Consider the following 60,948-nt stretch of genomic DNA (forward strand, 5'->3'; position numbering starts at 1 on the left):
TTGTTTTTATTTTTCAATTTATACATGTCTCATGGAGTTAAGTTATTGGTAATATTTTTTCTTCTTTGTTTGTCTTTTTAAGTAAAAGTAGAAATAGAGACGAGCCATGCATCTGGAAATGGCTTTTTCTGCATGGATTCATTAAGAGCTGACTTTGATTTGAACCGCCGTTGCCAACTTTTACAGATTAGTTTTCAGTTTTCAATTTTCAAGTTTTCTAGTTAACCACAAAATCAAAAACTCAAGAAGGAATCGTCACTATAAACTAATTCTAATCTATTTTTAATTCTTAAAACTTATTTTAAAGGTTTTAAATCAACAACTTTTCATAGTTTTTTCAACTGCTTTTGGCTTCATGCATTCGGAGCTTCTTCTGCAACAACCGATGCTTTCTTTCTTCTCCCTCTTCTCTTCTCTATTCCCAAAGTTTACACACGAACATATCACGTAACCCTAGAAAAAACCCTAATTCCCAGGAGAGAACCCAGAGGAACACCCGACCAGATACGACATTTCTCCACAGCCTTCCACCTCATAGATTCCTCTTTCTCTCTAACACATTTGTTTATACTTCTTGGGTCTTGTTTGGTCAAGCTAGGGCAAAAGAATAAGATTAAATTTCAACATAGAATACAGAAAAAGAATAAAAAGATTATTTCTAACGCATTCAAAGGAGAGTTGATATTTCCAAGGAACTCTTATCTTGAAGGTTATAACTTATACGGTTCTCGTTTGTTTATGTGTTCTTGGTTGGACTTGGACTTTGGTTTCCTTTGGTAGCCATGAAATACATTCTTGATAAGATATGATCAGGGCCCACCTTTGAATCAAAACTAAAAGGATCATTTTATCGTCTATGTGCTTGCATGGGTGGTGGCCCTTCTACCCTAGGTAGCTTTCATGGGTGGAAGCATTAGGGCTGCTGCCTAATGCTTCCATGGATTTGTAGGTTCCATACCTCGATGTGAATAGTCTAGAAGTCAAAATAGGTGGGTGATTATAACCCTTGGTGGTGTTAGTTAGATCTCATATGTCACTGTTTGGATTTTTTGTGACTTCTAACTAGGTTTGAGATTTATTAGTATTCATGTTTATCTTGGTTTTTAGCTATGAATTGAGATATTTTATCGGTGAAGGTACTAAAGGATTGTGCTCTTCTCACATTCCTCTGCCATATATTTAGAATTGTGCTCAAAAGAGATCTTCCTCTCTAAATGTCTGATAGAAAAATGATAGAAAAATATGAAAGAAGAATAATTTTCAACTGCTGTATATAGAGAATCCAGACCCTAAAACTGTTATTGTGTTAAATACTATATGTATATATATGTCAAAAGAAACTGAAAGATACTTACAAATACAAACAATGTCTTTGTCTTCTTGAAAAGACATTACAAAAACAAGGATATAATGAAACTGTGTAAGTTCAGTTGTTCTCCCTTGAGGTTTGTGGTTATAATCTTGCCCCTAAGTTAAATAGTCAAAATCAAGACTGGGAAAATAAAGCAAATAGCTACAGTACTCTACTATAAGGTTTTCTTCAACTTCCACCTTCCATGTATATATCAAACCTTGTGGTTCCATAAGAGAAACATTATTTTGAGTCTTGACAATAGTAGATCTTTTTCTTCTCCTCTATTTTGATGAAGCAGCCAGTACTTAGATCTATCAAACAAAATGTCTTTATTTTACTGTGATCATTTCCCATATCTTTAAATCCATCATCGATTGTCATTATATTATCAGCCACAATTTTTGCAACATTTGGACCCCTTTCATTTTCATGCTTCATCAGTGCAAACTTAGGTTTTCAAAACCCTAATATGGGGAAGAAATTCAATCCCTATATATTGCATGAATCACTCTTGGTCAAGACAAATGATTTCACACAGTTCACTTCTATGATATTTTGGACGTCTTTTTGTACAAGTATATGATCTAGAACAAGTAATTAAGTCAATTTAGGTGTGTTGTCAATTCATCAGTTTATTATGAAGATCAAAAAAGATGAAAAGAAGCCAATAATCTCCAAAGGTCCGGGTCCCAGATCAATGCAATCTTTTTCACCAGAAGCCATAGAGGAAAGGAAAGTTCGATGAGCTTTCTAGTCACCAAACAAGAAACTAACCAAGTGTGAAAATTTGGAATAAGTTAACAGTAGAAGCACTGAAACATCAAAGAGAAACAGGGATGATCTAGAGAGAAGCATCTACTCCACCTCTCAAGGACTAAGCAACCAAATCCTTACTGTCCCATTAGCTTTATTCTGTCTCTGGAATAGAAACATCTGGAAATGAATTAAGCTAAGTCACCATGGACTTTGGTTCGGAAAAGACTTAGGAGTCAAAAAAGTCAGTGAGGGAATTCGACCCATGCTCACTAGGCCTTTCTTAGGTACAATTACATGAAATGAGACATAAAAGGCATCTCTTTTCTCCAAATTATTTGATCTTGCAGATCTACACTGGACGACTTAAGGCATATTTTGGTTGATTTTTGAAAGCTCAAGTCGATTCCATGACAAGATTGTATTAAAATGAATATGAAAAAACTAAGGGAAACAAATTAAAGTAATATACGTACGGATTGAACATAATTCATACGTTTAGTGCAATGTGCTGCGTTCATAACAAAGAAGAAGAATTTTCACCATATACGGAAGAAGATCATAATAGAGATTTCTCACTAATTGTCAAAACATCTTTACATAATTCTCACCCACAACTCTAAGGCAAAGCTCCCAAAATCTCGAATGACACTACAAGAGACTGCAAGGTGCGTATCTATAGAGTTTCTATCTAATGAACTGATCAACCCGTTGGATGGGATTGTACCAAACTCTCTTGCTTTTATCGGTGATCTCATAAAATGGGTTATTCAAGTCACCCACCAAAATGTATAATATCCTTACGAGTCAATCTTTTGTACATAAAATCGATTGCAAAATTCAATCAAATTGGGTTGGATTGGATGATAAGATCACTTGAAACCAGTTAGACCTATTAATCAATATACCAACCAATTTAAAGCACGTTTTCAAGCTAAAATTACCAACCAAAGTTTGTGTTGCTACACAATCATGTTCGTTCACTCAACCGGATGAACCTGCAAGAATGAGCTCGACCATGGAGGTCGAGTTTTCACCTCCGACGATCTAATTAGGAATCCGACCAAGGAAGACAAGAAAACAATGAATTACAATAAGAATTTGAATAGTGATGGTTCTATTCAGCAATACTTTTCTCTTATACTCCCTTACCTTTTTATAGGTTTTCTATCTATGAGTTCGTCTCGAATTAACAACATTATTTGGACTGTAACACGAATTTTACTGATTGAGCTATACTCAAATACGGATATTTGAATCTCAATCGAATACTTCTTCTTTGTCTACGAGTCTTATTGGATTTGTCTTGATATTCCGCCTTTATGCTTGTTTGACCGACCTTGACTTGGTCGGTCTGGCTAGGTCTGACCCATCTGGGCTAGGTTTAACCAAGCTGATTCGGGACCACTTTATTTCTCTTTATCAGTTTGAATATATAGTAAAAATTTCTCAAGACTCCTAAATGAGTTACTTATGTCTACTTCATGACTTATCTCGTGAGAGGTCTTGGGAAAGAATCTTCACTGCAATGTCAAGAGGAACTTTTACCTTGAATTCATCATCAAAAAGTCATTTTTTTGTGAATCTGAAATCGTACCGTGGGGGGACCAACTGAGACTCTTCATTGAAAATGTCATTAAATAGCTCAAATAATTGTTCATCTTCTTCTCAGGTGCATCGACTGAGCTAGTGAAACCATCCTAAAATTTTAGCAGCATCATTACATGCAAAAATAAAATTTTTCTTTTTAGGTAAACAAATTTAGCAAATTAAGATGCTATGATCAATCATCAAGTGAGCAAACCTGTTGGATAACTTCTTGTGATTATAGCCGCACAAGTCTGAACAACCGCTAGACATCTTGATAGACAATGCCAATTGTTTAGGGCATGTTTAGTTACACGAGTCTGGAGATTTCAAATATCTAGAGATTTCAAATCTATGGAGTCATAATTTATAAAATTAAACGTTTGGTTGTGGAATGAAATTTGTGGATTCATCCTAAAAAACTATTTGATCAACGTGATTTTTGTGAATGTGCAAATGTATAGCTTTTTTGAAATCTCTGGATTTCACCCCTTACCCATAAATCTACAGATTCATGTTTTTAGTGTAAAAATGTGAATCTCTAGATTTCATGAATCTGGAGATTTTTACAACCAAACGGATATAATTCTCTAGATTCATGTAACCAAACAAGCCCTTACCAAATACCAAAATGCAAGAAATTTCATTAATCAGTTGGGAGTATATATTTTATTTATTATAATTATTTTTTGGAAGGTAAAGATTTTCATCCTGTCCATTTTTACGGAGAAATGGACCATCCATTTCTGATAGAGAAATGGACCATAAATGAGTGACACATGTTTATTGGTAATGCATCAAAAGGTTGAGGTTAGATTTAGAAGATAGAATTTGTCCTATAAATACATGTCACTCATCCATAAAGAAATGGATGGTCCATTTCCTTCTCAAAAATGAACAAAATAAAATTATGTCAATTATAAGGCTTTCTGCAGCCCAGCAAAGGGCGAGAAAATCCAACGGCACTCAATATGTGAATGTCACCTGTACTTTCATATTTCTAACCATTAGATTGTTGGAATAGATTTTAAATTGATTTGGTCATCGGTTCATTGTAATCCAGATCAAACCAAAGCTTAAACCAAACCATCTCTAGACAGAAGAAGAAGACTAGTGAAAGAGAGATGGTTTGGAGAGAGACCACGGCCACACAATGTCTCTCCATTCCCATCATCCAACTTCCACAATTATCCCAATTTGGATTTTGGAAGATGGTGATGTCAACCGTAAGGGTTTTATTTTTTATTTTTAATATTGTATCAATTCACATTTTCTATTTTGTCCATTTAAAAGAAATGAATATAAGAATTCAAAAATGATAAATGATTTGATAACTCTTGTAATAATTATAGAATGAAAAAATAGATTTTGATGAAAATTTGATTATATATATATATATATATATATATATATATATATATATATATATATATATATATATATATATATATATATATATATATATATATATATATATATATATGTTAGCGTTTCAGAGTGAGAAAAAAAAATGATAAATAAAAGAAGTTTCGCAAAAATAATATATGTTTATTATTATACCCCCAATTCGCCAATTCACATTGGAATTTTAATGACTTGCATAAATTTGAATAGAATGAGTTTTTACCTAGAATATAATAGACAAAATCTATTATGGATTTCAAAAGTTGTTCTATTCTTTTAAACAAAAATAAGATTTAAAATGGATACCAAATCAAAAAAAAAATATATCAGAAAATGAGAATGAAAAATTAATACCAAAAACATCCTAAATGATATTTACCTATAATTCATTAATAACTTGTGATGAGGAAGCTTACTCCAGTAATCCATATTTCCTCCCTGCTTTAGAATTCTACCTTCTTTATGGGGATTTAAGGGTCCTACATTTTGTTAGGGGGAAGGGAAAGAAGATGAGAACCAAGAGACCTGAAACCAAGAGTATCAATCTTATCATAGAACTTTACCCACATGATACCACCGTGACTCATGTGAGTTTCTGGTCCTTACGAGAAATTTTCAGACCTTGCTTTAGTCCTCCGCATTAACGTCTAGCAAAATTTGAACTTCCGATATCTATATCTACACCAATCATTCCTTGTTCTTTCTTTTCTACTTAGCGCTTTTAACCCCGGGGAGAGGAATAGTCTAAGATAACCATTCTTCCTAGTATTGTATCGATCCCACACATCACTGCACGCAATACTGATATCAGTATGAAACAGCTTGAGCTGTTATGGCTAAAACTTGACCAAAAAGGCTGAATTCAGTACTTAGAATGAACTCGAAAATGGCTTTATATAGAGCTCTAAAGGCTGTGGGTGAAAGGGTAAGGTCACCTCTCTTTGTTGAGGGTACCTTTAAGCTCAACTCCCTTCACTTCCTTACTGGAGAGTGCCTCTCTAATGGCATCTCCACGTAATCACCCAGCGGGCTTTCCAGAATAGGGCCCATGACAAAATGGGCCTTCCAGATCAAAGCCCACGACCCACGGCAAGGTCACAATAGGATTCAGGCAAATTAATAATACATGGACCCTTACTATGTATAAACCATATTATCAGATCCTCTCAACCCGATGTGGGACTAAATAAAACCATGGATAAAAGACATAATTAAAACAAATATTTATATAAATTAAGTTTTAAACATATTTACAACACCCTTTTATCTCAGAACACGGAGAAGTGAATGACTTCAACCGAAAAGTATCGGTATCAAGCTGAACACAACAAGTGTACCTCCTGAAACCAAGAACTGGAACCTTGATGATAAACATGATACAAATATTATACATATATTCACCGGAATTGTGAGAGAGGTCACCCTTCGCCAACCATAATCTAAGAACAAAATTACATAATCCATGATGCACAGACTATTACACCCACAAATAATAAACTGCAGCAGCTGAATTTGCTCAACATGAAATATTTTTAAAACAGCCGAAACCCAAATACCCCGAAGTGAGTCCAAACCTAATTGCTAAAATCTGTCCTTAGTAGCATGACAAATCTAGCTCTCTTTATATCACCATTCCTCAGTTTTCTTTCTTTGATGTTTCCCCTCAAAATAAGCGAAAATGAATGGTCTGTCACAACCACCGTTCCAAGTATGCCATCATATCCATGGTTAGGAACTTTGTCACTCTCAGTGTCTCAGATCAGGTCAAGAGAACTGAAATTTTAATTTCCAGAGCGTTGTATTTTTTATGAATTCTACTTGCCCATTTTCAGGTGCAGAATGCCAAAAGTTTGCTGGAACAGTGCATTGTTTTAAACAGAAAAGATTCCAAAACAAGATGTCCAAAATTTCTGAAGCATTGTAAGTTGGGATCTGGATATTCCTTATGATGTTTCATTATGGGGTTCAAAATCTGGCCTAGCTTTTCAATCAGATGTGGATTGTTGTTCCAAAATCTTCTGATTCCGGCTCAGCCAAGAAGCGTATCGAATTGGGGATCTATGAACAAATAAACACGTGAGAGTAGGCCACCTCCAATGATAAAGCTAGATTCCAAAGAACATAGTTCCTTTCCAAGAGAAGTAAAGCTCTTGGGTATGTGCAGGAATTAATTTTGTTTTACTAAACAAGCCTAGGTGACCCGTTTTTATAGTTGGAGAAAGTCTTGGAGGTGAGTGATGTTAGCCGTAGGATGGCCGGAAACGATTCCCAACAAACCTCATTGAAGAGACCAGCAGAGATGCTTCCTTGGGGACACGTTCAACAAGGTTCGTACAGGTCTCTGCAAAAGCTGAAGCAGAAGTGACATGTCTTGTTCAGATCTCTCGACAAGCTAGCAAGAAGTAATATCTAAAGGGATTTCAGGATGGTGGCATATCTTTTGATGAGCACAGATCATTTAATACATAGGTATGGTGCATTAAATGCTAAATTTAATACTCTAGCACGCGTACAGCTGTATAAGAAGTTCCTCATATCCAATAACAATCTTTGCTAGCAGCTGATGGCCGAGAAGTCCACTGAGCAACTATCCCCTACAAGTGCCTACCGATGAGTGGATGGTTGATAGCCAGATTCCGAGAACTGCCATAGTCTTTGTAAGACCGACAAGTCTCCAAAATAATTGAACAAATTAACCAAACCCATTTGAGGTTGTATAGGTTCAAGGGTTTCAAGAAACATTTGGCATAACATGGATGAATTCAAGTGATACATACCAATATGGGTGCGAGGTGAGATTGACATGGGTCCATGATTCAGATATTATGCATATAATCGCTACAATTGTAAGAAATAGCATGACTCAATACACTACACAGAGACATCCCAGTCACTAGATTTTGAATTTGAAAGAATTGGTTCTGGGTGTCCAGATTGCAAGATAAAACGGGCAGGAAATTCAATGCCTACATAATTGATTTGCTAATTAATACATCTAGGGGTTCCAAGGACCACTAATTGGATGTCCAATGGCCCTTCATAGCTAAATTGTGTTCTAGGTCTAATTGGTTTGCCGGCTATCTGGGTCCTTTTTATCCATAATGGATATCTCTCAATCTATAGGGTTAGGGATACTGTATAAGGACCATTTTATCCTGTGTCTTAACTTATGTAATCTACTGATGTCATGGATAAATACTTGTTGTGTAAGTTATGACATAAGGTTACTTTCATAAATCACCTCTCTAATATGGTATCAGAGCCGATGGTGCTTTCTTCTCTCTCTCTTCTTCGCTACTTCTTGCTAATTGTTCTTGATCTTGCCTAAATCTTGAAACTTCATCGGCGATCTTGGTTGTTCTTCTACTCTCTTGGATTTTCTCTCTTCTTTTTCTCTATTTTCGCTAGATTTGTATTATGTTTGATATCTGTTTTGGAGTTTTTCATGGCTTCTAAAAGTGAATCTACCACTACTATGTTGCCCTCTGTTGATGTTTTGTGCAATTGAATTTCTCCAATACTCATCATTTACTTTCGATCAATCGTTCTTCTATCAATTACTTGGTATGGTGGTCACAATTTTCCCCTATTCATAAGCAATTTGATCTCTTGCAATTTCTTGACGGATCTTTCCCATGTCCATCGCCTTTCTTGGAATCTTTTGGCTCTGCAATTACATCTGTGAAATTTTCCAAATTTCTAACCCTTTAACCCATGATTTTAGGACCGCGAATCCTGGCATCGAGTCGGCGACAACTATAGGCCATTCGAGTCGAGCCCAAAGGTTCGAAAGTGGACCCCATGCTTGTGGATGAACCCTGTGATGACTTGATATATCTCCTAGAGTTTAAGAGGAGATAGAAGATTAACCACGATGGTGTTAAAAGACGATTTTGGCATGTCTGTAGACTAACGATGGAAAGTCTAATCAATGAGGTAAATATTATTCAAACGTAAATAATCAAAAAACCTTTCATTTAAACCAAGAGTCACCGAAATCGAACCCCGTATGGAGGGAAAAACATGGACCGGTCGATTGGCCGGTTGAATGGTGGTCAACCGCTCCTTGCCCAGTTCGGGGTGGTTTCAGGAATTCGGGTTTAAAACCCCTATTTTATGTTTCAACTCACCTCTAAACGCATTTTATAATGCTAGGAGTGGGGCTGAGGCTTGGATAAGAGGAGAAACCCTATAACAATATAATGACCATTTATCCTTATGTCTTGACTTGTGTAATCTTCTGTTATGTATAAATACATCTCAATTGAGAATTTCCAATATTCATAGAGTTAGCCTCTCTCTTTTTTTCACTAAAATATCATTTTATTAAATTAAAAATAGAATAAAAAAACAAAGTATAAGAAAAACAAAAACAGAAAAAGTTACATTTGCAAGACATATTCCCTGCCTTCTATCTTACATCTTTCCAAAGGATTATCATCCTAAAAATTTAAGTTAAGAAAACTACTTCCCTATCAGGGCTAGAGCCATGAATGAATATTAGGAGGGCTGAATAATGAGTCTGGATCACTTTTTCATTGGACAAGCACTAATATCTTTTTACTGTACATATTATATGGACCAATGCGGAACCCACCCACTTCTAAATTATTTTATTATATTCGGACATAGGATCTATATTAAAAGTTTAGGTAAATTAATAACACAATTATAAGTAAATTATATATATATATATATATATATATATATATATTGAAATAAAGCATAGGGGCTAAAACTGAGGGAAGAAAACTTTAAAAAATCATGAAAGAAATTGTGGGAGAAATTGTAGGATAAAAGATAGAATTGAAGTCAATTAACTAAATATGGAAAAAAATTCTAATTTTCATAAATTAAGTAAAAAAATTCAATAATTATGATTAGATCTAATAATATTAATGGTTGCCAACGCAGAATGCTCTAGTGCTTAGTGAAGAGATCGTGAGTTCGTCTCTTGCTGAGACATATTAATATCCCAATCCCCCGAACTAATAAAGCCCCTTTGTACCAATAATAATAATAATAATAATTGCTAAAATTAAATATTGAACCAATTTAATGTATGGTTGAAATTTTAAATATCGAACCAATGAAATTTAAAATTTAAATTCCTATTAGGATTCGAAAGTTTAGGGATTCAAAAATTAAATTAAATGATTTCGATTAGATCCGATAAAATTGATGGCTGAAATTCTAAATGAGATTTAAATTTCTACTGAATTCTAACAAGATTTAAATTGCTTAGTTTATGATCCACTAAGGGGACCAACATGTAAAAAAACTCCTAAAAATATGGTCAGCAATGTTTGTTCTCATATTTCTTAAATACAAAAAAGGGTTAGTTCCTATATTTTCTTCCTCTCTTTTTTCTTCTCATTTCACATGTTTCCCATATTTCCTTAAAAAGAATTTATACATGAGCCCCCTCCGTTTCAATCCCCCCCCCCCAAATTGAAACATTACAAAGCGTCCCCCCACATTTAACTCGGTTAGGTTTCTATTAGTTTTAACTTTAATTTACAATTTACCCTTCATTTAAGAAATTTATTTGAAATCCTAAAATGTTTTTACAAGAGTCTCCAACATTTCTATTGGAAAACTCCACATCTCCAAAATACAAATCGTACAAAGCCCCTCTCCACATTTCACCCCGTCAGTTTTCTTTTAATCGTAAATATGATTTTACATTTTTACCTACACTTAATAAATTCTTATAAAATTGTAAGTAATTTTTTTAATATTCATTTTAAAATCCTCAGAATTATTATCAATGTCACCATACCACCATAGATTAAATGACCAAAATTTCCACCGATTCAAAAAACTATTGCATGAAGATTTTGTCTCTCTATGGTCAATCTAGTCATATTAACAAATTAATTTGAGTTGAATCAGTTAACTACACACCTTCACTAAAGGCGTGAAGGGTGTTTTATAATGTTTTGATACTGGAGGGGGTGCATCAAGTTTGCAATGAATAAAAGAATTTTAACAAATATTATTTATGATTTCAAATTAATTTATCTAGCGATATAAAACCAAGACCGACACAAAAAATACAATATATCGACAATATATTGCCGATAAATTGAAGAAAAAATTTTGATGATGTTATAAAATAAAGAAGATATTGAATATAAAGAAGAAAGACAAGATGAGTTCAATCAGAACTAGTCCATTCAGTTGAGTGCATTATATATTTATAGTAGAAGGAATATCTACTCTGATATGGAAATACAATATATGATTCTTACACACAATAAGATATTCTTGATATGGAAAGATAGACTGCCACCCAAGATAGAATGTGCATAGAATAAAAATATTGACTGCCAACATTGTGTGTTGAGATCACTGTAATCTTCAATTAAGATGGGAATGTGAATCACCAAGATTGTATGCTGAGGTAGTTGAGATCTTCAATTGGAAGTACAATCTCTTTGGGGTAATGGACATCCATAATAAAATATTATTTATAACACTCCCCCTTAGATGTCCATCAATAGATAATGTACCTCGTTAAAACCTTACTAAGAAAAATCCTGTGGGAAAAAATCTTAGTGAAGGAAAAAGAGTATACATATCTAAATAATATGTATTAGTAGTTGCCTCATTAAAAACCTTATCAGGAAAACCCAGTGGGACAAAACCATGGTGAAGGGAAAAAGAGTGCAACACGTATTTTACTCCCCCTGATGAAAACATCATTGAATATTTTTAAATACGCACACTTCAATATCATATACCAACTTCTTAAAATTTGAAGTAGGCAACACCTCAATAAATAAACCTATCAAGTTATCACTTGAACGAATTCAATGAACATAAATTTCACCATTTCATTGAAGATCATGAGTGAAGAAGAATTTCGGTGAAATATACATCGTTCTATCTTCTTTGATGTTGTGTCATCACTTCAATTGAGCTTTGCATGCAACATAATATTCATATAATATTGTTGAAATTCCTTCTTCTAATAGAAGACTGCATGCTTCATGAATGTGTTGCATCATTGATCTTAACCAAATATAAAATAGCTAACATTCACTTGTGAATAAATAGCATGTTTGAGATCTAGTTTTATATAGATCAGATAAATATCCTACATCTGCATAATAAGTAAGTTGATGTCCACATTCATAATATAATATAATGTCAATAATTTCTCAAATGTACTAAAATATATGTTTTATAACATTTCAGTGTCTTCGTATTGGAGAAAAGATAAATCTTGCTAATACACTTATAGGAAATGCTACATCCGATTGTGTATTATCAGCAAGATATATTAATGTCCCAATTACACTGAGATATAGTACCTCAAGACCAAGAAATTCTCCACTGTTTTATTGGGATTGAAATAAATGTTTCTTTATATTAAGCGATCTCACAACCATTGAGTTACTCAATGGATGTACTTTATCTATGTAAAATCGTTCAAAATATTCTCTGTATAAGTTGATTGATGAACGAATATTTCATTCGTCAAATGCTCAATTTACAAGTCAAGACAAAACATTGTCTTTTCAAGATTTTCATTTCAACTTTCTTCAAATAATCTACTGCTTTTAGAAACTCTTCAGGAGTTCCAATAATATCAACATATACGCTTATTATAACAAAGTTAAGTCCATATCATTTAATAAAAGCACAATAATAAATTGGATCATATATTCTTCATTTAGTAAATATTGACTAAGGAAATTATACTATATATGTCATGATCATCTCTGAAGTCTTATTAAACAAACTTCCTAGGAATTTTTATATGCTTCAGTCATTTTGAATCCTTTAGGGCCTGTTTGGTTACTTGAGTCCGTAGATTTCAAAATTTTAGAGATTTCAAATCTACAAATTTCAAATCTCTAGAGTCATGGTTCGTAAAATTAACTGTTTGGTTAGTTTGAATTTTTGGAATGAAATTTCTAGATTTATCCTAAAAAATATTTATTGAATTATGGTTCAAATCTTTAGCGCTTTGATAGTATGGGTGAAATCTCTGGATTTCACCTCATACCCATAAATCTACAGATTCACGTTTTTAGTGTAAAATTGTGAATATCTAGATTTCATGAATCTGGATTCACACAACCAAACGTAAATCTCCCATTTGTGATCCAGATTTGAAATCTCGGTTCGCCCAACCAGCCCTTGGGATTTTCATATAAATTTCATACTCGAGTGAGCCATATAAATAAGCTGTAATAATATCCATTGAACGCATGTCAAAATTTTCATATACTGCCAGATTAATAAGATATCTGAAGGTGATTGCATTCACCACAAGAGAACATGTTTCCATGTAATCAATGCCAGGCATCTGCGAAAATTTTTGTGCCATAAATCATGCTTTATATATCACGATTTCATTCATTTTCTCATTTCATTTTTCACAGAAAACTCAATTGTACTCCACTGGCTTTATACCTTCAAATGTTGGACTACAGGTCCAAAAACTTCATTTTTCAAGAGAATTCAATTTTGCTTGAATTGTTTCTCTACATTTTGGCCAATCATTTCTTGATTTATATTCATCAAAAAAATTTATTTTCAAGATCCTAGTCTTGTTGTATTATTTCAACAATAACATAATATGCAAAAATGTTGTCGACAACTTTATCTTTTCGGTTCCATCTTTTTCCTGCAATGAGATAACTAATCGAGATCTCTTCATTATTTTCAGGTACATGAACCTCTTCTGGGGTTTTATAGAAAGTTATGTCTTCAGGATCTTCATAATCAATTGTCTCCATATTATGACCATCTTGATCATTTGCTCCTTTCTTTTTCTAGGATTTTATCCTTGGAACCGATTGATCTTCCACGTTTTAAACGTGGTTTAATTTCATTTGCACTGATAGATTGTCCTACTGGGACATCAATTCTAATTGGAGCATTTACAGCTGGAATATGAGACTTTAGTAACTCTTAGCAGGTCAACAAATCTGGCAGTTGATTTATAATATTTATTGCATTACCCTTTGAACTTCAAGTTCACAGTGCTCAGTGTGAGGATCTAATGAGATAATGATAATGCATACAATCAATCTCTTTTTCCAACTGTTTATTCTCTCCCCCTCATGTTGGAAAAACTAATTCATCAAAATAATACTCAACAAGTATTGCATTAAATAAATCTCATATTCTTAGCAATATATTGAATTATATAAAGAGATTCATATCCAACATATATTCCCAACTTTACTTTGGGACTCATCTTTGTGCGCTGTGATGAAGCAATTGGAACGTAAGCCACACATCCAAAAATTTTAAGATGAGAAATATTTGGCTTCTGACCATAAACCAATTGTAATAGAGAGAAATTTATGACAACCTTTTGGCCTGATGCGTACAAATGATGCTTTGTTCTCATAAACAATGGTTTAGCTATTAATTTGAGACATTTAATAAATAATTTTACCAAACCATTTTGGATATAAACATGAGCAACAGGCTATTCAACTGTGATCTCAATTGTTATACAATAATCATAAAGTCTGAGATATAAATTCACCAGCATTATCAAGACAAACTGTCTTTATCTTATAATCCATAAATTATGTTCTTAATCTCATTAGTTGAGCAAACAATTTCGCAAACACCAAATTGTGAGTTCATAATGAACATACATGTGACCACTTTATATATGCATCTACTAAAATCATATATTATCTGAATGGTCCACATGATGGGTGAATGGGCCCATATATTTCACCCTCTATACATTTCAAAAACGTAGAATGTTCAATCTCAACTTTAGCTGGTGAATATTTAATAATAAATTTTTCTTGAGAATAAGCAATAAAAGAAAATTCACTTAATTGAAGAATTTTCTGGTTCTTCAATGGATGACAATTGAATTTTCAATAATTTTTCGCATCATACTTGATCCGAGATGGTCCAACCTGTCATGCCAAATAATAAAATTATTGGAATCAATGTTCATTTGATTTACCCAAGCATGTGTTTCAACCATGCGATATTCGTGTAGTACAAATTGGGAGAAATATCTAATACCTTTGTATAGATATTTACTTATACCATTATTTGTAGTCTCAATCTGATAATCATTTTGGCAAATAGCTTCAAAACATAACAAGTTTCTTTGAGATTATCTCCCGGATAATAATAGATTAGCTCTTCCGGAGCTTCCAATCAATGTTGTACTACCGATTATTATATGAACATTGGCTTCCGCATCATCAAATAAGATAAATAATAAAAATCAATTTATCTCCACATTATTTTTATTTCTTTAACTAAGGCTTGACAAAGCTTAATTAAATATTGTGGAGTATAACAGATATATGTCTAATAGCTTTCATACCACATCGGTGACAAATAGTATCTTCACTTCTTGAATTGTTATATTGAGAATCCTTATTATTCTCTTATTTATTTACATAATAATGACGGTAATTATTCCGTCTTTTGCCTCATCCTCTTCCACAGTCATGACCATAATTTTAATTTTGCCTTCTTTCAGGCATATCATGAATTGTTGCAGTCACTTCAGGGAAATGGAACAGAACCAATAAGACGAGCTTCATGACTTTTCATTAATAGTCCATTATTTTACTCAGCCACAAATAGGCATGATATCATTCAGAGTATTTCTTGAAACTTCTTTTACAATATTACTATTGTAACAACATATTTGAAGCTTGAAAATTTGCTGGCAAGTCTTCATCAATAATATTTTCTCCACATAATTTCAATAGAGAATTAATTTAAAAAAACTGCAGAACTGTATTTATTTACAATTTCAAATCTTGCAATTTCATGTACATCTGCAGAACTATATTCATTTACAATTTCAAATTTTGCAACTTCAAGTGCATTTGCAGAACTGTACTCATTTACAGTTTCAAATCTTGTAACTCCAAGTGCATCCGCAAAATTGTACTCATTTATAGTTTTAGATCTTGCAACTTCAAGTGCATCTGCAAAACTGTATTCATTTACAGTTTCAAATCTTGCAACTTCATGTGCATTTAACAATATTTGTGGTGCAAAGCTAGCAACCACTATATACAATAAATAAAACCAATTGTTAATGACAAAACACAATTGTTAAGGAAATCTAATATCTTATTATTTCTTTGATTTTTAGATTCAATAAAATACATACATTTTTATCATGATGCACTTACATTTCAAGATGGACAAGATAAACTTCATTGTTTACAAAAACGTGCGAGGAGGTCGATCATTCTTTTCACTTTGAAATAGAAAACATAATGATACATAGTCTACTGTCTTTCTTCTCAAAACACAATACTTCGAGCGGAGTCGTTCACAATTACTTCGAGAGGAATCGTGCTGATAACGTGTTATAAAATAAAGAAGATATTGAATACAAAGAAGAAAGACAAGATGAGTTCAATCAGAACTGATCCATTCAGTTGAGTGCAATTATATATTTATAATAGAAGGAACATCTACTCTGATATGGAAATATCAGAGTCTACAAAGAAATACAATATATGATTCTTACACACAATAAGATATTCTTGATATGGAAAGATAGACTGCCACCCAAGATAGAAGGTGCATTGAATGAAAATATTGACTGCCAACATTGTGTGTTGAGATCACTGTAATCTTCAATTAAGATGGGAATGTGAATCACCAAGATTGTATGCTGAGGTAGTTGAGATCTTCAATTGGAAGTACAATTTCTTTGGGGTAATGGACATCCATAATAAAATATTATTTATAACAGATGATTATTATTTCTTTTATCATGATAAATTAAGCAATGATCTTGAAAATTCTCTACATAATTGGAAATACAAAGGGATTCTACATCAGAATCTTTAAGGTCAACCCCCAATCTTACCAATTGTGCTGCAATGATTCAGGCCTCAAAAGGCAAGTTAGGCTACCTGCCAATGTGGTTAGGGAGGATAATAATTGAAAGGATTTCTTGAAATAATTCAAGCTAAGATGGGATTTTGTAGCGGAATCTTCGTGGCAATCTTACCAACTTTAGCCCAATAATTTATGCCTCAAAAGGCAACGTGCCAAATATCTTATCAATTGTGTCCAAATGATTCAGGTCTCAAATGGCAATTTGCTAAATGTGACTAAGGAGGAAAATCTACATGTAAGAGTTTCTAGGAAACAATTAAAATTTGCCAAGTGCCAACACCCAGATCGGCTAAAACATGCACCCGATTCGACGAAATGACGGACCATGATCTTCATCAATGGACTTCATCTTCCCAAGTTGATATCTACGAAGTTTTGTTTTTTAGGTAAAAGATCTCTGAATGAACAGAGAATCAAATAGATTTGGTTTAGGTTTAATGAAATTTATTTTTCTACCCAAAAAATAGAGAATCAAATCAAGAAAGATCCATTTTTAGTAGAACTCTAGACAAAAAAAAGTATTATATAGAGGTTACAGAAGAAGAAAAAAAGTACACTATAGTTGGGAACAAATCATTCGCAAATTTTCTGTTTATTATATTACCTTAATTTCCTTGAGAGCTATTTAAATGGTATGGGGTTCATTGGACCCAAAAAAACCAGTTGATCTGAAGAAACTCGAAACCATGAATGCATTGATTTTGATCATTGTCCTAGTGTTTTCATCGTCCTTACTCAAGCCATATTTTGTGCAGGAAAAAATTGGTGTTCATGTGTTATAAATGACTTGGGTACAAATGAGATACTAAATATCCATTGCAAATCCAAATATGACGGCCTTGGTCCTCAAATAGTTGCCAAGTTGGCTTTCCAATCCATTGGCAACTATTTGAGGACCAAGGTCGTCATATTTGGATTTGCAATGGATATTTAGTCAAGGTTTAAAGTATCGAGTATCGTATCGGTCAGGTGATTTTAAGAGACGTATCATTCTGTATCGAGTATTGTATCGCTTTGACAAATGTATTTTAGTGTAATTCAATGGAGAGACGTATCAAGATGTATCGTATTGGTTTTGGCTAGTTGTTTTGACATCTTTAAAGCCGGAAGGGATATTGATAAAAGTTGCAAACTCTAGGAGAAGCTAGGAATGCTATAGGAAGGTAAGACCGGATGGCATATATTTCAGCCCATTTCTAAACACCCAATTCTGGAAGGTGTTCTCATGGTAGTTGTGATTTCCAGAATACTACTATGTACTCTTTGTATTTACGTTCTTATATTTATTATGAATAAATGGTGAATAAAAAAGGCTTCCAATGTTTTTTTTTTTTTTTGGTAGAGAGAATACGGGGTCAAAATAAGACCCAAAAAGAAACAAAAAAGATACTACACTGGCTTAGGCAGTAGATCTGCCCTAAGAAACTCCTTCAGATCTAAAGAAGGGTCTTGAATAATCAACGAATTACTATCCAACGGAAGGACCATTCTCGAGCACCAATCAGCTTTATTTCCTTCCCTACCCACATGGGTAAATCGAACGTGTCCATGCGAGTGGTAGCTTTTCCGGATAGCGGAAATTATGTCACCATATTCTCCTTGAAAACTCCCATTTGGCTCCAAATGAGATATAGCTTGCAATGAATCTGATTCCACTTGGACTAGCCACACCGTTAGATTAAGTGACATGTGAAGCCCTTCTTTTATCGCCATTAGTTCTGCCTCCAGCACATCACTGCATAACCTTCTTAGAGAAAGGCTTCCAATGTTTACTAACTACTCTAATGTTTTACGAGATAAAAAAAGAGAGAAAATATAGGGAATAAAATAGGAGGTTTAGGAGAGAATAAATAGGAATGAAAATATGAAAGAATAAATAGAAAGAAATTCATGGATTTTGAATAAGTTTTTAATTAGGATTTAACTTTTTATTCCTTAAAATTAGGGTTTAATGGTAACCATAGATAATGATTAAGAATGACATCTATACCTATCATCTTTATCTTAAACTTTTTTTTTTTAATCTTTTTTTTTTGGTAATCTTTTATTTTTAAACTTGGGGGGCCAAATATTAGTATTGCACATGTGAAGTGAGAGAAATAAGGAAAAAGTATATTATTAGCCAAAATTTTAATAAATTCGGGGGCCATGCCCCAGCCCCAATGTAGCTCCACCAATGTTCCCTATCATGAGAAGGGCTAACCTCTCTCAACTAGAATAAATGGCCTGCATTTATAGGTCCCCTTAGTAGGGGATGTAACTTTTGACTGTTTGCTAATAGATCAACCAATTAATAATCTTTGGTTAAAGATTCTATATCTCATTAAGACATAAACTCATCAACCAAACTCCCGAGTTTGTAAAATGTGTCCTTCCACCTACTAATGGGTCTTTTTGGGGTCTCTCGACAACTCTGAATCTTCAAGAGGTAAGAAATGTTGTATTTTCCCTTGGACCCTTTAAGGCTTCAGGGGTGGATGGGTTTAATGCCTTCTTCTTTCACAAATTCTGGGAATTGATTAAAGATGAGGTGGATAATTTTGTCAAATCTTTTTTCCATGATGAATGCCTACCCCCAGGAGTTAACCATACTCTGTTATGTTTTATCCCTAAAAAGGATGAACCGAAGGAAGTTTCTAACTATATGCCTATTAGCTTGTGTAATGTGTCTTATAAAATCATTGCAAAAATTATGGCCAAAAGACTGAAACCCCTTCTTCCCAGTGTCATCTCCCCAAACCAGTGGGCCTTTGTAGCAAATCGACAAATCATTGATAATGTCATCATTGCCCATGAAATTTTTCATTATATGAAAACCTCTCGAACCAAGACTGGATTTGTAGCTCTGAAATTGAACATGTTCAAAGCTTATGATAGAGTTGATAGGGATATTATTATAAAACTCTTTAATTTTCTTGGTTTTGATGAAAAAAAAATGGTGCACACTTGTCAAAGCTATAATTTCCTCACCTACTTTCTCAATTAAGCTGAACGGGCTCCTTACCAATGGTTTTCCGGATCCAGAGGATTAAGACAAGGTTGTCCCTTGAGTCCTTATCTATTCATTTTTATCATAGAGGTCTTATCTTGCTTACTTGGTGAGTACAGGAATCAGAACCTTCTAAGGGGAATAAAGGTGAGACGTGGGGCCCCAGAAATCTCCCACCTCTTCTTTGCTGATGATATTTTTCTTTTCTGTAAAGCTAAGATGGAGGAAATACTTGCTTTGAAGGCCGTCTTGGAACTTTTCTCTGACTTGACAGGCCAAGAAATTAACTTCGACAAAAGTGGGGCCTTCTTCAACAAGAGTGTACCGAGAGAAGATAGAAATCGAATGTTGGCTATTTTGCGAGTGACGGAAACCAAAAATGAAACATCTTACTTGGTGACAACACTGTTGATGGGGAACGGAAAAATAAGACTACTACAATCTATTCTGGATTGGATGGCTAGGAAGATGGTGTGTTGAAAAGTAAATAACCTATCATTTGCAGGTAGGGAATATTAATGCAGTCTAAATCCAATCAATGGCACTCTACCAGATGCAATGCCTCAGATAATCCCAAAGAATATATGCACAAAAATAGATGCTATATGTCGACGATTTTGGAATGGGAATCCAAGGAAGCACAGGCAATTAAACATGATGTCTTGGGAGAAATTCTACCAAGTTAAAGAAAAGGGTGAACTAGGATTCAAGAAAATGGATGATTATAACTCAGCTTTGTTACTAAAACAAGGTTGGCAATCAATCACTCAATCGCAATCGTTGTGGGTCAGGATTCTGAGAGCGAGATACTTCAAAAATTGTTCGATTTTTTATCCCAAAGTGGGTAAAAAAAAGAAGGTCATGGACGTGGAATAGTATCTCAAGTATACTCCCACAACTAAAAACAATGGTGAGCCGGCGGCTAGGGAATGGAACGCAGACTTCTTTCTGGTTTGATCCCTGGTTACCACAACAACAAGAATTTCTCCCAAGATTTCTCCCTATGAGAAGGCAGGTTACGGTTGCTAAAGTGTTCAATGACCTACAAATGCTTGACAGGGAGATTTCCTCAAACTCTTCTAATCCCACCCCCATTATAAATTTGCCATTTACTTTGTTGGACCAAATGATGTATGGTTATAACGGCTACTCCCCAAATGGGGAATTTTCGATTAAATTAGCCATTCGTGCGATACATGATACGCGATCATCACCACAAGTAGATCAGGCTGTTGTATGGTGGAAGTTCATGTGGAAACTACCAATTCACCCAAAATTTAAAATCTTTTTCTGGCGTGTTTTGAATGCAGGGTTACCGGTTAGAGCTAAACTTGCTCAATGGACTAACATCCAACCTGACTGTGTTTTGTGCGGGAAGGGAATGGAAACCGTTTGGCATATCTTGATATCATGTGATTGGACAAAGAAAATTCATGCGGCTGGGCCATTAGGCTTGAGAACGGAATATTGGAATGACACATCAATGTTGAGCATGTGTCAAAATACCCTATGTCAAGTGGACAACTCAACAACTACATGGATTTTTTGTGTGTTTATAATCACCTGTTATTTTATATGGCAAGAAAGAAACTCTAGGGTATTTACACAAAAGAGACCAGACCCAATGTTGGTACTCTCTCGAGTTAAAAGATGGATTGTAGCTCTACAGTTACAACAACATGTGAATGAGAACCCAGTGACACTACCTGATGGCACAAATAATGATGTTATGTTATCTATTTGTGTAAAGAACATATTTGTCCATTTATACCACTTAATATGAATATTGTGTTAATGTGCGGGGATTTTTAACAAACGAATGAAAGTTGTTGGATGGAGCATGGGGATTGCAGTAGATGGACATATCAGGTCTGTCGATTTTGGCAAGCTGAATTCTGAAGATGAATTGAAAGCAACATTTTTTGGTTTACAAGTAGGAATTACAGTTGCGAATGATCAAATATTAGAATTGGGAGAAATTTGAAGTAATCACCCGGCATTACCAAATCTCTTATCCAAACCTGTCGCTACCCTTTGGCCATTACATGTAATAGCTAATTTAATGTTAATAGCTAACACAATCCAAACTATTAGATTTGATGCATTCCCATCCCCAGTGGATTAGTAACCTAACTCTAAGGGCTACTTTTTTAGGGATAGAAGCTAATGGTTTGCAAACCAATATTTGTAAGTGCGTGTTTTTAAGTAATATAACTTCCTTTATTTTATCCCAAAAAAAAAAAAGGATAAATCATAAACATATAAAAATGAAGGATACCTAGCTATGTGTTATATTCTTAAATCTATAATCATCTGTTAACTTAGTTTATTAGCTGAAGATGCATTCACATATGTAATAGAAAACCTTGTTCTCATTATACAAAAGATTTGAAAAGCATTACGAATCTCATGCAATGAAGCTTGTTCATCTTCACTGTCTCTAGCCTTCTGAATATAGCGTTCCATCAATGCTTTGTATTCTTTGACACCAATTTCTCGTCCCTGTGTTTTTCCAAGAAACGTTAGTATATCTTCCGTGCCCAGCTTTTGTGCACAGATTGTCTCTAACCGCTGAAAACCAACTGTTGTGAAATTTCTTTGCGGCTCTCTAACACGTTGGAATTAGATACACTTGAAATCGTATTTCCACCAGAAAACAAAGAACTTGAAGGATTAGCATAGTTATTTATAATAGCAATCTCAAAACCTAGTTCACTACTACAATGGACTGGTTTTGACCCATCTCAAACCCAATGACAGTGCATCAACCCAATATGTGAAGACCCCCAATGACAGTGCATCAGCCCAATATGTGAAGACCCCCAATGACAGTGCATCAGCCCAATATGTGAAGACCCCCAATGAAAGTGCATCGGCCCAATATGTGAAGACCCCCGTCAATTATTAATCCCAAATAATTAATCCAAACCCACGTATTATTTAGGATAAAGATAATCGTATTTATTATAGAGAAATTGATATATATAAATATATGAATAAGAAATAGACTTTTTGAATAAGGAAAATAACTTACTTGTAATAAAAGATTACAATAAGTGAGAGATTTATAATAAATAAATAAATAAAACTTATAATAGAAGCTTGGAGATGAGTCAAATATTCTCATATTCCTTGTTGCCCACCTATTAGGGCAACTATTATGTCGTGGTAATAAGTACTTTCGGGAGGGCAAAATACTATACAAAACTAGAACAATTTTCCCTTCCATAATCTCTAGTCAAGACAAACTTAGGGACGAGGCAAAATCTTCCCAAAAGATCTTGATGTACATCCACAGCATCTCCAGCCCTCTACTTAAAGAACAACCCATGAAACACCGGATGAATATTAGCCGTTATAGGTAACTCTAAGTATGCTATTGAACCTACTACCTCTTCACTAAGAAGTATGAGTCTTAACGAATCATCGTTCAACCTGTATTAGTAGAATGTCTTTTTTTACCATAATCTTTTCCCATATCTTTAAATCCATCATCGACTGTTTGTTCTATTTTCAGCTATGATTTCGGTAACATTTGGCCTCCTCTCAATTTTATGTTTTATCATTGCGAATTCAGACATTCAAAACCCTAACTTAACGGAAGAAATTAAATCCCCATATGTTGCATGGATCCTTCTTGATCAAGAAAAATGATTTCACGTAGTGCACTCTTATAGTATTTTGGATTTCTTTCTACAAGTATGTGATCCAGAATAAATTACAAAAGTCAATTTGTGTTGTCGACTCAGTTTATCTATGAAGACCAAAAAAGATGGAGGGAAGCCAATAATCTCCAAAAGATCAATTTAGGTGTGCTGTCAAACTCTGGAGATTATCAGCTTCCTTCTATCTCCAAAGGGTCCCAGATCAATGCAATCTTTTTCACCAGGAACCGTGGAAGAAAGGAGAGATCGCTGGGCTTTCTAGTGACCAAAACTAGAATCAAGTGTGGAAATTGGAACAAGTTAACAATGGAAGCACTGAAACTTCAAAGAGAAAGGACCAACCTAATCTTTATTGTCCCACTAACTTTATTATGTCTCCATAGTACATCTAGAAATGTGTTAAATCACCATGGACTTTGGCTCGGAAAATCCATAGAAGTCAAAAAGTCACTAGGGAATTAGAACCCAGAAACACTAGGCCTTTCCATGTACGACTTCACCATGAAATGGGACATATAAAGAGTTCTCTTCTCCAGAAATTATTTAATCTTGTGGGTCTACATTGGACTTGTACGGTTATGGCATATTTTGGTTGATTCTGAACTAATCCAAATCGATTCATTTAAGTGTATATTTTATGAATCTGAATCCTTAGAGTGGCTGGACCAACCTACACTCTTCATGGAAAATGTGATGAAATAGCTCAAATAATTGTTCTTCTCATCACATGTATCGCCTAAAGTAGTGAAACCATCCTGTCATATTAGCAGCATCAACTTCAGGAAATTAAGATGCCATGATCAAATCTTTGATCATAGCCAGACAAGTCTAAATCACAACCACCGGACTCCTTTGATAGCCTAAATATTCAATTGCTTAACAAAATATCAAAAAGCAATGAACTTGACTAATCAGTTGGTGTATCACAATCATTATAAGGTGAAGACAGACCACGACGTCTCTGCATTTTCCATAACCTAACTTCCACATATCATCCCCTTTCACAACATCTGGAAGATGATAATGATATATTTATAACCTGTATGAGGAAGCTTATTCAACTGCTAATGAAGAAAAAACCCAAATCAAATATCCACTTTTCCTCTCCTTTATGTGCACCTAATCCCTTTTTAAGGGTAGTAGCTATTGTATGGGGGAGGGAAGGAAGATCAGAACCAAGAGACTTGAAACCAAGACAACCAATCCTACCGTAGAACTTCACCCATAAGACAACATGAACCCAGGTAGATACCTGTAATTGTGCTTCTTGTCATCGCAGTTTCAGAACATGTAACACCTATCAACAAGAAGCTGCAACTGAATTTGTTCAACCTGAAACACTAAGGAGACAAGAGCATAAGATTCCAGGAACAAGTCGGTGGGACTTAATCTAAATGGCATAACACATCTAGCCCCTCACCATCATTCCTTCTTTCTTTTCTACTCAGCTCTTTTAAGAGAGGAATGGTCTGTGACAACCATTCTTTCTAGTATTGTATCAGCAACATGCATCTCTGGCAATACTGACATGATACCGCTTGAGCTGTTATAGCTAAAATTTGACCAAAAGTTGACCCTTTTATCTCAGATCACACAGAACTGAATGGGTTTATCTGAACCCAACAAGGGTCCTGAAACCTAGAACTGGAACTTGATGATAAACATGATACAAATATTATACATATAATTCACCGGAATTGTGAGAAATACCATAACTTTATAAGGCAGAAGACATCCCAGACCAGACGAACAAATCTGAATATGAAGGAGAAAATGACTCTGGTCCCCCAACACTGGACAGGGGTAGAAAAGACAAATACACATAGCAAGAAAGCCTTCAAAACAATAGAAGAAACTCTAGTCGACATCAGAGTCAAACAAGCAGCAGAAAACCGATTTGAATTATTTCACTTCTTCAACACACTGCAGCAAAGCCAAGCACAGGTCTGTTAGATAACTGAGCAAAGAAGTTGGATAACGTACTCAGGATGCATTGATAAGAAACTCATTATGCAATAACTAGATTTTGTCTGCCTATAGTAGTAAAACAGAAACCAATTTGTGATGCAGACTGAATAATTATAACTGAAATACAGTGCAAATCTAAGATTAGTTGACAAATGGTACATGAAAGAGTAAACCTGCACCAGTACGGTTATTACAAAACGTGCATATCAACAGAAGAGGTTACCCTCCGCCAACCATAATCTCAGAACATAATCCATTATACACAAACTATAAGTCTATAACACCCACAAATAATAAACTGCAACTGCTTTTGATCAACTTGAGATACTTCAAAACAGCCTAACCCTATACCTCGAAGTGAGACCAAGCCTAACTGCTAAAATCTGACCTTAATAGCACAACTCTAGCTCTCTTTGTATCACCATTCCTTTGTTTTCTTTCTTTGAATTTCTCCATTAAATAAGCGAAAAGGTGTGGTCTATGACAACCACCGTTTCAAGTATGGTAACATATTGTTAGGTTTTTTATTAAAATCTATATTAAGTTTCAAAATTAGTTTTTGCATTTCTTTTATTTAATTGTTTTGTTAGTGTGTGGGACCCATGAGATAAGGGTGGTAATGAGGGACCCATGAGTAAAGGAGGCCCTTCATGACCTTGGTTATGAGGCCCTTCATGACCTTGGTTATGAGGCCCTTCAGGACATTGATCATGGTACTTAAAGGTCTTGATCATGGTGATGAGGTGCTTACTTGTAGGGTGGAATTTGCTCAAATTCTAACTATTGACCTTTAATTCTCATTTCAACTTCATGACCATTCATGCCCATTACCATGAGTGAGGTTAAGGTTATTGAATTGATTAAATCCAATTTATACAAAAGTGGTGAATATGAGAGTTAATTCTCCATTTAGTGGGGCGGTTAGGTCAAGGTGGTTTATTCTCATTAGTGGAGAAGGGACAAGTCCATTGATTCTCCATTAGTAGAAAATTGATTCTCTCCCTTGTGAGGAGGTGAGTCATTGTGATTCAATGACCCAATTCATTGTCTTAAGAATCTCAAGGGGTGTAAGGTGTGGTTTGGGCCTATATAAACCCAACCCCTTCCTTACATGTGGTGTGTAATAGAAACACACCTCACACTTACATTATTTGTTTCACAAAGTTCATTTCTTTCTTTGAGTTTATCTTAGTGTTGTGCTCTAGCTTTTGGCTCATTAAAGAAGAACTACCGCATCTTCTAGTTGGAGGTTGCTTTATCTTGGAGGTGGTGATGCAAATAACCCTTGGTAGTAGGATGCATCAATTACCTTAAAGACAGCACTCAAGGTGTGACTCAACCTCATTCATCGGTGGTTCGTTCAATTGCAACATCAAGCTCTCCGGATTGGCTAAGGATCTTCATCTTTCGATTGTATTGCGATTTCATTATTGTGTTATGTAGAATTTGTAATACACTTACCCAACAAGTTTAAGGTAATTGATTCTGAAAGATCCAATGGCAAGTCTTGGAGATAAACACTTCAACAAAGACAAGAACAACAACATTGTGGTTGATGGAGTTAACACCGGAGGAGATCCTTCAAACAATACTATTGAAGGAAACGTTTGTAACACCGGAGGAGATCCTTCAAACAATACCATTGAACGAAACGTCAACAAACAAGGAGACAACACATTCATTGGCCGAGATAGTAAGAAATATCCATTCTATGCTACCCATGATTCAATCCCCACCAATGTAATCCTGACAATGACAGATCTTATCCCAGATTTGGGTAAGATGAGAGGATTGTCACTAAGTTCGACAAAATCGAACAGTTTTTGGAGGTCAAAACTTCTAACGGTGGAGGCAAATGCTTTTATTTGCCTTAGCCCAAGTTGGGGTGGCATTTGCCTTGACTGAACCCATGCCAGAAAAAAGTAATGATCCTGTAAAGGAGAGCAAAAGGGTGGCTTGGATTCAAGCAGACTACCCATGCAAGAATCAAATTTTGAATGCATTATCTAATGACTTATACCATATGTATAGTTCATTAGAATATGCTTATTCAATTTGGAATGCTTTGGTTATGAAGTATTCTCTTGAAAATATTGGTTCAAAGAAATACTTGGTGGCTAGCTTTCTAAATTTTTCTATGAAAAATAGTGACACCATATCAACCCAAATTGATTTATTTCAAATTTTGGTTGCGAATCTAGCAAAAGAGAAAATGGTCTTACCTAAAGAATTTGTAACCGGTTCCTTGATTGAGAAACTTCCACTTTCATGAAATGCTTTCAAGATGTCTATGAAACATAAGAAGACATGAGTGACCTTAGAACAGCTGGTTGTAAGGATCAAATTGAAGAAAGGAACAGGCTCAAAGACAAGGGTGAAAAAGACCTTGGGGAAAGACACTTAAAAGCGAACTTGATAGAAACCAACAAGCGAAACAAAAAGAGGAAAGTCATCAAGACTATGATGAGTCTTCTAAGAAGAAGAAATTAACTTGTTTTGTTTGTGGAAAGGTTGGCCACTTCAAGAAGAAAAAAACTGAAAAGGTAACCTAGTTGAAGATGATGTATTTGTAGTTAAGATCACATAAGCCAATCTGGTTGAAAAACCAAAGGATTGGGTGTTGGATAGCGGTGCTACAAGACACATCTGTGCTGATCTCAAGATATTTTTCTCCTATTCCATGGGCTCAAATGATGAAAAGGTATTTATGAAAAATTCCTAAAGTGCCCTTGTTATGGGAAAAGGTAAGGTATTTTGAAACTCACTTTGGGAAAGACAATTGTTCCCACCAATGTCCTCCATGTGCCGGATATTAGGCGAAATTTAATTTTAATTCCTTCGCTTAATAAAGTAGGAATGAAGTTGGATTTTGAAAGTGATAAGGCAATTATCACTAAAAACAATGTATTTGTGGGAAAGGGATACCTTAGTGAGGGATTGTTTGTTCTTAGTGTTTTCAATGTTGTAATTGAAAAGGCTAGCACTTATTCTGTTTACTTTGTTGTTTTGTCCAATTCTTTTTATTTGTGGCATGGTGGATTAGCCCATAGTAGTGTGAAATATATCACCAAACTATGCAAATTAAGGATGATCATCAATAAGGTAGAATCTCCCAAGGCCAAGTGTAAAACTTGTATAGTATAGAGGCTAAGTTAACCAAAATGCCTCACAAGACTATGGATAGAATGAGTGATCTCTTGGAATTGATCCATAGTGATTTAAGTGAATATAAGTCATATGAGTCAAGGGGAGAAAATAATTATGTTATCACATTCATAGATGATCATTCTAGATATCCCATGATATATTTGCTCAAATCAAAGGATGATGCCAGAAAGGCATTATATCTTACAAAACAAAAGTTGAAAATCAACTTGGCAAGAAGATTAAAAGACTTAGAACCGATAGAGGGACTGAGTATTTTAATCTTGATAAGTTTGGTGAGGAAAATGGAATTATCCATGAAACGATCGCTCCGTACCAACCGGAATCAAATGGGGTAGTGGAAAGGAAAAATAGAAATGATGAACTCTATGTTGTTGAGTTCTGATGTACCACTTGATTTGTGGGGGGAAGCCATGTTGACATCATGTTATCTATCAAATAAAATCCCACATAACAAGACCGGTATGGTTCCATTTAAAAAATGGTTTAGTAGAAAACCAAGTATAAAACATTTACGTGTTTAGGGCTATTTGGCCAAGGTGTTATTACCGGATTCCAAGAAAAGAAAATCAGGTCCAAAAACATGTGATTGTGTGATCTTGGGGTATGTGATAAATAGCACGGCATACCGGTTCATGGTAATTAAATCCATGGATGATGTTATTGAACCAAATAGCATCATAGAATCAAGGGACGTTGAGTTTTTTGAAAGTATATTCCCCTTTAACTCCGCTTTTCCTATAAGTAAGGAGAGTCAATTAACAATGGGGAATTGGATCCAAATAAAATAATATCAATTATGACTTGGGTAATAGTGATGGAAATCAACCAAGAACGAGCAAACGACTTAAAAGACCCAAATATAAGGATGATAAGTGGCTTGTTTACTTGGTAGACAAGGATCATCTTAATTATAAAGAGGCTATCACATCACTAGATGCCATCTTTTGGAAGGAGGCAATCAAGAGTGAACTTGATTCAATCTTGGCGAATAGTACTTAGGAATTGGTGGATTTATCAATTGGCTCTAAAACTTTGGAGACCAAGTGGATATTTCAAAAGAAGTTAAAAAGTGATGGGTCACTTGATCGTTGCAAGGCTTAACTTGTTGTAAAGAGATTTAGGCAAAACCAAACATCGATTATTTTGACACATTTGCCCCTATATTTAGAATTGCCTCAATAAGGGTTATGTTGGCAATAGCGTCAATACATAATTTGGTCATCCATCAAATGGATGTAAAAACCGTTTTTCTAAATGGTGATTTAGAAGAGGAAATTTACATAAAACAACTAGAAGGTTGTATTGTAAAAGGACAAGAGCAAAAAGTTTGCAAGTTTCGAAAATCCTTATATGGATTGAAGCAAGCACCTAAGCAATAGCATGAAAAACTAGACAAGGCTCTAATTTCAAATGGCTTTATTGTCAATAATGCCGAAAAGTGCTTATATAGCAGGTTTCACGGTGGTAACGGCGTATTTATTCTACTATATATAGATGATATGTTGATAATGGATACGAGCTTGGCGATAGTGAATCAAACTAAACATCTTTTGATGTCTAATTTTGACACAAAAAACTTAGGGGAAGCTGATATGATTCTTGGGATCAAGATCATCAAGCAAGGAAATAGTATTTCACTATCTCAAGCTCGGTATGTGAAAAACATGAACTTCTTAAAAAGTATGGCTACCATGAACTTTCAGCGGTCAAAAAACCTTGAGAGGTGGGAAGTCATTTGAAAAGGAACTTGGGTGAACCAATGAACCAGAAAAGATATGCACAAATCATTGGTTCAGTTTCATATCATATGAATTGCACACATCTGGATATTGCTCTTGCAGTAGGAAAGTTGAGTCGACATACTCGAAATCCAAGTAAAGAGCATTGGAGTGCAATTAATAGATTACTAAGGTACCTAAAAGGTACTGTAGACTATATTTACACTATAGTGGTAAACCAACAGTTCTAAAAGAGTATTGCGATGCTAATTGGATTTTGGATACAAACGAATCCTTAGCCACTAGTGGGTATGTGTTTACAAAAGCAGGCGGTGCAATCTCCTAGAAATCCACGAAGCAATCATGTGGAACAGGTTCTACCATGGAAGCAGAGTTCAAAACCTTAGAGAAGGCAGGAAAAGAAGCCGAATGGCTTAGAAATTTAATGGCAGATATACCATTGTGGGAAAAACCAACGCCATCGGTATCACTACATTGTGATAACCAAGCGGCTATTCACTTAGCCAAGAATAAGGTGTACAATGATAAAAGGAGGCATATACGCCTTAGGCACAATCTTGTGCAACAATACATAGACGAAGGAATGATAGCTATCAATTATGTGAAGTCAGAAATGAATCAAGATAACATGTTCACAAAGGCTATGTCTGTCAAAAACTTGTGTAATGCATCTACAGGAATGGGGTTAACGTCTAATCCTCGGGTCACATGATGGATACCCTACCTATGTGAAGAGGCTAAATAACTGAATTAGGTTCAAAGGGTACTAACGAAATCATGGGAGGACCGGTTCAGTACTACTATATAATTATTTCATTCTAGGGTGTAGACGAAGGTAATAGTATTACCATAAGAGTAAGGTTGAGCGAAGCTCTTAATTAGTCTAAATCCCAAAGAATGTGGGGGTGAGTTAGATGTGGTGCACATTAGAGATTAAACTAAATGGATGTAGGGGGTTTGGCCACCGCCAATGAGAACTTATAGGTAAGTTCTCTAAACATTCATGAATCCAAGATAAGGGACATGGCCGGTTCAAAAGTCCAATGTGTAATATAAAGGGTAGCTCCAAAAGTCGACCTCTAGGACATGGATGATGGGACGGTCAACTACGCTAATAAGGAAAGGTTTAAGGAGTTTGACTCTACCCATACTTTGTAACGCGACTCATTAGACCTAGTGTAAGTTCAAGTCCGGAAGACACCTACAGCGTGTGTCATTTCGTGTCTAATACAGTCACCAAACGTGTCCTTTTTGTAATTTTGAAACTTGTGGGGGATTGTAAGGTTTTTTATTAAAATTTTATATTAAGTTTTAAAATAAGTTTTTGCATTTCTTTTATTTAATTATTTTATTAGTGTGTGGGACTCATGAGGTAAGGGTGGTAATAAGGCACCCATGAGTAAAGGAGGCCCTTCGTGACGTTGGTTATAAGGCTCTTCATGACATTAATCATGGGCCTTAAAGATATTGATCATGGTGATGAGGTCGGCTTACTTGTAGGGTGGAATTTACTCAAATTCTAACTATTGACCTTCAATTCTCATTTCAACTTCATGACCTTTAATGGCCATTACCATGAGTAGGGTGAAGGTTATTGAATTGATTAAATCCGATTTATACAAAAGTGGTGAATATGAGAGTTAATTCTCCATTTAGTGGGGAGGTTAGGTCAAGGTGGTTTATTCTCATTGGTGGAGAAGGGACAAGTCCATTGATTCTCCCCCTTATGAAGAGGTGAGTCATTGTGATTCAATGACCCCATTCATTGTCTTGAGAATCTCAAAGGGTGTAAGGTGTGGTTTGGGCCTATATAAACCCAGCCCCTTCCTTACATGTGGTGTGTAATAGAAACACTCCTCACACTCACATTATTTGTTTTACAAAATTCATTTCCTTCTTTGAGTTTATCTAAGTGTTGTGCTCTAACTTTTGGCTCATTAAAGGGACTAGAAGAACTAACCTCATCTTCTAGTTGGAGGTGGTGGTGCAAAGAACCCTTGGTAGTAGGGTGCATCAATTACCTCAATGTGTGAATCAACCTCATTCATCGCTGGTTCGTTCGATTGCAACATCAAGCTCTCTGGATTGGCTAAGGATCTTCATCTTTCAATTGTATTGCAATTTCATTATTGTGTTTTGTAGAATTTGTAATACAAGTACCCAACACATATCCTTGGTTAGAAACCTTGTCAATTTCAGTGTCTCAGACCAGGTCAAGAGAACTGAAATTTTTTCTAAGCATTGAATTTTTTATGAATTCCGCTTGGCCATTTTCAGGTGCAGAATACCAAGATTTTGATGGAACAGTGCATTTTTTAGAAAAAAAAGATTACAAAACCAAATGTCCAAAATTTCTGAAGCATTGTAAGCTGGGATCTGGATATTCGTTAAGATGTTTCATTAGGGGGTTCAAAATTTGGCCAAACTTTTAAATCAGAAATGGATGAATTCACCTAAACAAACCAGTATGGGTGAGACTGACATGGGTCTATGATTCAGAGATTATACATATGATCACTCCAACTGTGAGAAATAGCATGACTTGATACAGTATACAGAGACATATATCCTAATAACTAGACTTTGAATCTGAAGGAAATGGTTCTGGATGTCCCAAGACTGAAGAAGGCCACTCAAGTCCAGAGTAGAAAATAATTACAGACAGTATCACAAATACATAGAAAGCCCTCAATAAAAGAAATTCCAGACAACAGTAAACTCAAACAAGCAGCAGAAAACCCATTTGCATCATTTCACTTCAACACACTGCAACAAAACCAAGCACAGATCCATTAGAAGAACTATGCAAAGTGAAAATATTAACATGAGAGAGAGAGAGAGGAGAGTATAGTTGTTGCACATTGTGCACATAAAAAGCATACGTCAATTCACACCAACCAACCTGAATGCATAATCTATGCTATCAAAGCGAACAAAAATGAGCAGCAATAATTCCAATCCATTGTATCAGATCCATTTCCACCTAGATCCCCTCAGCAGGACCTATGGTTGATGGGCCACAGCTTTCACAACAGTCTTAACACATGCCCAAGTTTCCTATAATCCAATAGTTTTCCTGGAAGTCTAGCTTACCTCTTTTCTAGCAAGGTATCGAAGTTGCCAAGTTAGCCGCTTACTCTACAATCCTAAGTCTCTTCCCTGATAGTCCATCATTTTCCTGGAAGTCTAGCTTACCTCTTTTCTAGCAAGGTATCGAAGTTGCCACGTCAGCCGCTTACTCTACAATCCTAAGTCTCTTCCCTGATAGTCCATCATCATCCTACCAACCCCCTTCTTGTTCCATCTCTTAAATTAAAGGACCCAACCTATTATTATGATTATTTGCCTCTAATCATGCTACCCCTCATCACTGACAAACCAAACTGCCCTTGATCTCACCTTCTGTCCAAAAAGTGCCAGCCTGCTTGAGAATTGAGATGCCATGTTACTATTGCCAGAATGAAATAAGGCCTGCATGGTAGAAATAAGAGGGAAAAGGACCCCGGTAGTTTTAAATATAAAATTCTAACAATACAACTAATACTCAAATGACTAGAGGGAGAAATAAAATTCACACTGTGGAGAAGAACTGACCATAGGATGTTGCCCTGAACAGGAATTGATGTGACAAGACACTTTAATAAGCTTTAGGTTGGGTTATGTGGGTTTATAATGCCATGATTTTTATTTGTCATGGCCATTTTAATGGGCCTAAACATGGTTAAAAAGTAGGAAATGAGATTCACTAGATTAGTTTAATTGGAGTCTCATTTTGAGTCTTTTCTTTATTATTTCACTTTCCAAGTCAATTTATGATACCTTACTAGCTAAGTATTGAGTTAAGTCTTTTACTCGTTAGTGTGTAAGTTTATTTATGAATCTTCTACATAAATTCATTAGGGAGGCTAACACTGTCCATGGACTGGATTAATAAAAATTTTAGATATGATGGGTATGATAATCAACCCCACCATTCACCATTCAACTCCTCCATCCATCAATTGATTCTGGAATACAAACCCAATTTTTGTTCAAATAGATCTTAAGAGTGCTACAAGCTTCTGGGATTTCTTTTAGTGTCAACTGATAGTCACAGTGATTTCGTGGAAGATCATAACATCAAGATCATTGCTGCTTCAACAGGTTGCAATGTGAGCGGTATATGCTTCTTCAACAGCAAACTATTCTCATTCTCTCATGAGTTTCATAGTTACCACAGATCCCTCATGATTTTCCTAGTTATTGGAGGGCTCTCTAATTGAACCTTCCTGGGATTAGATCTGTTTGGTTCTGGTCTTGCATTATTAATTATAAGGAAATCTTCACTCTCCTCATTTATATGCAACTCCATAAATTCAAAGTTCAAAACATAGCACCATTGATGCTTGTCATCACAGAAGATGAGGTCAAAAGTCAGAAACAGAGAGATCTCAGTTTTGCAGGAAACAGAGATGAGATATGGGTCAAGTTGAAAAAGTCATTTGTTTCAACCCAACTCACCAGTTTTAAAATCTTTCAACCATATTTGGCAAGTTTTGACCAAAAAACCAATATAAATTTCATTGACCCACATAAAAGCTTGTGAAAACATGGCTGAAAACCAGGATAGGCACTACATAAGCATCATCTGTCCCCACAGCACTTATTTTTAAGTAGATGAATTTGTATTTGATTAACATAAGATATTATTCATCAATAAGCAACTATGATGTAACCCAAAGGTCTGGGTTACTCATCCAGGATGCTCTTAAATTAGAACCAAGCAGATCAAATTCCTACAACTGAAAACATTTTGGTTCAAATTCTGAGGGCCAAGCATCAAGAAGAAATAGAGCATCAACTTGAGGAAATGAATCCTAACCGGGACGGCATTGAAGGACCTCTGATTGCAGAGCCAACCATGGAGAAGCAGTGACACTGAGCAATGATGCTCAAATAGCTTCGCCAATTCTACTATAATAAAAGAAGTTATCCCCCAATTCAAGAACAAAAATTGGATTTTTGAAGGTAGGTGCATTTTTCAACTTTCCAATGCTAAGGTTTTTCTCAAATTTAAAAATGCTATACATCATGATACAGTAAGACATTGCTAAAAGTCAGGGTCCATTAAATATTCAGCTCATGACACTAGCTAAGACTACATTGGATGTCAAAAGGCAGAGAATCACTTTGGTGAAGATAGATGGTTAAATTCATAACAGTGAGACGATGAAAAAGAACAGACAGGACAGAGGAGAACCCCTTTTTTTCCAACTACCCAGTTTGATAACACCCTTTCCTTTTTCTTATGGAATACATTTTTCTTGGAAGAAATAAACCACTTTATCTAAGAATATGACCTCTAAGCTATGATCTGTAGCCACAAACACTTTGGTCACAGCAACCTTCAGAAATCAAGAAACAAGATAACAACTATATTATACATACTTAAAACATTAATGCGCTGGTAATGCAGACCTGGAGATGGCCCACTATGGTGGGCTTTGAAGAACTAAAACAATAGGAAGAATGTGGAAAGCAAATCGCATTAGAAGAGTGAAGGGTGCATACACACAGACCAACCACACAGTCTCTCACAAACATAACTCAATCAATTCCATTCAATCTGTCCCCCTAGCAATGTGGGTTACATCACCTATATAGAAAATCAAAAGACTTCCAATTAAGACCAACTCTTTGACTAGCACAGTAGCTTAAATACAGAAACTAAAGAACTGGAAGCCAAGTACCCTACTTGATGAAACCACATATCTAGGGTTAGATAAGCCAAGTACCCTAGAATGTGGCTGCCCAGGGTTAGAGAGGTTTTCTAGGGTTTCTTCAACAATTCAGGCCTGCTTGAGATAAGTTTCAGATCTGAACTCTTTGAAGAATGAAGCTCAGACTTGAACTTTGGTCTCAATTTCAGAACTAGGGTTAGGGTTTGGAGAATGGCTGCTGTCCTACTGTTTAGAACTAAGGTTGTGACTTCTGCAGTTTGGGAACTGTTATAGAGAAGTTAGAGGTTGATGGTAAGAGGGTTTAGGGGTTTCCAGGACTCCTCAAAATTCTGCAGTTCCACTCGAAGAAGATGAAGTGCAGAAATTCTGAAAACCAGAATTTAGGGCTGCTTTGGGGAAACTAGTGTTAGGACTTAGCTCTATAGACTTAAGCAATTCTAAAGAGCTGGATGGTTGAAAACAGGGCAAGGAATTAGGGAACCATCGCACCTTTGTGATCGATGACCACCCTGGTCCTAACGAGGTTAGGATCTGGTGTCGCAGGAAGAAGAAGGAGATGGGGGAGGCTGCTGCTACTAGGGAAGTGGCCAGGGTGGAGGGGAAACCGTAAGGGAGGGGACAGGTGAATTGCGATGGAATTGGAAGGGTTTCCAAGGCCTAACAGAGGGGAATGAGGGGCAGGAGAATTACGGCGGGAATGGGAGGGCTTTTAGGGTTGCGGGGGCTAAGGGAAGGGGTAAAGAAAAGGGTTGTGGATAGACAAGGGAGTCTGGGATTGGTGGGGGAAGGGACTGTGACTTACTCAGGACTGTGGAAGCTTGAAGAATGCTGCTGGACTTGATGATGGAAGCTTTAAAACCTGATTGCAGACTTGCTTGAATGCTGGAATTATCTCAGGAACCCTCACAATGACAATGGCAGGTCCCTCTTAGGAACCCTACCAAACACAAGCAATTACATGCAAAGTTTTAACTCATCAAATCTGAATATAGCTTACATCTCTTTAATTGATGAAATCCTATTACAACTCAACTACACTTTTATCTAAATTAAAAAGGACTCAAATTACCATGACAGTCCAGCCCTTAGATTGGAATCTCATTACATACTTTAAGTTATCTATTTAAGCACATGTTAATTAGATAACTTAACCAAAGCAACCAACCTAACATCAAACTGGACTCACAATAGAAGACTCAAACAACTCCAAATTAGACTCAGACTGACTTAACCAAATTATAAAATTAAATTCAAAAGTAAATTAAGGGCTAAAATGCCCAAAATACCCCTTCTGGGCATCTTCATCGAAGCTTCTCAAATCCTCCCTAGGGGCCCCCATTAGGGTTTCGGCCAAGGGGTCTTTGTGTTCACATCACTAATAATCTAACTTCTAGCACTTCATCTAGATCCCAAAGAATAGCCTATCATGTTGTTGCATAGCTTAGGCCTCGTATCTAGCCTGACCTCAAACAAAATTGATTGAAGGCAAGAATCCATGTAGCCAACCCCATCTAGTTGGGACAATGTTTGTTGTTGTTGTTGTTGTATATTATATTCTACCCTTTAAAATGCAATCCAATGGTTTTGAAAAGCGTCGGAGCATGCATGCACATAGGATAAACGTGAACTGTTGGAGAACCTCACTATTGGCCACCAAGGTTAAGACATGGATAGAACATCCAAATTGGTAGTGACAATAGGATTCAGAAATTTTATATGATATGAAATCAACCAAATCACCGCCGCCTACATGAGCTAAAATAACTCAAACTAAGATCATACTTGTTAAGGTGTCGCCTAGGCGGCCGGGCGCCCTCGGAGGCCCTAAGTCGAGCATCGCCTTATTGTTAGCCCATAAGGCGGCAGCCTTGGTGTCTAAGGTGTCGCCTCCGGCACCTCAGACACCCTAGACCCCTAGGCAACCGACTTTTTGATGTTTTTAAAACCAAATATCAATGATGCCAAATCAAAGGCAGAGAATTAATTGGCAATTAGACTCCGATTGGAAATTAAGTACTGGTTGGCACTAATATGCATACAATGATGCTACATGGGATCAAATTGTTACATTAATACCCCCCCTCCCAAAGAAAAAACTATCAAGTGACAAGAGTATAAAGCCCAAAGATTCTAAACTCAAGTCCTAATGATGCAGAATTGGCAGCAGATACAAAAGAGAGAAAAGCCCAAAGCTCAAGCCCATTAAAGCCTAAGGACATGACCCAAAACAGCCCATGGCTTGCATGGGCTAGGACTATTGGAGTGGGCTAAAATGAGCCCATGGTTTCATGGGCTTGGATCACTTTAGTGGAAGAAGAATATCAGCCCACTAATTTGAACTAAGCCCAAGTTTAGCTTTGAAAAGTCAACAAAAGGAGCTAGTAGGTGGTGTGGTTAGTGGTGGGGTATAGTAGGTGGATATTTCTATTATTGTTTTGACTAGTGGTGTTGGGTGGTAGTTGGATGTTTCCATTATTGTTTTGACTAGTGGTCTTGGGTAGTAGTTGGATGTTTCCATTAATGTTTGTATAGGTTGTGTTAGCTAGTGGTTGGATATTACCCTTAATGTTTATGTCTCTTTAGAGTGCTATATAAGAGACTTATGTAAGAGATGAAAAAAACAACTTGTGAAATGAAATCAAATTGCTTGCTAGCATTCCTCCTCTTGGAGAACCCTTGTGTTTGATCAAGGTAGATTGGTGTTCGATCCAATCGATCCACCTTGCGGTGAGAAGCCCGGGTGTTAAGACTCATTGTGTTTGATCAAGGAAGGTTGGTGTTTGATCAAATCGATCCACCTTGCAGTGAGAAGCCCGGGAGTTACATGTTACTTTGTTGTCCTTATTGTTCTCTTATTTCTCTTATATTGTTCCATCCATTCTTCTTTATAGCATACTGCTGTTTTGAAGATCTAGTTAGTCCTTGTTCTTAAACCAATATCCTTGTTCTACCACTTCGGTTTTCAGCCTTCCATTATATCTGAATTTTATTTATCTTAAGTCTATCAAATCTGAAGTTGATTCCCTGTGAAAGGTCCTATTTGACTACTGTTTTGATCATTCAAATACAGTACTACATTACCTAAAGCCCTAAAACTTTCGCTGCTCTCTCCCTCTCTTGCCATCGACAACGACCGAGACTTGCAACGACCACCACTTTCCAGCTCAGAGGCTTGCAGCGACCGACGGTAGGTGCTTCTACTCTCTCCAGCAACTTCTTTCTTCTTCTTTTTCCTCCCCCCCCCCCCCCCCCAAAAAAAAAAAAAGAAAAAATCTGGTAGAAACCAAGTTGTAGCACCAGCAGCAGTCAAAGTAACTCAAGTTGCAGCGGCACCCCAGTGGTTCTTTGCATAGCATCATCTATTCATCTCAGGCGAAGGTTGGCGATGATGTTTTCTTGTTCTTCACATTTTTTTTCCTTTCATTAGTCTATAATTTTGTTAAGCCAAATAATCTTAACAAAACAATCATTGATTTGCAATAAACTCCAGCGATCTTTTGGGTGTTTGTTCATCATCTTCTCAGGTGATGGTATGTCTCTGGCAATTTTATTTTATTTTTTACCTCTGTTTCCAGAACTGCTTAATCAATATGTTTTGCCCTTGGAGATTTTGTATGACCTGTTATTGAATACCCTCATGCTCTGCTAGTTTCTTTTGAGATTCTCTTAGTTTTCTCATTTTGAAAAAGAATTAGAAGACAAACTCAGGTGCATGAAAATGTCAAATGGTACACCTTGACTAGGCAGATGGGTTCTTGAAAATTTTTTGATAAATGACATGACATTTGATCAGTTCAACATAGAAGCTTTATAGATGTTTAATTGGCTTTGTGGTTTTTACTTGGGATTTTATCAGCACAAAAAAGTATTAGCTGGACTTTTTGTTCACTTGTGGTGTTTGTAACTCAGATCTCAAGTCTTGGTTATCTTTCAAAACTGGAATATTTTCGAGAGTGATTGTTCTTTGTTTACCCCTACTGTAACCTCATGTGCTCTGCTCCTTTCATGCAACTGTAAATGATTCGGTTGGTTTTCTTAATAGTGATCCATAAAACTTTTGTTCTTTTTAATTACTAGATGAAGCAGTTAACTAGTCAAGTCAATCATATGGTATCATTGTTATTATTATTGTTATTCATTTTGGCTGATTATATGTATGTGTTTCCTGTTTTTTATCTATAAAAATATCCTAGTTATCTAAAATGACCTCAAGTGATAATCCGATGCTTGTTGCTAGTGGGGGTGAAGCAAGTTATGATCCCTCTAAAGACCCAAAGATAAAGGCCAAATCGAATGAACCGTGGTGGAAGTACGGGCATTGGCCAGATGTAGCTGATAGGAACACAGTCAAGCGCACTTTGTGCAACAGAGACCTTAAAGGAGGAATTACAAAATTGAAGGCTTGAAGCAACAACTAGTGGGTGGATATGGTGATGTTACAAAGTGCACCAAGACCACTGCAGCAATGGCTCAAGAGATGAATGCAGTGTTGTTGAAAAATAAGAAGAGGGCAATTGTTACTGATTGGATGATGAGGAGTATGATGATGTTCCCAAGTGGAGAAGAAGATCCTACTCTTGCCTCTACTAAAAGAGGGACGGTTCCTTGTGTTGGGTTTGAATTGTCCTCCAAGAAACCAAGCTCTAGAACTATAGCAAAGAGATTGAAAAGTGCCCTCACTAAGGCACCAATAAGGGGTCTAGTGGATATGCACATTAGACGCACCCTAAAGAAGTTGTTGATGATAGGAGGGCAAAAGGTACTACTCAGACAACAGTCTTCAATAGAATGAGATCCTTGGAAGAAAATAAGCGAGTGGATAACCACATTGCTGAATGGATGTATCAGTGCGGTATTCCATTCAATGCAGTTAAAGCTAAAAGTTTTGAGGTGATGATGGAGTCTATTGCATAATATAGTTGTAGGTATAAGCCCCCAACTTTCCATGAATTCAAGGTGCCTTTATTGAAGAATGCAAATGAAAGAAAGATAGAGATGAGGAAAAGTTATGAAAGGTAATGGAAGATGCATGGATGCACACTCATGTTCGATGGATGGACTGATAAAAGGGTAGGCACCTCATCAATTTTCTTGTGAATTGTCCAGAGGGAACGATCTTCCTTCATTCTAAGGATGCATCTAGCCATGTGCAAGATGCATAAATGCTCTTTCAATTATTGGATAGTAAAGTTGAAGAAATTGGGGAAGAGCATGTAGTTCAAGTGGTGACTAATAATGTCTCAAACTACAAAGCAACAAAAGCATTATTAATGGAGAATATGGCAATATTTTATTGGAATCTTTATGCAGCCCACTGTCTTGATCTGATGCTAGAAGACATTAAGAATTTGAAACAATATAAGAGGGTAATAATTCAGGCAAAGAGAATAACCACCTTCATTTATGGCACGCAAGATTGTTAGAGGCCTTGAGACATAAGACAAATGGTAGGGATCTTGTGAGGGCTGCAGTGACGAGATTTGTCACTTCATTCTTGACACTCCAAAGCTTGCCAAAACACAAAGATGACTAAAGACACTTATTCATTTCTAACAAGTGGACAAAATCCAATTTGTCCAAGACAGAGGTAGGGAAGAAAGTAGTTGAAACAACATTTGCTACTTTGGCATGGTGTGGAGGATTGCATTAAAGCATCACATCCTCTTATGGTTGTATTGAGGATTGTTAGACCCACAATGCCTGAAGCTTGAAGTGTTTGTAACCATGCAAGAGGCTAAGAGAAGAATAAAGGAAAATGTTGGAGGTAAAGAACGACTCTAGAAAGAAGGCATACAAATAATTGATAGGCGATGGGAGTGTCAGATAGAGAGACCTCTATATGGATTATGCTGCAACATTATTTTAATCCTAGGAAGTTCTATAATTTAAATGTTGTGGATGATTGTGAGTTGATTAGTTATCTCCAAAGTTCTTTCAATGAAGTTGTTGCAAGATAAGGTATTACACTAAGCAAGTGAATCCAAGCAAACTAGAGGTCTTTTCTCCACAAGTATGGCTATAAGACAGTGTACAACTGAGTCCTCCTAAATTTTTACTTGTATGCTTTTTGTTTTTAGTTATACTTATTTTGTTGGTAACTCTAGTTTTTATGTTTATCTACTTTTTTATATTATAGTTAGTTGGTGGGATACATATGGAGGACATGCCTTTAAGCTTACAAGGATTGCAAGGAGGATACTAGGCCTTTGTTGTTCCTCCTCTGGTTTTGAACAGAATAAGAGCACATTTGAGTCTATAAGTATTAAGTGATTTAAGTATTTAAAATACTTTTAAAGTTTAAAATTTGGAAGAATGACTTGGGATTCTCTTCAATTGCTTATGACTTTAGATTCACACCAAGAAGAGGAATAAGCTGGCACATGAGCAATTAAATGATCTAGTTTTCATTCAATACAATTGCCGTCTTCAAGAAAGGTTCAATGAAAGGCAATTACAGAATAAAAATTATGATCTCCTACTCCTTGATGAGCTTGACTGGAGTAGTGAGTGGATAGTTAGTTCGCCTGATGATCTAGTCCAACCTAAGGGTGATCTTACTTGGAGCACTGCCGATAGAGCTATGGGGGCATCTACATCACTTAACGGCCAGAATAGACCAAGGAGAGGTCAACCAAGTGAATTAACATCCGCTGGAGTTAATTTATGCTACTCACGTCACAGGTTTTTGAAGAGGGTAGTTGAAGAACATAACTCTAATTCTGATGGAGAAATGGAAGAAGTGGAAAGATTTGAATGATGATAAGAATATTGTAGATGATTATGGTCTAAGGTCTAGGACAAGTACCTCTTCGGAGCAACAACTTCGAGAAGATCTCCCACTTTCTACCAATTTGCTTGATGATGATTATAACTAGTTGCTTGTATTGGGAATTTTGGATATGGGATTATGGATTTTTATTAAAAAATTTGGAATATGGATGTTTTGTTATATTTGGGATTTGGACATTAGACTTTAGAGATAAGTGGGATTGTTTGCTTAAATATTTAAAACTTTGTATTTGGATATGTGGCTATATGTTTTGTTTCATTTTCTTCTTCTACTTATGAGGATATTTGGCTATATGTTTTATTTCATTTTTGTCTCCTATAGTCCTATTTCCTAATACTAGACAATGGCGGATGAGGCTATTGCCAAGCAACATGGAGTCCCTATGGACGTAAGAAGACAAGTACAATGTGTAACTATTGTGGTAGAGTCATCCATGGAGGTAAAAGAAGGTTCAAGAAACACTTCATTGGAGGTTACGTAGATAAACCCAATTGCCGCCAAGTCCCTCCTGAGGTGCAGGAAGCTACTGCTGAAAACTTGTATCAAGTGGAGTTGGCTAGAGCTCAACAACGTAGAGAAGCTGCAAGACTTGGTGCCTAGTGGAGGAGGTGAAGCTGCAAGTGCTGGTGGAGGTGGAGTTGCAGGTGGTGCTGGTGACGTTTAATAAAGGTATGTTGTCTACTTCTTTTGCTTATGCATCTATGTATTTAATCCCATTCTATTGTATATTGATTCTTGAATTCAATTATTAATGAAAATATGATAGTTGTAATTTTTTTAGGACCTAGTTAATTACTATGTGTGGTTGACTTAAGGTAGGCTAGTGTCAGTACTTTTATTATATGAGATATGATAAATTTATAATGAACTAGAGTATATGAGATGTACACTAAGAATTTCACTCAAAACGCCTTGACCGCCTCAAAAGTGCCTCTAAGGGTGCCTCGTCAACTCATCGCCTCAACTGGCTTAAACGGCCTCATCGTTGTGACACCTATAAAATACCCACATACTAGTGGCAAAACAGTAGATATGATTAATCACAAATAGTATTTCAAAAGTAAAGGGCAAGGAGCATGAAAGGAAAATAACCATTTTCATACACAAGTAGTTGTCACAGCATCTCGGCGACAAGGCGACCCGGGGGCCGGGGGGAAAAATCAAGGTGACACCAACCAAGGCACCTACACATTGATCACCACCAGGATGCCAAAACTACCACAGCACATTGACATCTAGTCAACGCCATAAGATCCATGCATACACCAACATTGGCGCCAAAATATTTATATAGGGAGTTAATCTGGGATCAGGTATGGAATAAGATCAAAAAGGGTCTCAAGAATAAAGTGGGAAAATATGGGGATAGGTGTAAGGTCTTAACGGATGAATCCATTGTGAGGGAGGGGTGGAATAAGCGACTGAATTATCTTCTACTTTTGCAAACCCCCCGAGAACCAATGGTTGATAAATGACGTTTGACTTCAACAACGAGAGACTGCGACATAAGAGTCAACCAGGGAGGACAATGACTTCAAAGAATCAAGAGGGACTGCAACTCCAAAGAAGCAGGCATGAGCATGTTCTATTTTTCTCTTTCTTTCCTTTTATTCACTTTATCTGGTGGAAACTTTAAGGGGGAAGAGCAGAGGTTGGGGGTTCGATGAATGTCGCATGGAAGAAAGATGAGGGAGTAGGGGTGTCATTGCGGCACAAATTATCCTGAACTGCATGACAGACACCTAAGTACTGAATGCATATGTCGTAAACACCTCAAACTTCCATGTCCCAACAACACAATATAATGAGCCTGTGACTCTTCACTGATATGAACTATGACATGTTGGAAAGATTCCAGCCATGGTCTGATGGAGCCGACATGCATTATTCTCCTTCTAAACGACATGAATGCCATGTGCCATGTCATAGTGTTCGAAAACAAAAGAAGTTTCTTCTAAAGTAGACCAAATTGAGGGCTAGTCTTCAGGATCCTCTTCTAGAAAACCAGCAGTAATTTAGGGCTTTAACCCTGCTGTCCAGGCAAAATCTCAGTCACTTCTTAATGGACAGCAGCTGTATAGGCTCAAATAACCCTGCAACTAAGTCTCCTGATGTGGATTGTGGACAGCAACAGTTTAGATCAAATACAGGGGGGCTTGTCTTGATCAATTATGCCCTGCAGTTATGGGTGTTTGCCCTTATACTGCTGCTGCTAGGGCATAGGAGGTTTAGGGTTCTTTCAGAAATGATGGTGTGAGGAAGTAGGGTTCTTGCAGGGTTGGGAAGTGAGGGAATTTAATTCTAGTTTAACAGAATTTGTATCAGAATTAATTCGAAATGCTTAGGGTTTCCAAAATTAGAATTTTTATGATTTCTAGGGTTTTGGGGTTAGGGTTAGGGTTAGGGTTAGGGCTAGGATCAAAGGTAAGGTAGGGGAAGGGGATGTTGATCCTAGAATAGGATGGGGATGGTACGAGAGGTTAATGAGATATGATGGGAAACTTAATTTAGGATTTAGAATTTTTAAGGGAAAAGTAAGGGTTTACTAGGCTTTAGGGTGATGGGGTAAGGCTGAAGTAGGAGATTGAGGGTAGCAAATGGGAGGTGGAAATTAACTCCTAAAGGGGGTAGGGTTTGACTAAGGGGTTCAGGAGTCCTAGGGTTTGAAGAAATTTCTGGGTTTCTGGGCTGCCACAAGAAGGAAGAGAAGAAGAAGAAGAAAAGAATGAGAGATGGGGGCTGGGAATGGAGGGGATAGGAGGAGAGGGGTTACTGCCATAGGGTTCTAGGAGAAACTGCGATAGGGTTGGGGGCTGGACATTGACAACCTACAGTTTTGGGGAATGGCGAGGCCGCGAGGGCTGCAAGAGGGATGCAGAACAAAAGGAAGGTAGGATTGGGGTGGGGGCTTAAGCTTACTTGCTGTTGTTGAGGAAGAAAACCCTTGAACAGTTTGCTAAACTCCTTGAAGGTCCAACACTGCCACAGGCTTTGAGAGGAAAACACAGAATCTGGAATTGCAAAATTCCGCAGCACAACCAGCCACAAGCCTCCACCTTGGGATCCCACAACTTCACTCTTCCTTCAAATAATCATAATCTGATTTGTTTACACAGGGGGTGGCTATATTTATTGCCTTACAATTGAAGGAAATCATATTAGGACTCAACAAATAAAAGAAGACTACTTGGACTAGGAGTAAACAAGGAATTCTATATGGACTGGAATTCCTTCTCACACTAAGACTCAACTCAAAACAACTAGAACAGGAATTCTATTTAAGAACTCACTAAACAAAACAAAAACTATAGAATTAAACTTCCTACTTTAAGAAGGAATCCAACTTGAAAATAGTATTCCAATTAGGACTCCTAATGAGACAAGGAACCTGTCATAATTTGATAACCGAGGACTCAAAGCTCAAAACAAAAAGTAGATTTGGACTCCTAAAATTAAGATGAACCTAATAAGACCAAAACAGGACTCAAAGAGGGGTGGTAAAGTGACCAAACAGCCCCTCACTAGGTTCAGCCACCTTTTAGGACCCCATGAAGAGGATGATTTTGGGCCTTCTTTCTGCCTTGCCTCCTGATTATATCACTTGATTAGGATTGTTTAGAATGTGCACTTTCTCAAAACGGACAAGCATTGCAATAGAGTAGGGTGAGAAACAATTCTTAGAAATACATGCATTAGCGCATAAAAGCTAAAGAAAATAGATAAGGGATACTTCCCAAGCTAAAAATTAAAAGGCAAAGAAACTCATGACAAAATATGCAATACTCTCTTCTACCTTTAAATGCTTTTGAGCTACATAAGAAGGGAGAAGAATCTTACTTATAAAGGTATGCAGCAATTCCAAGAATTATACACAACAGAATAATATCAATACAGAAGTTCCGGCTAGACCTCAGCTGGAAGAAAACAAAATGTACCATTAGCCAACCATCTTAAAAAGGTGAATCTGTAAATAATCCCACTGGAAAGGTTGTACCCAAATCAGAAACAGGCAAAACTCAAATACCTGGGTAACAGTCTCCTTAAGTCTAACATTAGTGTTCTTGAGGTCAGCATTAGCCCTATCAACCTGGAGGAGCACCAAAATCATACAAAAGAATAAATAATAAAGTTCATCCATCATGTGAGCTCCCATGATATACTTTAAAATAACAAAAAGATAATGACTGGGACAGGGTTTTACCTTGGTTTCGATCTCATCAACCAAAGGCACTTGTCTATCCAATTCCTGAACATATTACAAACATAAGATCAATCCCCCGTGTATCCCAGTACATATTGTTTCAAAAAGACTCACAAAACAACCAACCTCGTTCATGTCAGAAGCCATGTTTTTCAGAGTATCTAACCCTTCTGCTATAACATCCAAACCTTGATCCTGCACAAGATCCAAATTATAATGTGCAAAATTCCATTATTCTCACATGAACAATAAAATCAAGAGTAATTTGGAACTGATAAGCAACACTTGCCTGTCTCATTTTCCGCATTTCATATTCCTGCCTAAATTGACTTGACTCCTCAGTTTGTTGAAAGAATTCAGAGTCGAACTTTCCATCTGAAATTTTGAAACGAGAAACAAAAAGCATTACTTGCTGGTGGTGTGGGAAGTAGCAATGGCAAGGTAGACATGCAAATGGGACCTCAGTTAGTGAGATCACTCACCCGATGAGTCAAATTTGATTTCTGGACGAGAAGCAGAGCCAGTCCAACCTCCAGTTCTCTTTGCTGCATTTGCGGTCCCATCTGGTATGGCTTGAATTCTTTCTGGCAGAGCAAGAACCAATTCTTGACGGGTGGCAAGTTCTTCTTTTGTCAGTCCACTAACCTGTTATCGGTTTATCTCCCTTAATTATTAATCAAACCCTTTAAGAATTTCATTTTTTTGTGCACAAAGTTTTCAGATGAGATCAAATACAAAAAATAAATGACGAAGCATCATGTTAATTATTTGACACTTGACTATCAAAGGCAACAAGTAAAGAAAATTGAAAATATCTTTTTATTCATTCCACAGCTCCCTCTAGTCATTGATTAATCAATAAAATCATATAGTCAAGATGGAACAATTTTGAGATGTAGTTGTTGCAAACTCACAGTAACAAGCTATGGCTTAAATCAAAATGCATCAACGAACACAAGTAATATGATCCTACGGGTCTTTTCCACCATCGAGTCCTCTACAATAGCATCATAATATTTCAAGCAGTTGATAATGAATATCGCATTAACGGACTTCACATCGCATGGAATTAAAACGTGTGTCACAATTTGTTCAGCGCCTCGAATCAGGCTGTCTTCTAGTTAAGATAGTTTCAGTCAACCCTAGAGCATTTCTAAGTCCAAAGAAGAGAGCTTTATACAAGAAAAGCTCCTAAATTTAAAGTACAAAAAAAAGATCTTTGAACTCCTTAAGGAAATGAATCTTTTTTACTCAAATACTGATAACACCTGGTAGAATTTAAATGTGACAAAAAAAAAATAATAATAAAACCTTTTTAACCGCTAGTCTCTGCAATTTGGGGACTTCCTCGAGCAATCGAGCCTTGGTTCTACGAATCTCCGCATTCAAAGCAACAGCCGAGGCCCTGCTCTTCTCATTCGCAGCGAGGTCCGCTTTCTGCAACCAAGAAATAATAAGAAAAAAATAGTACGCTATTTAATATCTTCGATATTGATAAGGTGTTTCATGATCGGAGGCAAAATAAGGCCAAATCCTAGAATTAGCAGGAGATGGACCTGAAGAGCTTCATCAATGTCGGTCTCGACGACAGTGTACATACGAGCGAATGCATCGTCGCCGGAGACGTTCAGATCCTTTTGCTTTTCGATGTCGTACTTATCATATTTCTTGCAGATCGCATCAACACGGGTTAGAATGTCGATCACGCTCATCTTTGCTCTCTTTCTCTGTTTTCTGGTCTATCAAGTAGACAAGAGCCTTCAGTTAAGGGTGCAGAGAGATGCAGGAAAACTGAAAACGCCACAAGCAGAATTTCTCTCCCTGGTTCTCCGGGCCCTCTTCTACGCTTCTACTAGTTGGGGTTGGTTTAAATCCGGTTTTGCCCTTGAAAATTGCTAAATAAATTTGAAAGTGTGTGAGACAGTGAGGCTACAGCCGTGCAAGGTTGCCAGTTTTTGCAAAATACACACAACGTGAGGTCACTGAGGTGGGAAGAGCCGGTAAGCAGGTGAGAGCATTAAGCGGGCCCGACTTATTGTGTGTACAATGGAAATTGCTTCAATTCAGCACAATTATGCTTGAAACAACGACCATCAGATTACGATCTCGGTCTCGATCCGACTGGAATGTTTTATATATAAAAGATGGGCATTACATATGTGTCAACTCATAATATTTTTATGAAGAAGTATGAGTCTTTATCACTCTACCAATCGCATCAACAACCCCATCCATGTGTCCATCCACAAATATGCATATTGTGTTAGAACCGTCTGATATATGTATTGCCCTTGCCACCATTAGAAGGTCAACTTCTGATGGGTGGGCCTCTATGAGCAATATTCTTGCATTCCTAGTTTTAAATTTTTATATGTATATCTTAGGTCTTTTATGTGGAAAAGTCTTTTCAGGTAATCAAACTTCTATGATGGGTTTACCTAAAATAATAATAAAAGTAATAATTAATGAAAAAGAAGGCTTCCATGATGCTAGGAGGGGTGTGGAAGACACTAGGTTTTAGCCAAACAAATGTCACAAAACTAAGGAGTAGAATGTGGCCAAACACATCCTCCTGAAAAATGGACATGCATTTATGATCCAGCTGATCAGCGCTAGGTAAGTCTATGTGTGTTTTATCATCTATGTTATTATGCATGTTCATGACCCCTTACTTATGAGGTCGTTAATTTTATTAATCAAACCGACTTGAGATTTTCACTCAACCTCCAACAATAAGACATAAGAATTAGGGAATGTTATCATTGAATGGGAATAAAGCATTATTTGTTGGTTGGTGTCAAAGTTTGATGCCTAGTGCAATTGTAGATTGTTCGTGTGAAATTCAACCTAAACCCTAATCTGGACACCCTGTTTGTTTTGGATGAAGAAAAATTTCATTGATATTTGACCTTGAAGTTGGACCTTGAGTACAGTGTTGATATCTTTGAAAGGTCCTAGGAAGTCAAGTTAGACCTCTCCCTTAATGTAGATCCGGAAACCCAAAGTGAAGGATGAAGACCTTGTGGACCATCTCAGTTGAAGACATGGTGTTTGACCCAAAACCCCTGAAGATTGATGATGGAGTTCCTTAATTGGAACCTTATCTGTTTTGGAGTTGAACTGCATCTTGATATTGAAGAGTTTGGTTGATGGACTTGGGACATATTTGGACATGTTTTGGAAGGTCCCTCAATGCTAAGTAAGTTGCTTGTTGAGTTGGGAGAAGCACCATTGAAAATCTTGAGGTTTGGAGCTTCATTTTCCCTGATCTGGGCTTGCTGTTAGTCTGGATCGACTACTTGGGTCAACTGGGCCATTCGACCCAGCCAATCAACCCACAGGCAGGGGCAGTTTTGTAAAACTCTATTTTTTTAGGATTTTGATGCTCTATTTATTGAAATTTCATGGTATTCAACCACATTATGTTCATAAGCCTCTGGAGAACGTGGGAAGAACTTTAGAACCTCCTCTTCAAAGCCAAGGAAGATCCCCAAGCATCCGTTAGAGTTTCTCTGTCGAATCTTCTTCTTCAAGGTTAGTAATCGATATGTTTCTCTCTATATCTACTCTCTTTTCTATTTTCTTCTAATTGTTTTGATTGTGAATAAGGTATTATAGTATTGTAATGGCCTATTCTTTGATCCTCATAGTCTTAAAATGAATCATCATTCACTCTATGTTTCCTTGAAGCCATATGGTGAGTTTCCTATATTTTGATCTTCCATGAGACCATGAGTTACTCTATCTCTATCTTCTATCTACCTCTGTGATTGTGAGGAATGTCTCATGACATTGCTATTGACCTTTCCTTATATCCCCATCATCTTTTGGGTGAATCCCTTTTCCCTTTGTGAATCTACTCTGAGTTTATTTTGAAGGAAATTTTAGGGTAACCTTCAAGAAGGGGTATCCATTCAAAGACCTTGATTTCTTTTTCTTGTTAGACCCTTCCCAATGCCAATTCTTGATTTTGAAATACTATTCTTTATTTCCTAGAGTGAAACCCCTTTATCTTTAGTCTTTCGGTGAGATACACAGACTCTCTTCGGTAAAACCCTAATTGTTATGGTTCGATTAGAACTCTATTCCATTGACCATGTTTGATGCTTAGACCTTCATAGATAGTCTTATTATGTTTTTGGGAACTCCCCTTCGAATTTCGAAGTAATCGAACTTCAAACGAAGAAGTTATGGCCGATTTAGGGTTTTCTGTTCCATACTCTTCTCTTGGTCGACTGCCTGGGTCGGCTGGGTCAATCTGCCCAACCAATTGACCCACAGAGTCAGTAACCTCAATTTTTCTTTGTTTTGCTTCCATTTCGTCTCTGATCGTTAGGGTTTGTTCCTTATGTTCAATACATGTTTGTTTAGGGTTATTTTGGTAATCTTGGACTTGCCCATTGATCTCTTTCTCGAAGTTTACGAAGTCGAATTCAAGGTGAGTACTCCACTCACAATATGCATATTTACATACCTTGTTATGATATGATTTGAATGCATGAGTTAGCTACTGTTGTTTTACTTTCTTTACATTATATTACTTCTGTAACTATAGTTGCATGTTCATATTGAGATTTACATATTAAAATTGATTATTGAGTAATGTGAATGTGATTTGGACTATGATGTGAATGTGACATGTATGGAATCATGATATGATGTGAATGCCTAGATCGTAGTTGTGGAATTGGGAATGGCCTTTTGGCGTTTCTGTCTTTCGACACCAGTGGAGGTGGTATGGGACACTTTCCTATGATGCCCTTTGGCGTTTTCCCTAACTACTGGTTGACATACCTAGGTTTGGTATAGAAGTGTTTGGCTAGGGAAACCTCTGTCATATCTGACCCTATCGGAAGGGGAATTGAGACCGAGTGACCCATGGCAGCAATGGACATTTGTGGGCGCTCAAGACCGGTAACCAACCCGTGAGAAGACATGAGTCACATTGTGGGGGCCATTCATTGGTAGGGTTGCATGGAGTATACTTGGGCTCATGGGCGCTCAAGACCGGTAGCCAATTCGTGAGAGGACATGAGAGCTTCCTATTTACTATATGTGGATGACCAATAGGGTTAAGAGTCAATGTAGCCGGGAAGGAGACAGTGACTCTAGTGGGAAAGGTATCGGAAAGGATCACGGGAAGCAAGGAATAGACATATCTAACCCTAAGTAGATGTGACTCAGTAGATGACTTGCATCAGGCTAAGATTAACCCTATACACGCGCCAATACTCAGACCAATGGTGATGTGAGAGAATATTGACCTAAACCCCAGACAAGGTATGTCTGGGAAGGTTTCAGGACCCAATTACCAAACGGATAACCCAATATGCCGGGAAGGCTGAGGGAGAGTGATTTGAGACCCACCCAAAGGAGTATTGTGCTATAACTTAAAGCATGTTTGCCAATATAGACCAACATACATATATATAGAGTTAGAAGCATACTGGCATTTATGTTTGCCTTTGATTGCGTGTGAAGATGTTTGTTGTGATTGGACTACTTGCTAAGTTCTTTTTAAACTTACCCTTCGGGGGACATGTTTTTAAATGCTTTTATAAGATCGGAAGAAAACCCATGCTACAATACGGAGGACCCTTCCTTACTTGGTGCAACTTCGAAAATTCTTGGAGAAGGTTATGACCAGTGGTGTGACCAACACACAGGTTTGGACTGCTTTGATAGCTCCTACTGATGGCAGCTTGCATCGTCTTGTTTGCTGATGGGATCGTGAGCTAGAAGCTGATCTGAAGTTACAAGAGCACAACCCTACAGTGTAGAAGATGAAGACTAAAGAAGAAGAAGAGCCGACAGAAGATTTTGACTAGTTTACTCTTGTTCTTTTAGACCTTTATTTTATTTCTGATAGTTTTAGACTTTGCTTTAAATTTTCGATCTACCTTACGCTTTGTTTGTGGGGTATATTTCCGCTATATTCTACAGTTATATTTTGATTAGTATCTTATTATCCTTACTCTGATGTTCTTTTGTGATCCTTCTGAGATTCTTGATTTTTATTATTAAATTACTTGAATACAATGATTTGTTCTTGCTTTTGATTATGTTATTGTGCTAAGTGGATATGATCATTACTAAACTTGATCTTCGGGGCTGTGGATCACACCTTCAGGTATTCCAAGATAAGGTCCGGCTAGAGGGATGTGACAGTTCGTATGTTTGGTATTGATTTTATTTTTATTTGACCAAAAACACGCACTAGAGCTCATAAAATAGGGAACTTTAGGCTTTTTGAACAAAAAGAAGCTTAAGCCTCAAACCAAGCTCTCCCTCTAAGGCATTTGAAACCCCACATTTGTTTACAAACTCGGTCTCTTAGACCCATTATGGTACGATATCAATTTAGGCCTAGCCTTCCCTCAGTCTCAAAAGCAATTCCTTTACATATAACATATCTATTTTCACTAAAAAATAAAACATGTAACATATCATTGTGACTTTATTACCCCATTGTGCTTATCATCTTCTTTCCAAATATGGAAGATTGTAGTCGTGAAAGTTCACTTCTTCACCTTATTTGCAAGGATCCAAATCTTCTCCAACCCAACGTGCCTATGACGGGGCCATGGGCAGGCTAAGTGAAAAGGATCTGCACACTATTTGTAAAGGCATTTCCTTCGAGTTGGCACACTATTTATTCCCAAATTATCCTAAACAATTAGAAACTCAACTGATCTCAAAACCTCCTCTTAATTTCTTCCCAATTCTCGGAAGTCGTTGCACACTTAAAGAAGTGATCCAATTTTCATCTCTTTCCAACAAAGAGAGCATCTAGAATTCTCCATCATTCCTTTGGCTATCAAGAAATTTTTAGAAGAAACCCCATTTAGAAAGACTTTTATAGACATTTTCCACAACACAAAAAACAATGAGTGTTTCTAGAAGCAAAAGTATTTTCAAATGTGTTTGATAAAACTTGCTTATGGAAGTAAAATCGTATTAGTAGAATTTTAGTAGGATTATCTTTAAAGTGTCAAATTTTATGAATACCAGTCTCTAAAATTATTTCAGTTATATTTAGCCTGTGCCCAATTTTTGGTTTAAGAGACAAATGCCTAAGGGCCTATTTGGTTACATGAATCCAGAGATTTGAAATCTCTGGATTCATGAATCTGAGAATTATACCCGTTTGGTTGTAAAAATCTCTAGATTCATGAAATCTAGAGATTCACCTTTTTACACTAAAAACGTGAATCTGTAGATTTATGGGTAAATGGTGAAATCCTGAGATTTCAAAAAAGCTATACATTTGCACATTCACAAAAATCATGTCAATCAAATAGTTTTTTAGGATGAATCCACAGATTTCATTCCACAACCAAACATCTAATTTTATAAATTATAACTCCATAAATTTGAAATCTATAGATTTGAAATCTCTAGATATTTGAAATCTCTAAACTCACGAAACCAAACAGGCTCTAAACTATTTCATGAATTTCAATTTGAGTCTAAAAAATCATTTGAAACAAAAAAGTTTTATCAAACAATTATTGGCTTTTTTTTTCATTTATCGAAACATAAAACGCTAGAAATTGTTTTCCCATGGATAATCAAACAGGCCTCATGTGTTTCTCTCAGATTAATTATTAACAAATCTTTATATTGACTAGATATATGATGAACACAAGGTACTATCCAACTAAATTGTTCATAAATAATATGCTCCTATATACTATTTTGGATCTTTTATTCTATTAAATTGTTGTCCATAACCCAACTGGTAGTCAATTAGAGTGAATACAAAGCAATAAACTTCATTAATGAAAATTTTGATTTCACACAAAGGATGGTAATTCTCTCCTTTCAAAGTCATGGATAAAATTTGAGGAGCCAATGATGGGTTAGTAAAGCGGTTAAAGACTCTACCTCCCACGGGGAGGTCTTGGGTTCGCACCCATTCGGCGGCATTAATTTGAGGATTTAATCGTGGTGCACGCAAGCTGGCCCGGGTGAACCTCATAAAAAAAATGTAAAAAAAAAAAAAAAAAAAGTTAAATTTGGCAAAAAAAAAAAGAAGATCAAATTTGAGGCAACCCTAGATATTGGCACAACTTAACGTATCCACATGAAATCTCATGATAAAAATAAAGAAGATGTATAATCACATATTGGCCTGATAAACTTCTTTTATTGACATAGATAGACAGAACGAACTGTTGCAGGTTCAGTAGGTCAACTAAACTTGGAAAGGCTTCTTCTAGTTTTAGCCTTCTGGTCATGAATCATGACTATCTCCACACCTTATAAATCTTACAAGTTTATGCTGAATAATTTTGGATCTCTCCATCATCATCATCAATATTTCGATGAAGTATGACAACCCATTCTTCTTAGCAAATTCTATGGTGACAATCCTCTTGTCCTCTAGATATTTATTGTTACCAATTGTTGTTAATTAAATATGAATACTACAAGTGCACGGATCATGTAGCAAAAAGTTGATCACAGGGAAGGAGTATACGATCTCATTCATTCAATTGATATGAGATGTGAATTGCTCTTGAATAGACAAAATATGCTACACTTAGCTCGATCTAACTATTCCGACTTTTGTCACTATGTTAAAATATTTAGAAAGGGAAGTTTTACAAGAGAGAGAAGAGATAAGCTTAATGATAATAATAAAAAAAATAACAAACTCTATTTTATTCAATGGAAAGTAAAATTATAATGCATAAAAGAAAATATTTATCTACTTGAAAAGAAAAAAAACTTAACAAAAAAAAAGAGGGTTACTTAAATAATAAAATTTTACTAAAGGTAGCTGCTCCCCTAAAGAGCCAACTGAGGAAATTATTTCAAATATTAAGAGTTTAAGTAATTTTCGATATATCTAGAGGGGAGTGGGGATTGGCTTTTAATAGGGTGAAGCTTAAGGGAAATACTTCACATTTTCAATGTGAAACTAAAAAAATAGAATATTCCTATGTAAAAAGGGGATATAAAAATACAATAATTAAAAATAAAAATCCATTTTGTCATTCTGAAAATGACTTCACATCTTCTAATCTAGGTTCCCAAATGGGGACCCACAAGAAAATATTGATCCTAGCCCTTTAGGGCCTGTTTGTTTACTTGAGTCTGTAGATTTCAAAATTGTAGAGATTTCAAATCTACAAATTTCAAATCTCTAGAGTCATGGTTCGTAAAATTAACTGTTTGGTGAGTTTGAATTTTTGGAATGAAATTTCTAGATTTATCCTAAAAAAATATTTATTGAATTATGGTTCAAATGTTTAACGCTTTGATAGTATGGGTGAAATCTCTGGATTTCACCTCATACCCATAAATCTACAAATTCACGTTTTTAGTTTAAAAATGTGAATCTCTAGATTTCATGAATCTATGGATTCACACAACCAAACAGGTAAAAAACTCCCATTTGTGAATCCAAAGATTTGAAATCTCTGGATTCGCTTAACCAAACAGGCCCTTAGACATTCTCCAAAAATATTATTTTTCGTGCATTTTAGCTCCACATTTGCCCTTTTGTTAGATTTACCTTGCAAATACAAAAACAATAAAATATTTCAAGTTAACTTGTATAAACGTATAAAAGTATATGTTTTATGCTCTAAGATTTCACGCATAAATGCGCTCATCACCAATCAATAAGATCATCAAGTTTATTATAGAATGTCTAGACAGTTTTTCCAACTAGATGCCACAATCACATCATGAGATCACGAAGTGTTACTTTGATATTTGTTGCCAAACTAAGGGATCCTAAGGGATCAAATCGATATCAGCTCTCCATTGGGTTGTCTTGTGGTCAACGTTATTTTTTTATTCCTTACTAGTAAAGTACCAAATGCATTGCACATAAGTATTTGTTGATTTTTAAATAATTCTTATAGATTATAGATATGTTGATCTCTTGTTGTTATCCATGAATTAGGTGATAGAGCGTAGATGGTTTACCTGTCTAGCATCTCTTTTAGGTAGATATATGGCATGATTTTATTTAGTAGTGGTGTTTTCATATAATTTTTTTCTTTTTGAAATAGAGTTATTTTAATATATTAGTAAACACTAACATGTGCAAATGCACGTGTGATATATAAGAGAGAGAAGACATAAGAGATGGAAGCAGAAATTAGAAATAGTATTTGAAGAGCTAATTATATGTTGAGATCAACAATACTCTAATACTTTGGATTCCTAGTATAAAACACCAATAAATTATTCAATAATTCTTCTTCTTCTTCTTTGGTGAAGATCCATTCATTCAAACAAACTAGGAAAGGACTCGGAAGGCTATACATGAAAGACCCCAGCTTCTGGAGAGGAAATAGGCCAAAAGGTCCGCCTAGAAACGGCCAAAGCCCTCCGAGCTAGAGAATGGGCACATTCATTCCCATACTAATACTTCTTTTCAATTATACAACAATTGATAAACTAATTATCAGTATAGGTTGGAATTTGGAATAAGTTTATCTTTTAAATATGTGATTTTGATTAAATGTTCTTAATACAATTTCTTCTTCCTCAACTAACATTTCTTGGTTTTCGGGAGAAACTCTTCATACTCCTTCGGCTGTTAATGGTTTATTTGAAAAATGAGAAGCGGAGAAATTGAGAATTAAATTGATTCAAATAATTTCAAGAATTTTAATTGACCATTATAGACATCATTCATTACTAATACAGAGTCCTAATTGGTTGAATACAGAGGGACATTAGAGGGAAACAAAATGTAGTCGTGTCCCTTGAGTTAATACTTTTATAATAGTAGTATGATGGTATGATAAACGAAAGAACATTAAAACATCATTGAATGACTTTCAAAAAAAATGTAATTCAATTTTCAGAAAGATAAAAAGAGATTAAATGAGTACATGAAAGGATAATAAACAACAAAAAATGAGTAATAATACCAGGAAAATAACCTAAAAGACCATCAACTGTTAAGTAGAAGTGAAGTACAAGCCCATATATGTGCCAATTCAAGCATACCAACTACAACACAGGGAAATGTGTTATTTAATTTGAATGTAGGTCCTATATCTTCATCATCTTATTTATCACTCCTTAGTCACATCAACAAATAAATTGCCAGAATATATCATTATACAAAAAGGTTCCATACATAAAGAGTGGTAAGGCTTGCGCAATGTTGCAATGTATTCCTAAAAGTCAGGGGATGGTTATTCTAGATTTGTAGAAGAAGACAAGGAAGCATAATCCATGCGTGATTCTAGAAAATCAAATAGAGAATCTCAGGCTAGGATGGATCAATCTCAAAATGAATCCCGTGACACATTTCTAGAACCTATTTTGACAACAGAGGGTAAAGGGCCTGAGGAATTGAAGACATGCCGAGTTCTTGGGTTTATTCTTTTTGCTTCCTACCCCCCTTCTTTTTAATTGTTATATTGCTTACTTAAAATTGGCAGACCTTCAGTTTTTCATGTATCTTAGTGGTGATAATTAAAAAAAATAGAGTCTCTCTCTCTCTCTCTCTCTGGATAATTATTTGAGCTCATTATCTTTTATATCTTAGCATTGTCTGGCTTCGGATTAAGAGCTCTGCGATATGCATGTGAAGTGGAAGGAGTTGGCAAAGTTGTGGCTCTAGACCTGTTTTTTTACACTTATTGGTGCAACCTAGATGGGGGGGGGGTGAATAGGTTGCAAATAGTGAAAATTGCCCAATTTTTCGGTTTAATTGCAATTTCAAGATAAATTAAAAATTCAAATAAAAACAATAACAAACAACCACAACACAATAATTTATAGTGGTTTGACTTTACAAGTCTACGTCCACTCCTCTATTGGTCTTAAGAGGGATTTTCCCTAGTGATTTTCTTTCAATACAGTGGGCAGAGAATCAAACCCTTACAATCTTTGTTCAATAGAGCAAGGGCAAGAGCACCATTTACAATCTTTGTTCTTTATAGGGCAAGAACAATCTCTATAATCTTTGTTTATCCTAGGGCAAGAGCACTCTATTCAATCTTTGTTCATGGACAAGAGCACCCAAAATCAATTATAATCTATCTAGACTGGAATTGAACAAATACAAGAGAACGATGTTACCTAACAAAAGGTTTGATACTTTACCTCTTGTGTGAGTGTATGCTCAAATGGAAATGAATGCACCACTAACGCTTTCAATCACCTCAAACTTGGCTTCCATAATTTTGCTTAACACCTTGGTATGTTCTTTAAGGTTGAGTAAGGACGAGAGGCAAAACACAATTGATTTATTGTATTTGAGAGTTTGAGAGTGTTTGGGGAGTAGATGATCATTCGACAAGATTATTGATCTCAAATGGGGTGAATTAAGTTTATATAGATGGTCTTTGAATGCCTTAGCCCAACCCTCAACGGATAGAAAACAAACAAATTTTGGCCTAAAAGGACTATTGTCTGACTTAGACAGACGTCCGTCTCGTTTAAAATAGACATTGGGGCATTTTTAACTAGACGGATGTCTGTCTCAGACAAAAATTCAGTCTGAGCTTCTGTGACTAGACGGAGCTCCGTTTGAAGCACAAAATGTCTATTATAGGGAAATACATGGACTTAAAGGGGTTTTAGAAATTTATAGCCAATCCTAAGCCTCATACACTCTCCAAACATGTCATAGATCAATCTAATAACATGATATGTGTACAATCGAGTGCAATTACATATGAGTGTACATGAAGTGACATAAGTCATAATTTGCTAAGTCTTCTTGCTTGAGCTTGAGTTCATGATCATTGATGTTCTTGAGTCTTCTTACACTCCACTCTTCATGTTTATATTAACTTAGACTTCATGTCCATGTTGGCTTGGTCTTGGCTTTGACTTGGGCTTAGGCATTCGACATTGAGTTGGATGTGGTAAACTTACTCTCATATTAAACTAAATAAACACAACTCAATATAGCCATTAGTAATTCATTTTTATTATCATCAAAACTAATGGATGTTGATGTGGCAATGTTGACATGATATTTCCTAACAACATTCTTTTTTATCCTCTTTGTATTTAGTCACTTCAAATATTTAAGCGAAGATACATGTGAATGGGTACTATTCTAGGTTTGGTTTGGTTTATAGTCGGTTTGATTCTAATTGACAGTCTTTCTTCAATTGAATCAAACTAAATATAATTTTATCAAAGAGGATTCATGGAACAAGTGGTATAGAAGCATATCAATCTAGTGGGAATAATAGAGAGACAGGGACCATTAGCAAAATTTAAATTTTGGGCTGAAAGCACCAAACTCAAATCCAATGACTTTATAACATCACAATATTGTTAAAATCAAATCCAGCAAAATGCTAACCCATCTCTGAACATGTCAATACTCAAAATGAAGTCATGAGGCAATACTTTCAAATGTGCCACACATGATTGAACTGCAATAAAAACTTGCTTGAAAACTTGTCCAACAAAAGATTTGTCTCCTTTAACTTCCAAGCTTCAAATTACTATTTGTCAGTATACATTGGGTAGCTTCAACTTATGAGGAAAACAAATATGATATCCAAATTCCAAGTGATACAATACCAATAGTTGCAAAAGACTTTGCCTAATTCATACACAAAACTTTCTTTTTGATGAAGTAAACTTCTCCAATCTCTTATCCTAAATAAGTAAAGGGATAAATATTCAAAAAGTAAAACAAATTAATGAAAAATAAACCTGAAACACATGTAAAAGAAGCATCAAACTGCAAATCAAAAAATATGATAAAAAAATACATGTTATACAACCAAAAA

The 60,948-nt window shown here is 36.1% G+C and overlaps 1 protein-coding gene and 1 long non-coding RNA gene across 4 annotated transcripts; both read right to left on the reverse strand.

The window, feature by feature from the left end:
• Window positions 1-25,235: 25,235 nt before the first annotated feature.
• LOC149023561 (syntaxin-71-like) lies at window positions 25,236-49,140 on the reverse strand. 3 transcript variants are annotated; one of them, XM_089144101.1, is made up of 9 exons: window positions 48,769-49,137; window positions 48,524-48,649; window positions 47,695-47,857; window positions 47,502-47,587; window positions 47,339-47,407; window positions 47,213-47,257; window positions 47,036-47,098; window positions 46,849-46,925; window positions 25,236-25,549 (listed from the first exon to the last, which is right to left on the reverse strand). In XM_089144101.1, exons 1-9 carry the CDS (start codon window positions 48,922-48,924, stop codon window positions 25,534-25,536), a joined length of 801 nt encoding a protein of 266 aa, XP_089000227.1. In that variant the 5' UTR covers window positions 48,925-49,137; the 3' UTR covers window positions 25,236-25,533. The 3 variants fall into 3 exon arrangements, with proteins under 3 accessions (XP_089000227.1, XP_089000228.1, XP_089000229.1); XM_089144102.1 differs by lacking the exon at window positions 25,236-25,549 and adding an exon at window positions 31,761-33,267 and having other exon boundaries at window positions 48,769-49,140; XM_089144103.1 differs by lacking the exon at window positions 25,236-25,549 and having other exon boundaries at window positions 46,845-46,925; window positions 48,769-49,138.
• Window positions 36,366-39,436, reverse strand: LOC149023562 (uncharacterized). The gene is made up of 2 exons (XR_016171549.1): window positions 39,303-39,436; window positions 36,366-38,364 (listed from the first exon to the last, which is right to left on the reverse strand). It is a non-coding gene; the product is annotated as an uncharacterized LOC149023562 (long non-coding RNA).
• Window positions 49,141-60,948: the final 11,808 nt, after the last annotated feature.

Source organism: Hakea prostrata, chromosome 2 (genome assembly GCF_041222555.1).
Source record: "Hakea prostrata isolate BN-2017 chromosome 2, UWA_Hpros_2, whole genome shotgun sequence".
Classification (NCBI taxonomy): domain Eukaryota; kingdom Viridiplantae; phylum Streptophyta; class Magnoliopsida; order Proteales; family Proteaceae; genus Hakea; species Hakea prostrata.

Coding starts and splice junctions, on each gene's coding strand:
- LOC149023561 (XM_089144101.1), bottom strand. CDS start 48,924: ATGAGCGTGATCGACATTCTAACCCGTGTTGATGCGATCTGCAAGAAA. Junction 47,858..48,523: donor AGAGACTAGCGGTTAAAAAG/GTTTTATTATTA, acceptor AACCGATAACAG/GTTAGTGGACTGACAAAAGA. Junction 47,588..47,694: donor AATCAAATTTGACTCATCGG/GTGAGTGATCTC, acceptor TCAAAATTTCAG/ATGGAAAGTTCGACTCTGAA.